This window comes from Nuphar pumila, chromosome 8 (genome assembly GCF_984573655.1).
Source record: "Nuphar pumila chromosome 8, dmNupPumi1.hap1.1, whole genome shotgun sequence".
Taxonomy (NCBI): domain Eukaryota; kingdom Viridiplantae; phylum Streptophyta; class Magnoliopsida; order Nymphaeales; family Nymphaeaceae; genus Nuphar; species Nuphar pumila.
In genome coordinates this window covers 114,204,357-114,276,445 of record NC_143256.1, presented here as the reverse complement: position 1 = coordinate 114,276,445, position 72,089 = coordinate 114,204,357, and the positions used below count along the sequence as shown (strand labels likewise).

Genomic DNA, 72,089 nt, shown 5'->3' with positions numbered 1-72,089 from the left:
GTACACTCTTGTTTGCATGGATCTAACACCCAAAGGATAAATCTAACCATGCTTATGTGTTTAGCATGATTTATTTACTATATTAGAAGGATTTATCATGATTAATACACCATAAGATTCTATTTTTGAGATTATGAAAAATCAATGTCTCACAATTCTTAAAAATAAGGGTGGTTTAAAAATCATATTTGAGTAGACATTTAAATAATAAAATAAATATGTTAACAATGATTCAAAGGTTATATTTTGATTTTAGATCTTAGATCTATATAAATCAATTGTAGGCTATGGTAGTACAATACCACCTTAGACGTTCCCTATATATAGTAATTAGAATATGAGAACTGAAAATATGAAAAGTACCTTGTGAATGACAATGTTCATGATTTTTTTATTTTATTTTTCTCTTAAATCTAATCATACAAATGTGATCTACATACTTAGCTTTTATAAGGATGAGCTCTTGAATCATTTGATTATGAAGCATAAACAAGTTTCTTTTAAGTCTTTAAAATCAACAAATCATAGTCTTTATAAATATTCAAGCATCCAAAATTTGCATTTTTCATCGAAAATAACCTATTCAACAATTGAAACCCCTAACAAATTCACCATATGACGAACACATCTACATGAGTTTGGTTTGCAAAAAAAAAAAAGTGTTGGAAATGCCCAGTTGATGCAATACTCATGTTCTAGTGACTCTTTCTTTCTGTCTTTCTCTCTCTCTCTCTCTCTCTCTCTCTCTCTCTCTCTCTCTCTCTCTATATATATATATATATATATATATATATATATATATATAGTGATTGGTTCTTCCTAATAGTATGTGGGTGTGGACAATTTAAATGTTTTATTTTTTGATCTTTTTTGGAATTAGCTTTTAAATCATCTTACAAATGTGATCTACATAGTTTAGTAGGAATCAACTTTTAAATCATCTAATTATATATGCGAACAAGTTTTTATAAGGATATAAAATCAATGGCTTAGAATTTTAATATCTATAGAGAGAGAGAGAGTACCTACCACTAGTGAACAGGGGTTTAATTAAGGGTTGTTCTTTACAAATCTGACCTTGCAGAAGCATTCGACATGATCGATTTGATAAGAAATGACACTTGGATCGTGTTCTACGGTAAAAAAAAATGTGATTTGTTATGCCTTAGATATATACGGTTTTTATAAAAAATTTACACCATCGATTTTCAAACCTCATAAAATCCTACCTGTGCATCGGAATTGGACAATGCACGAGTCGATTCCTATAAAATCAAGCATGCATCTCTATGGTCGAATTTAAGAGAAACACACAAAAAGAACCCCTTAAAAATCCCGTAGGGCACAGTAAAGGCAGTTACTCTATACTCTCTATATACAGAACGATGATGATCAATTGTGTTCCTTTTCTAAGGATCAAGTGCATCTCTTTTTTTGTGAGACTCATGATGAATGCAAACAAGGGACATAGGGATGTTTTGGGTCAGCGATGTCCTCACAAACAAATGCCACCTATAGTAACTAGAAAAAATTAAGTATTTAACTAGACAAGCATTTAAATCCAACAATGCAAATGAATTTGCCTCGAACAATCTGGGTAAGATTTTTGTTTGTTTTTTGAGAGAAAACAATCTGGGTCAGAATTGTTGTCAACCCGTATATACCCACATTAATGTCGATTGAATTTCATCACTAGGATCTACACTGGGTCCACTCTTCTGATGTGGTACATAGTTCGCTTGTATTCCAATTTCCTTGAAAGCTCCACTTGATGCTCACCCTATAAATTTAGATTTGGACTTAAACCTGAAGGTCCAAATCCATTTATATAATTGGTTTGGAGTCCATGGCAAACAACAAAAGAAAAGAATGTGTTTAATATACTGAAAATGACCTAATATTGGTACTCATCACTCACATATCTTTTCATTCAATGGGAGGCAAAACCAAACAGTAGTACGGATTTCAATGCATTAGCCGGATTCGGCAAAGCAACTAGGTTCATAATCGGACTTGGATTCTTTATGTAGATTTGCATTCGAATCTAAATCCAAGTGCTCGTTCGTGTAGCCTTGGAACCATATCTGAATCCAATGAATTATCAGAATCAATTGCATATAAATCCAGACCATTGGCTAATTGGATTTGGATTTGGTATAACCCTGTACCCATCTATCTCTGAATTGGATTAGGCTAGGTCCATAAGTCGTGATTTAGTAATGCTTGGATCTGACCCATTTACATCCTTACAATGACCAATGCTAAGCAAGTCTTTCAATCTCTTGTTAAAACCCAAAATTGCACTGGTCCCTTTCATTAAACATAAATTGAGACTACCCACACATCAATGCAGCTCAAGATCATGGCCGAAACTTGATGTTGTAGCATATTAATATTGAAAATGGTTAGAAAATGAAGCTTTGTGAACCAACCAGGCAATTAAATTCCACGTTAGTTCTAGATTTGCACCAAATGTGTTTGGTCTTGAGTACGAACATTTCTTCGGAAAAATAACCTATAAGTCCATTTTCAGAGACACCCGTTCCTCTTTTCCTTGAAAACCTTCACCGTTTCCTCCATTCCTCAATTTTTATGTTTCCATAAGTTACTAAACATTTAACGGCCAATCCATATTGTGGGGCTTAGATAAATCACGTTAATGTTAGTTTTTAAAGACAAATAAATAAATAAAAACATATGAATATGTATATGTTTAAAACACATTATAACTTATTTGTAAAATACACAACTAAATAACTAAAGAAAATAAATACCATTTTTATATGGATTAATTTATATTTAAAATTATGTTAATTTGTTATGATAAATAAGATCATATATGACATGCTTCACATATATTAATGATGCACAAACATTCATTTCAGTCATGTATTCACACCATTCATGCATATATTCATTTCAGTCATACTCGTGCAAACATGTACTTGCAAAAGAACTTTATATTCCACTATTCTAAAATCATGTCAAACATGTCTTCGTACCACAACAAGAACACTTCTATTCTCATACACTCAAATCATGTTTTTCATGATCTTCGTACTATATTTCAAGGTTTGCATGATGGTTTGCATCACATATATCTATGCATACTCAATTTTGAACATAAACAATACATGAGCACTGACGCCAAACTAAAATTATGATGTGCATGTTAACATAGTTAACTACGCACATTTGCGCTTGCTCGCATGCATTTTTATGATGTATTTTATACATAATCCAAACCATGATCCACATAGGTATAAAACCATTTCAAAATTGAGTTTTAAATACACATAATCAATATTTAAAAACTGGTTTTAAACCTAGTTTAAAACTGCATCTAAATATAAAGTTTTCTCTCTTATGAGAAGTGATATGTACAGTATGATTCAAGGGTTTGATCAAGTAACCAAGATGATCAAAAGAATGACTCAAGGATGAAAAAATTTTGCATCGTTTGAGAAAAAAATTCATGTGTCGATTGGATGGCATCAGATTTTCAACTCCTAGAATTATTGCAGCGACAATGCACGAAATTGAAGCCAACTTGAAACAACGTCATGCCACTAGCAGGATCACGCTCAATGACCTCACATTGAATGAGCGACACCGACGGAAGTCGAACCCCGCACCACCAGAGAATCACTCTCCCCTACTGGCGATCAAATTTAGGGAGGGTCTATCTGCCCTTTCCCCTTCCTCCTCGTTTCTGACTGGGTTTGCAATAGGTCAGAGGTTGGTAGGAGGGCTCTCGTCGGACCAATGGCCTTGTTGGTGGGGGTGCATTGCACACTACCCAAGCGGGTGGGACTCCACCCGAGCTTATCAACATCCCTCCCTCTTCCTCTTGTCCTCTGTTTTCGATAGGCCAGGACCCAAACACCGGTGATAGCATATCTAACGACCGTCTCTCCCCACTGTCGATGATGGGACTGGGTTCACTGCTCCACCAAATGCGCGTTGGGTGAGGGAGCCCACAGTAGGAGTCACCATCATCTGGCGGGTTTCCGCCATACGTGACAGGCTTGCGGGGTCAACCCATACTAGCGACGGCAGTGGACAAGGGCCACCGTGGCTGGTTTTCCCATAGGCACCCTACCTATGGGTTCCCTCCACATAAGAGATTCTTCGTGATAGGGGAATTGGTTCCATTCATCAGTTCTCCCTAGAAACCGGTTACCAACCCAGGTCACCAGCTCAGAACATGGTTTCTTGGATTTTGGGTCTGGATTCAGGCTAGTTTCCATCGATTCTGACCCAAGACACCTCTGTTCTGGGTATTGTCGGTCAAACTCAGGGTACTCAACCTCTTTATTGGGCCCAATCACCTCATTTTGTTCCTATGTCTCATATGCAAACCCAAATCAAACCTTATCAAACTTAGACGAAACTCTAGTTTCAAACCAAACTGGGTCAAGACCAGACCCATACATATTTTGGATCTTGGTTGAGACTAAACCAAACTTACTCCCCTAAAGTCTCAATCAAGTATCTGGCCCAACCCATTATGGGTTCGACGATTCATGAACCAAACATCACCCAAACCCAAAACCTGAATCTGATCCATGAACCAAACCTCGCCCAAACTCAAAACAAGCTTATCCAACACCAAACCTACCAACAACCAACCTATGTTGAAAACTTATCCTATCCATTTGACTTAGGACCCATCTGAGCCTACTTTGATCCATTTAAGGTATATTTAGGTCGAATTGATTCTAAATGGATTAATGTGCCTCTTAAGTTGGATCATCATACTTTATTCCATGTCCCAAATGAATTCTCTATTGCACAAATCACTTGTTGATTAGATTATCATTTATCAGTTGCTTGGGTATTTTTCGGATCCGATCTCATTAGTGTTCGTAGATATGCATTCTTCAAAAGTTGTGACAGTCTGTCATTTCCTACAGATGAAGAAGAATTGGAGAAAGATGAAGAGAGGTCTAGACTTGAGGGCAAGACTTTTTCAACCCATGAAGAATGATGCAGGTGCAAAGCAATGCATATTTGGGTCTATTTCCTTTATTGGATCATTTGAGATTCATTTTATTTTAGTTTGGATATTTTCTTATTTTTTGATCATTGTAATAGATATAAGATCACTATGCTTGATCAATATCTAATTAAGATAAGTTTTATCTTTTTAAGAGTTTATCAAATTAGGTAGTTTGCTTGGATTAGGATTTGGGAGACCTCATCTATAAAAAGGATGTGAGCCATATGTAGAATTCAAAGTTGACATGAGAATCCTGATTACTATTTTGTTAAGTTTTCTATTATTTTGTTAATTTTCAGTTATTTTTTGCCTTTTTAGTTTTTCCTAGATCTGCAGTAGAGGTAATCGTAGTTGGTAGTTTTCTCACAAATCAAGATTTACATCTAAGTGAGAAAGGTTTTTCAATCTTAGGCTAATCCTATCATTCCAAATCCTAATCCTAATCCTAAATATTATAAAAGTAAAAGTAGGGGTAATAGGTGTAAATAATTAGATGCCTGATTACTTTCTAAATTGACATCCTTGCCATGTTTTTTGACAATGTCATTAGTAGGAGTGGCAAAATCTGACACAACCCGCCAACCCACTTCTTAGCCGGGTTCGGGTTTGTCGTAAACGGGTTCATGTCATAAATGGGTCGACCCGCCTAACCCGACCCACCAACCCGCCCGCCAACCCGTTTACTCGACCCTGACCCGCCCGCCAACCTGTTTACTTGAACCCGACCCACCAACCCGTTTACCCGACCTGACCCGTTTATTAAACAGGTTAACCGTGTCGTGTCGGTTACCCGTTTAATAAATGGGTCGGGTTCGTGTCTGCCACAGCCAACCCGTTTACCCGACCTGACCCGTTTATTAAACGGGTTAACCGTGTCGTGTCGGTTACCCGTTTAATAAATGGGTCAGGTTCGTGTTTGCCACAACCAACCCGTTTAGTAAATGGGTCGGGTTCGTGTTGAGGTATGCTGACCCGCCAACCCGACACGATTGCCACCCCTAGTCATTAGGCTGCCCTTCTTCGTATAAATATCTATTGTCAAATCTTAAATCTAATCATACATATGTGTTTAGATTCATTTTTGAGATGGTAAAGAAGCAATGGTACACAATTCATGAAAATAAAGGTGGTTTAAAAATTATATAAAACATTATATTTGAGTTAACTTCAACACATGAAAATACTAAATAAAACATACTAAACATCAATGGTTAGATTTTTGCTATTGGAACTAAGATTTATGTAAATTAAGTGTGTAATATGGTAACTTATGGTGGTACAATACCATATATATATTAGTAATGATAGGGTTTCTCAAGCACTTGCTCCCACCTTATAGAAGCTTCAAATTTTCATAACTTTCAAACTTTTTTTGTTGATCAGACCCTATACATATGATCTACACTCATTATTTAATGAAAAACACATTTTGAATATTGTGATAATGGCATACAGATAAGTTTTTAAAGATCTTAGAAAATTAGATGGCATGTAGCAAAATTTCATTATTTAAATAATCATACTTGTATTTCAAAAAAACATGATTCTTATCAAATAAAGTATGCCAAGTGCGTCTATAAGGTTTGCTTGAAAAGATGAAACCTACAAATATAATTTCTAGTAAGTGGGAGCAAGGAAGCCCCATGGCATTACTCTCTCTCTCTCTCTCTCTCTCTCTCTCTCTCTCTCTCTCTCTCTCTCTATATATATATATATATATATATATATATATATATATATATATATATATATATGTATGTATGTATATATAGGGTTTATATTAAATACAGACAATTATAGGTACAATCTAGATAAAATCGCATGATGCTAGTTGTTTTATTCAATCTCGCTTCATAGATGTGTTCAACATGTTTTATTTAGCAGGAAACAACTCATAGATCATGTTTTTTTAATGAAAAAAATATTTTTTAGACAAGAAAATCAATGTATTTACAACTGTTCATTTTTACATCGCTAAAAAAACATGTACATAGGTCGTATTCCAATGATTTGAAAATCGATTTCAACTAAAAAACAATGTGTAGATCACATCCATGCGATCATTTAAAAAAAAAACAAACCAAATAAAATAAAAAGTGCAGTTTGCTAAGTCGTTTGCTCTTTGTGGATCCCTAAATTTTGAATACTAAAAAAAGAATTTTATCCAAAAAGGATTTGGATTGAAAAACAAGATCCGAATATTACATGAGGGTTATGCGGTCCGCTCTTCAAGTTGTGTGTGGTTGTACCTCATATGCTAATCTTATTAAAGAAAAGAACTTTATGGTGTGAGCCACTATCAAGTCTTGAGAAAAATATGAAAACATGAACAAGTATGCAAAATATAGAAAAATCTACACTTATAATTATGGAATTAATGAAATTAATACACAAAAGGTGTTAAATCTCACTTCGGGCTTAGTGGCCCTTTCCTATGACAATGACAAGCCGGTAGGAACTCCGACAACAATTTAGCTAGGCATACTCTGAAAGACTAAGTGACATAAAGGATCTAGACCTAGACTAGGTTTAGGTTGTCTCAATTGAGTTGGACTCACGTGGGCATATTTTAGGTGTCAAGCTTTAGGAAGCTAGGTTGGATGATAGGTACAACATATGCTAAATGTTGAACTAGGGAGAGAGGGCCTTTATTTATAGATTTTGAGACGAATATATATTCTAATCCTATTGATTCATAATTCAAAGATTCTTATCCAGCTTTTGATGACATGATATCATCCTATTGGTTGGAGGTTTGAAGGTCTCTTTTTAATTGGTTTTTATTGTTAAGTTGAATCTTATTGGTTGGAGTTACCTAGCTTAGATGTCAAGTAGCCTGAAACATACTAACTTCAATGAATCTAATATGAGAGCAATCTCAAAGAGATTAGAAAGACTTATCTTTAAGAGAATGAATGAATCTTCTAGATGACTTCTAGGGTTTCTATGAATATAAGAATCTAGGGGTGTGGATGGAGCTTTTAGAAATTTCTTATGGATTTAGTTTTTTACATTTTAAATTGGGTCATACTTCATATTCATTATGATAAGGTAACTTGTTTTGGCCATAATGTCTTATCTAGATCGAGACATAATTTGGTGTGCTAGAATGCTAACATCATTTACTTTAATTCATTTTTTAAATAAAAAACAAAATTTAATCATTTTAAAAGTAAAAAATTCATTCATAGTGGGCACTACCTAAAAAATAATTTTTTTACTAAACAAAACACTTTGTTTTAATTATAACTTTCTATGTTGATGTTAGATTAAGCATATTTTTGTATCATTGAAAATATAAGATCTTATAATTTAATTGATCTTTTGAGAAAAAAATCTTGAATCTACCATTTTAAATGCCAAAAGTACATTTGAACCAAGTTTTAACTCAAAAAGAACCCAACACACTATGTTTTCAAAAAAAGATTTTTCATAAAACAATTTAGTCAAAATTTGAGTGTCTACACATACAAACTAGTGTAGCCAACTATATATATATATATATATATATATATATATATATATATATATATATATATATATAAAAGAAAGGTGCAACATCTATAACAAATGATGATCGAGCAACTCTCCTTCACCAATGTTTGAGTGTTTTATTGATTAGGCATGTCCCCCCCCCCCCCCCCCCGCACCCCTTAAAAAAATGGAGGATGTTTTAGGTCAACGATGTTGTGACAAACAAATGCCACCTATAGGAACTAGAACAATTTAAGTATTTAACTAGACAAGCATTTAAATCCAATAATGCAAATGAATTTGACTCGCACAATTCGGGTTAGAATTATTGTCAACCCATATATACCCACGTTAGATTTAAAAAATGTAGAGTTGGCATTGAGGGCAAGGCACTTGGATCTTGGGCTTGTCAATTAAACTTTAAACTTTAGATTTTGGACATTGAATATTGAACATTTAATTCGAATTTGAATTTGGACTCGGATCGGCCAAACCCAATTTGATTTGGTTGGGTTTGGTTTTGGTCATGATTTGACTTTGACTAAATTTTTTATTATTTATTTTAGACAAATTTGTACCTCATAAAATTACTTAATAATTTTTTATTTTTTAAATATTTTGATAGTCGACCAAGGCAATCAAAGGTCATTTACAACCTTATTGTGGATGATACCTAGCCTTAATGGCTAGTCTCAACGTGTCCAAGAATGTTAGGACATTAGTAATGCATGCAACCCATGTAGTTTGAGCTTTAATGGGTGCATGCAACCCATTGTGGGTGGTCGTTTGGGCGTTGGTGGGTGCATGCCATTTGTTTGGACCATAATGGGCTTTTATGGACCCATGCAAACTGGGACATATATACTCCAACGAACTTAGGTCTGTCTCTTTCTCTCTCTTTATATATATATATATATATATATATATATATCATGCCTTCTCTCATTTTCTCTCGCTCTAGTTTTTCATGTGAAACTGGGTAATTGTGTCATGAAAGTCAGTTGCCTTAGTGCATAAAGGTGATCAAGAAAAGCATGAGAGGTGTGGGCTTGGTTGTATTGCAGTTCACACTCGATTTTTATCTTGAAAGGCAACTAATGCTTTTAAGAGAGTGTCATAGTGCGAGCCAGTCATCACCATGATCGCCGTCCGGATCGTATAGAAATACCTGTATTTGTCATGGAAAGCAAACACTCCCTAAAAGGATCTAAAGTTTCAAATTCATTTACGTTATTGTTCAGAGACCTTGCCAAAGAAAATTGATGCGTACAATATATGTGTGGTTGGCTGTAGGCATCGGGCCAGCCCGGTCAACAGCCCAACCCACCAATGACGGGCCCGGCCAAAGGCCCAGTTTGGGTCGGCCCATTGGAAAAACCCTAGCACACGGTCCGCCCATTACCCCATGGGCCTAATTGGGCCGGGCCTATTATATAATATATAATATATATAATATAAGGTATATTATCTATATAATGTATTATATATTTTATGTTATATATAGTATATATAATAAGGGGCTGGACCGGGCCAGCCCATGTCGGCCCCTTTGGGCCAAGCCAGGGTGGCCTGACCTCTAGGTGTACCGTCACCCATCCAAAATGGCCTGACATTGATATTCAACATTTTGGTACCTTTTTCCATAAATAGCTGGGCTAAAAAACAAGTAGGCCTTTCAATTTCTAGTTAAAACTTGCAAAAATTGCAAAGTTCCCTTTCATTAAAATTAAATTCAGACTGCCCCACTCATAAGGCCAACAATCGCTTTGAGATCTTATTTGTAGTTCAGATTTTGATCCAGTGCAAAATCAAAGTTTTGCATTTATCAAGAGGAGTTCAATCTTTTCGGACCCAAGATTCCGCGGGTCTTGTTTAATGTCTAGATGGTTCGTGTTTTCAATTTCACGCGAACTGGTGTAGGACTCATCGTTAAGTCCAAACCAGATCCATTGTGGGGAATGCCACTGGCTAAGGTTCAAGTCCAAACCAGATCCATTGTGGGAATGCCACTGGCTAAGGTTCAAGTCCATGTAGATCCAGATTGTAGAGGATCCATTACTGTTGTAGCATGTTGCTATTGAAAATGAAGGTTTGCAAAGTCGGTTCATGTAAACCAAAAAGGCCATTAAATTTCTCATTACTCCTTGTTAGTTTTTCTGCATCGTTCTGTTATCTGTCTATTTCTCATTGCACCAATCTGTAAATTAAATAAGGCATTTACGCTTGCTAAGGTCACAAATTTGGGCTCCCAATGTGTTTGGTCTTGAACATCAATTTTCTTGTAGGGTTGTCAACGGGTCGGGTTTGGTTCGGACCTAGGTGGAACCAGACTTGAACCCAATTTTTGGGTATGTTATCGGGTTCAGACCCAGGCCTAATCGGGTCCACTATAAGAAAAATCATACCCAGACCCGATGAAAATTTCATGAACCAGACCCGGACCATACATGGTAAAACTATACTTTTTATCATTTTTACATTGAAAATTTGCTGGTCTTAATCGGAACTCAGGTCGGGTCTGTGTCTGGTATAAAATTTCATAAACTATATCCGGGTCCATGTATTAATCGGACCTTCGAGTCCGGACCCGGGTCTTAATCGGGTCTTCTTATTTATCACCATACCCAGACCCTATAGAATTTGATACTAGTCAGGTCTGGGTAAACCCGACGGGTTGACACTCCTAATTTAAAGTATACAAAATTATATATCAATATTGTTTGTTAAGGGTGTAAAAACAGAGTGGGCTTGGTTGGAGTTAGGGCACATGCACCAATAAATTTGCACGTCATGCTAGAAATTAGGGTATTAGAACCCCGCCCAAATAACAAATCATGGGGTTCAGGTTTTTTCGGGTCATGAAAATGAAATTCCAGACCTGGACCCTCATAATTCCAGAAATTTATTTTTATTAATTACTTGGGTTCGTTCGGGTACTCAGCAAAAAAGCAGGGTCGGGTCAGGTATCCGGCAAAAATCGTGACCCAAACCCGGCTTGCATATTACTCAGGTCGGGGTTGGGGTTGACCCGAATATTAGTTGGGCTGATGTTTTCATGCCCATACCCAAGAATTTGGGTTCGGGTCATGTCGGATACTTGATACAAACCGGACCAGTTGACAGCCCTAGTTGGACTTTTGGTCTAACACATTATTTTTTAATTTTGATCTTATATTAAATCTATATGTAGACACATTGAAGTCAAAATTAATTGGTTAAATTTCTTAACACTTGGATTGAAATCTATATGTTTTTTTATTGGATTCAAACTTGGATCCAAACAATAATAGTTCTATTTAAACTGAATCAAGGTAAATATGAAAATTATAGACAATAAGCATCCCATCGGATTTGGTGTGCGTGAGATCATAATCAACATGAGTTGCCCTAAATCTTTTATCTAATCTATTCTAGTTATAAAGGGGCTATAAGGGGCAAGTTTAAAATTGATGCAAAGCTTATCCTAAGTATAAATGTCTTTTACAGCACCAAGGGGTTTGGCGCAGTGGGATGCTGCTAAGGCCAGTTGTTTATGTTCAAATCTCATGAATATGTCAGAAATGTTTTATAGATTTGCATAACTTTTGATGAAATCCACACACACACACACACACATATATATATATATATATATATATATATATATATATATATATATATATTCAAATGTTGCCATTATATTCATCAACTATTGTTACAGATCTTATCATGGTTTTACCAATTTTGGTTGCAGGATGAACTCATATGAAAAATTATATAAGTTATGTCAATTTAGACATAGAAAAAAACCTCGGTCTTAGAACTTTGGATACAATGTCTTTGATGTCTTACAAATCAGGTTAAGGGTATAAGTTTAAGTGAGTTGAGGTGATGCGCTGTATCTTTTTTTTTATAGTAAGATCTATTAAAGATGAAGCCTTCAAGAGATAGACTTACTCACATTGTCAATATGGAAAAATCACCCGAGGACCCGACAGAGACCGTAGAGCATGCAACACACATGCTTGAAGTAGATTAGATATTGTCTCTCTACCAGTTATGCAATTTGATATGCACGAGGATAGGTAGCCCTACTGAGAGGTAATAGTTAACAGCCACACTCATTAATAGCCTTCGAGATAGGATTAGCTACGTGAACTTTGGTCTTAGACAATCATCATGTCTCATATTGGTATTGTGTGTCTATGTACTGGGTCAGCAAAACTTTTCTGATGCTCATATTAGTAACTAGTATATGAGCATTAGATTAAGGGCACACCTCTAGTATGTCTTTCAATGTGATCTCAGTTAGTATATTAGTAAATATGCATATATTGAGTCAAAATCATGATTTTTCAAACAAAAATTTTCTAAATATTTTATTGAATATTTTTATAATTATTATATTTATTACATTTTACTTTTAATATCTCTAAAAACTTTACAACTTTTATAGTCTTATTTTAATTAAAAATATTACTTAATGAAGAATGGCCTTGTCAATTAAGAAAGTGTGGTTGGAGGTTGGCATCAACTGAGACTCCTTTTCTTAATTGAGGGTCTTACCCTAGGGAGGTGTAATGAAAAAATTCTTTTGGGGAACCTTGTGCCATGTAACCAAGAGAAAAATCCTAGTCCATCAGATTCAGTGTGCTCATAAACCTAGGGTGGATACAAGAGCTTTAGCCTGGTTCTATTTTGGTGGTAGTTAAAGTTAAAGTTAAAGTAAATTGATTTAACCTTATGCCTTTTTTTTTCTTTTTCAATCAACATGGATTTGAGAGTTTTGGCTACTGAAAGGTATATTTTTTTTTTCTCTTTCTTAATATCATTATTAATTTATGTATATTATCTATTCAAATTCGTACTTGAATCCTATACATATATTTGGGTCAGATCATGCCCAAATTCGGATAGCACTTGACATAGTCAGTTTGTAAAAACCATAACTTTGCAATCATATATCTAAATTTAATATTTTTTTATGTGTTAAAAAGCTTATTTAATTCTCTAAATTCTGCCATTTTAAGTAAAAAACAAATTCCTCCTTTTTAATGTCTAAAATTGCATAACAATCAAGCGGTTTCTATTTTGATTGATTTAATTATTTATTTAAATAAGCTTGCTCTTATTTTTGATCGACTAAAATCATATTTATAATTGTTGATTATAATTATATATATGTATTTATAATTTTAAGTGTCTATTGCAAAATTTGATCCATCTAGATAAGTTTAGATATTTTAATTGATTATTTATGATTATATATAATAATTTAAATTATTGATTTTGGTAATGAAGATTTTATTTGCATATTTAAATTGACATATCAAATGAATCATGTATAAAAGTGTATAGCTAATCTTATTAATACGATGATTTCAAAAAAAAAAAGAGGTGCTCATTTTTCATAAAACAAGCATGTCACTCTTTGTAGTATTTGAATTTTTATCATGTCACTCCTTGTATGTTTGTTTTTCATAAAACAAAGTAACAAAGTTTTATGCTTAATTTTAAACATATGCGGATATGTCATACTCGATTGATAATATTTTTTGTAATATTTGAATTTTATATAATTTACATGTTATTTTTTAGATCATGTCCTACCACATTTTCTAACGTATCACTCATTGCCCAAGCTGAAGTATGGCAACTCCTTAGGGGCGAAGGTTAAGCCCTTGGAGTTTTATGCTGTCAGGGCAACAACCATAAGTATGCCAAGCAGAGCAAGCACAACTACAACTAGTTCTTTGATCCTAGGGCAGTTTCTTCAAGTAAAAAAAAATATAGAAGTCCTTTTCAAATGCCCCATCACACATATGACATATGAGAGAGAGAGAGAGAGGGTAAATCCTTAAATTTATGAGACTTCCCAAAACCAAATTATTGATAAGTTTTTTTAAGATTACCTAACCTTTATCAATCACCCAACTTATGTTTCATGCTAATGCATGAATGAATGGAAAAGTATATAGTTTGAGCTGGTTGTATACAAAACTTTGGCCTTAGTATGCCCGACCTATAAGCAAACCATATCATATCCAAATCAGACTGTATATAGATGTTAATATGGATCAAGCCTGAACATGTCCATATTTGATAGGATGTTCAACCCGAGCTATGTTTTAAATCACACCCTAGCAACAATTTGAATGATTGAAGGCTGATATCTATGCGACTTTATGTAAACTGAAATCTAATGAACATGGTTGAATCTATGATTAAAGTTTTTTACTTAACCCAACATGATTTATAAATTGAAACTTGGTTTGATTTCAAACCCAAACTTAAAATTGGGATCAATGAAATCTAATCCAAATTTTATTCGACTCGCTATGCTTGGATCCATTTGAAAATATATTAAATGACCATATATAAAAGCTAAAGAAAACATTCATCCAAACATTTTTTTGGTTTATATAAACAAAAGTGAAATGTAAGGTGGAAAGTAAGGGTGAAAATGGATTAGATTTTTGGCCTCCGATCAAAACCTAGAACCTTTTTCTTAGATGCTAATTGAAAAAGAAAAAGAAAAAGGGCTTATCGTTTGCCCTAATTAATGCAAGGGGTTTAACACACCACCAGCCTAGCGGCCAAGGCCCCCTCCACTGTGCCAAAACCCTTAGGGCTTTTGTTTAGGAGCAATTATCAAATTATTTATGGTTTGTTATATACTCTTTAAAAAAAAAATTAAAGGTTTGTTATATTTCTTTACAAGATCAATTGTTTGGCATCCTTACAAAAGCCCTTGGCTCTGTGTATCTTCTCTCTTAAATCCAAACTCCCTCCCTTGTTGAGTTTGCCCGGTCCTATATCTGCTATAAATACAGTCACTACTTAGACTTAGCCCTAAAAAATGTCACTAATAAATATAATGTTAAAGGTTAATTCCCACGTTGCAAATTGCATCCCAGTCCCCGACTGGATCCATTAGGTCAGGGTCTGGTAACAAAAGGAGTCCGATTGATTATTCAGATAGGATAGGTGAGATCTCGAAAGCATGCAGTCCTGGGTATGGTTTATGAAATTTCATACCAAACTCGGGTTTGAACCCAGATTCAATTAAGATCCACAGATTTGAATGTAAAAATAAAAAATATATTATTTTATCAGGCATGGACTGGGTCTAGTCTACATAATCCTTATTCGAATCTGGGTATGGTTTTTTCTTATGAAGGATCCAGTCAGAACCGGGATCCGGTACCAGCAATCGTAATCAGATCTGGGTCTTGACTCGCCCATTTCTGGTGGGGGTCTAACACCTATTGACACCCAACTGCCGAGTCCAAACCTAAAAAGAGAGCAAAATGCAAAATGAAGAGGGGAATAGTGGAAGTCAGAGTTTTGAAAGAGGGAAGATTCTTTCAACGGTCATGTTTTTTGAATTTTGAATAGAAGGCTTTGGTTTTTAAATGAGTGTGTAGATTTTCGATGGGAGGATGGGAGCGTTTTCCCTGTGTGAAGTTACTAAGCCCGTGTCTAGGCTGTAAACTATTGGTCGAACCGGGTCTGGACCTGTGCAAACGGGTCGGTATGGGTCTTAAAATGTTTGGTAGACGTGGATATATTTTTTTATATTCAGATTTTGACATTATTTAGAATAGTTATTAAACTTCTATTTTGTTAGCATATAATTTTTTTAATAAAAAGTTAATTCTATTAATTTACATATTTTTTATTATTGGGAATTAGGTCTAGAATACAGATCATATCAAGACCTGAACTGAAACCCAAATCTGTTAACCTATATAGGTCTACTTTTTGTGGTCATACCTAGACTTGAACCCAACCTATATCAAAATGGATTTACTAAAGACCTGACCCAATTATACCCAAACTAGTTAACCCAAATGGGTCCATAGTTTTTAGTTGTACCCAAACCTGAATTAGATTGGGTGGGGTTTGGGTCTTAAAATGTTTGTTAGATGTGAATATATTTTTTTACATTCAGATTTTGACATTATTTAGAATAGTTATTAAGATTTTATTTTGTTAGCATATAATATTTTTAATAAAAAGTTAATTCTATTAATCTACATATTTTTATTATTGTTAATTAGGTCTAGAATACCAATCATATCAAGACCCGAGCCAAAACCCAAACCCATTAACCTATATGGGTCTACTTTTTTCAGTCATACCAAGACCTAAACCCAACCTAAATCAAGATGAATCTACTAAAGACCAGTCCCATTTATACCCAAACCCATTAACCCAAATGGGTCCACAGTTTCTAGTCTTCCCCGAACCTGAATTAGACTGGGTCGGATTTGGATCTTAATTTTAGACCGAAACCCCTAACTATGATTCCCCAAATGTCTATATAGGCTTAGAGCCCTTGTTGGGTCATGACCTTTAAGGGTCTCAACAAGTTGGACATCAGGAAGAAGTAGTCGGTCCAGACCTAGATCCAACCAAGAGGTGTTCATACCAGATTCAGACACAAGTCTGACCGGACTTACTATAAGTAAAACCATGCTCGAGTCCGATTAAGATGGATAAACCAAACCTGGCCTAAACCCGGCAAAATAATGTCTATATTTTTTACATTGAAATTTTGCAGATCTTAATTGGAACTCCAGTTAGATTCAGATCTGGTAAGCAATTTCATAAACCATACCTAGTCCGTACATTAATTGAATTCTGTAGATTCAACCCACAACCCATATCCTTAATCGGTCATCCTCCATTAAACCTAACTCGGATCCTATCAGACCAAGTATGGGTTGAGATCGGGTCATACTCAAAACCATTGACACCCTTACCTCCTGTTTGGATCACATTATAATTTTTTTCTTGCCATTTATGCTTATCTTAAAGAGCAAGTTTTGGTGATTGTATCTTTTTTTTTTATTATTTTTTTTATAAATTTTACCTTTTTCTCAAAAGTAAGGGAAGCCTTTTTTTTTTAAGTAGGGGATCCAGTCATGGTTCTCCTTTACATATACCCAAGTCTAGAAGGTAGCTGGACTGGCCTACAAGATATCTAACAATGTATGTCACATGGACACGAATACGGACCCACATACAACGCAAATTTATGATAGCTGGACTCCAAGACACATATTGGTTGAAACTCTTATTATAAAATAAAAAAGTACCACACTAAAAATAACAAATAAACTTGCTAAATGTTATTATAATATATTAACAAGATATTAAAAACAATGCCATGGCGGTGTGTCATCTGGCCAAATGTGTGTCGTGTCCAGTGCCGCACACAACTTATGGTTTCCTTGTGTGGTCCTTTTAATATATGGAGTCTGATATGATTTGTGAAATTCGATACTCGACCTGGCCGATTAAAGTTCTGACTAATATATATAATTTGTCAATGTTAGAAAGATAAAAAATATTATTTTATAGGGTTTGGTTCAGGTAATTCTTACGGCTTACTATTAGTTTGGGGTGGCAATCGGGTCCGGTTGGTGGGTCGACCCGGTGGGTTGGCGGGTCAGCATACCTCAACCCGAACCCGACCCGTTTATTAAACGGGTAGGCTATGGCAAACACGAACCCGACACGTTTATTAAACGGGTAACTCGACACGACCCGCCAACCCGTTTAAATAATTGGGTTGGGTCGGGTAAACGGGTTGGCGGGTTGACCCACCCGCCTAACCCGTTTATTAAACGGGTCAGCCGGGTTGGCATACCCCTAACACGAACCCGACCCGTTTAATAAATGGGTTAGGCGGGTCGACCCATTTATTAAACGGGTTAGTTTAAGCCCAACCCGAACCCACCTAAGAGGCGGGTTGGCGGGTCGGGTCAGGTTTTTCCACCCCTACTATTAGTACAACAAAAACGAAACATTTTTTTGAAAGATTTTGAAATTTTAGAAATTCGTCAACCGTTCAAAATCATAAATTTTATTATTTTTATAACTTTTTTTAGCATTCACACCTATCATTTTCTATGCAAATTTCTTCTATATGCAAATTTTCTCCACCTCCACTGAAAACGTCTTAACCACCATCATTGCTGACACCTTAATTGATGCTTAATCTTTATTACCTTATGAAAAAACGGATTTCAGTGGATCTCCTGTTGCGGGTATAATGGATTTCGCCATGATTGGAGGAGCCATCACTTGTTGAAGAATGATTTGAGTTTCTTAATAAAAAATTCGAACCTCAAAAACTCATAAATACCTGAGTTATCGTGTATTAAAAAACTATTAAATTCACATAAAATAAGTACAAGCAAACTTTTTTTTAAAGTCAAACAAACAAACATCGCAAATACTTGATTGCCGATTTGAGTTAAAAATAAATTTCACACATTTTTTATGTGAGATAACTCAAGTATTGGTGATGTTTGTTGTTTTGAATTTAAAAAAAAAGTTTACTTACACTTATTTTTATAAGAATTTGATAATTTTTTAATGCATTGTAGGTATTTGCAAGGTTTTAAGGTTCAAGTTTTCATAAAACAACTCAAGTCATTCTCCGCCACCAAGTAGTGACTCCTCCCATCAGAGCGGAATCCGCCACACCCGCACTACTGCTATCGCTACCGCGACAACTAAAGCATTTTTTGTGGAGAAAGAAAATTGACATCCTAAAGAAATTAGCACCAATAGAAATAGGTGTGATGGCTAAAAAATGTCTTAAAATTAACACTATTTACTATTCTGGACAACATACAAATTTTTTAAATTTGCGGTATATAGGGTCATTTGTCCTTTATTCTTATAGGATCCTGGTTTCTCTTAAGGATGTTCAATTGGATTCCGGTTTGGATCATGTACTTCATCTCAAATCAAATCTGGGTTGGTTGCCACCTACTTCCTAACCTAACCGATAACTGTACACATTGACACACGGCCATTACTACCAGAGAAGGAGAACGCTCCCGCAGCCGTCCGATCCCCCCAACGTAAATCTATACCCTCCGTTTAAAACCCAAAGCCTTCAATTAAAATTCAAAAAACATGACCGTTGAAAGAATCTCCCCCGATTAAAAACTCTGCCTTCCCCTCTTCGCCGCTCATTTTGCATTTTGCTCTCTCTCTCTAGACACAATCTCTGTGTCGGCCACCATCCATGGCGATCACCAAGAAACCATTGCAGCCCAGCAATGACCTCAACGCAAACGTGCCGGCGTCTGCTCCAGTGGAAAGCCTGAAACAGCGTGAGGGAGCACGGGCTGCAAAGACCATCGAGGAGATGTACCAGAAGAAGACCCAACTCGAGCACATCCTCCTCCGTCCTGACACCTACATCGGTTCGGTCGAGAAGCACACCCAATCGCTCTGGGTATACGAAGGCAACCAAATGGTCTACCGATCGATCAGCTACGTCCCGGGCCTCTACAAGATCTTCGACGAGATCCTCGTCAACGCCGCCGACAACAAGCAGAGGGACCCCTCAATGACCTCCCTCAAGGTAGACATTGACATCGAACAGAACACTATCAGTGTTTACAACAATGGGGATGGAGTCCCCGTTGAAATCCATCAGGAGGAAGGGGTATATGTGCCCGAGATGATATTTGGGCACCTCCTGACGAGTAGCAACTACGATGATACCGTCAAGAAGACGACCGGCGGTAGAAACGGGTATGGAGCCAAGCTTACAAACATATTCTCGACGGAATTCGTCATACAGACCGCCGATGGAAAGCGCCAGAAGAAGTATAAGCAGGTACCCAAGATTTCTTTCTCATCTTTCTTGTAAAACTTTAAATCGTTCATTTTTTTTTTGCATTTTGGGTGATTTTGGTTGTTTTCTTTTTCCCCTTTTCATTTGTACTCACCTCATCCTTCTAAGAAACGGGTTTCTGTTCGAATATTGTATGTCAATGATCTGCATTTTTTTTTCAAATTATTGCTGCTTTAAGTTTCACCAAGTTTTGGTATTTTTGTATATGCAATTCTTTACTCATGAAAAGGCATAAAAGGTTCTCTTTACTTGGTTTCGTTGGTTTAGTCCATTTTCTTTGCATGGTTCTTGTTTTCGCATTAGCTTGTGTAAAACTAATTTCTTTGATGTACTGTGCGCTCTTTTGATTCTTCAACTCCTTCTCTGAAGGTATTTACAAACAATATGGGTATCAAATCAGAACCGTCAATAACCAAGTGCAAGGAAGGAGAAAACTGGACCAAGGTTGCCTTTAAGCCAGACTTGGCGAAATTCAACATGACTCATTTGGAAGACGATGTGGTAGCCCTGATGAAGAAACGAGTGATTGATCTAGCAGGTTGTCTTGGCAAGACTGTGAAGGTTGAACTGAATGAGCAGCGAGTGCCCGTGAAGTCATTTAACGACTACGTCAATCTCTACTTGGAGTCTGCATCCAAATCCAGACCAGAGCCTCTGCCAAGGTACCTTGATAAATTGTGATACCTGTTGCCTCACTGTTTTCATATTTTCAATTGTGCATTTTCAATTCATGTTGCTAATAATTTTTTTTATTTTCTCTGCTACTCAGAATCACGGAGAAAGTGAATGACAGATGGGAGATATGCGTGAGTCTAAGTGAAGGACAATTCCAACAGGTATATTTTCCCACCTAATCTACAAACTAAGATGTTGCAATGATGTTCATGTTGTTTTTCAAATTTTATGCGTGAATTTTGCATCTTTTGCTGTTTCAGGTCAGCTTTGTTAACAGCATTGCTACCATTAAAGGTGGAACCCATGTTGAATATGTTACAAGCCAGATATCAAATCATATAATGAACATTGTAAACAAGAAGAACAAAACCGCAGGATTAAAAGCTCATACTGTCAGGAATCATTTGTGGGTTTTCGTCAATGCTCTCATTGACAACCCTGCGTTCGATTCACAAACTAAGGAGACATTGACAACTCGCCAAGGAAGTTTTGGATCAAAATGTGAACTCTCACAAGAGTTCCTGAAGAAAGGCATGCATTTTCTGATTCCTATGACTTTCATTGCTCCAGCGATATTAATTTCTGAAAAGAATCCCGACTTATTGCTATTATTTGGTTTCTGATGCAGTGGCCAAGTCTGGAGTTGTGGAGAGTTTGCTTTCCTGGGCAGACTTCAAACAAAGCAAAGATCTCAAGAAGACCGATGGGACTAAGAGGCAGAGGCTGACAGGTATTACTAAGCTAGAAGATGCTAATGAAGCAGGGGGGAAGAATTCTGAGAAATGCACCTTGATTTTGACTGAAGGAGATTCGGCCAAAGCTCTTGCAGTAAGAAATTTCAACCAGAGTTTGGTACACTGCTTTAGAATTCTGAAAGATATGCTCATTTACTTAGCATGTACTTGTTTGTGTAGATGTCCGGTATCTCAGTTGTGGGTCGGAATCATTATGGAGTGTTCCCATTGAGAGGAAAACTGTTGAATGTAAGAGAAGCTAGTCATAAACAGATAATGGAAAATGCAGAGATCCAGAACATCAAGAGAATTCTTGGGTTGCAGCATGGAAAGGAGTATGACAATCTAAAGTCCCTTCGATATGGCCACCTTATGATTATGACTGATCAGGTGAAGCTCTCTGGCTCATTTCCTTGTTTTCAGAAGTTGATATTTTCTAATGCAAATGAAAGTCATAGATTCATGGCTTTTTGGTTTGAGATAAAGTCCTTTAGCAACTTGAAATCAAGGTTTGTTTTTGGCCTGAATCAATTTGGCCATAGTTTTACTGAAATTTTGTGTATTGTGAAGCAATGCAATGTCAAACTGGTAGGGATCCTTCAGTAAGTGTGAGAATCATGTACAATAGACCTACCAACTTGCACATATTAGCTGTGTTGCTTATTATCCAACTGCCAGCATGTCAAAGTTTTCTGTATTTGGGAATCTGTTTGCTGTGTGTGAATCACAATAATTGATTTTCATTGCCTTCTAAGCTCTTAGCTGATAACAAAAGTGATGCAGGATCATGATGGTTCTCACATTAAAGGACTGCTCATAAATTTCATGCATTCTTTCTGGCCATCTCTGTTGAAAATTCCTTCATTCTTGGTGGAATTCATCACTCCAATAGTAAAGGTCAGTGTAAATGCCAACTACAACAGATTTGATCTGCTGTGAAAATACTTGATTTTATCTAATCTTTCATTTTTATCTACAGGCAACAAATAAAAATGGCAAGGTATTATCTTTCTATTCCATGCCTGAGTATGAATCATGGAAGGAAAGCTTGGGAGGAAGTACACGTGGTTGGACTATCAAATACTATAAGGTCTGTTGTTTATATTTTGGATAATGCAAGGTTGGTTTCTTGTATTGTGGTGCATAACAGAACCCACGAGCCTTTACATTCTTGAAGAAACTCAGCAGTCTTGATTTGGTCATTCTAATGCTTGCTTTTGTGGCCTTATGCAGGGGTTAGGCACAAGTACCTCAAAAGAGGGAAAAGAGTACTTCAAAGATCTTGGGAAACATAAGAAAGATTTTGTGTGGGTGGATGATCATGATGGGGACGCAATTGAGTTGGCATTCAGCAAGAAGAAGGTAGAAGACAGGAAGACTTGGCTTAAACAGTATCAGGTACTATCAGTTTGCTGCTTCTTCACGAAGATCAGGCTAGCTTGTGTAGTTTGTTTTTCTCTATAATTGGATGGTTTCTGGTATGTTTCAGGAAGGAACTTACCTTGATCAGAATGAAAAGCTCATTAAGTACAGGGATTTTGTCAACAAGGAGCTTATTCTGTTCTCACGGGCTGATTTGGAAAGATCAATTCCATCCATGCTTGATGGTCTAAAACCAGGACAAAGAAAAATCCTTTTCTGCTCTTTCAAGCGCAATTTTGTCACACAGGCCAAGGTATGACAATAGAGCTGTGTTTGTACTTGCAATGGAATATTTACCTCATATACTATGTTCTAGTTATTCTTTTAGTCTTGACGATTAAGTTTCAGAAGATATTATTTTTTCCCATCTAAAAGGAAAATTTTATTTTTCAATAGGTTGCACAGATCTCTGGTTACGTATCAGAGCATTCTGCATACCATCATGGCGAACAGAGTCTTGCTAGTACCATTATTGGTATGGCTCAAGATTATGTGGGAAGCAACAATATGAACCTTTTGCTTCCACTTGGACAGTTTGGTACCAGAAATCAAGTGGGTATTCCTTTTTTGTCTCATTTTGCTCTCTCTTGTTCTTGTTTTTTAAATTTGAGAACTAAATATTTTCCTTTATTAAAAAATCAGGGAGGCAAAGATCATGCTAGTGCAAGATATATCTTCACCTGTTTGTCGCCTTTGACACGCTTCCTATTCCCTAAAGATGATGATATTCTTCTTGCTTACCTCAAAGAAGATGGACAGACAATTGAACCCAAATGGTAGTTACTTGAGCATGCCCCACATCCTGGCAGCTAGTTATTAAATTTTGCATGAAATTATATGAAGACTTTCTTTTAATGTGATATTTAGGTACATGCCTATCATACCCATTGTTTTGGTTAATGGAAGTGAAGGGATTGGGACTGGATGGAGCTCTTATGTCCCAAATTATAACCCAAGAGATATTGTTGCTAATGTGAAACGACTGTTGAATGGGGAATGTATGCAACCAATGGATCCTTGGTACAAAGGCTTCAAGGTAGAGATGTTTTTTGCTTTTCTCGTTTGGAAGTTCTCTTCCCCAGTGAAACTAACTAAACTATTTTATAATTGTGAAATGTTTTTGCTAATACTTCATAATCCCTTACAGGGAACCATTGAAAAATCTGCTACAAAGGAAGCTGGTGCGAGTTATACAGTTAGTGGCATCATAGAGCAAATCAATGAAACAACCTTGAGAATTACAGAGCTGCCTATTCGTAGGTGGACACAGGATTACAAGGAATTCTTGGAGTCCATGATGACGGGGAATGAGAAGATCAAGGAGCCATTCATCAAAGTCAGTAACAGTTTTGTGGTTTCAGTATAAGCATATATTGAGAACATTTATAACATTTCCATTCTTGTCAATCATGCAGGACTACAAGGAATACAACACTGATACAAGAGTACATTTTGAGGTTTTTCTGTCTGAGCAAAACCTGAACATTGCTCTTCAGGAAGGACTGCTGAAGAAATTCAAGCTGACAACTACCATAAGTACCAGCAACATGCACCTCTTTGATGAAGATGGCAATATCAAGAGATATGACAGCCCTGAGAAAAGTGAGCAGATCGATGCCCCACTCCTTTTATTCATTTATGGTTTCATTCAATTGTATTGAGCTTTTCTGAATGCCTGAACTTTTTCTATTTTGTCAGTTCTGGAGGAGTTTGTTCCCATTAGGCGAGCTTTCTATGAGAAAAGAAAGGTAGCTAATTGATAATCTGTTTCTCCTCTTTAATGTCTCAAGGGACTAACCTGAATCTTTTACTGAAATCTTTGCCATTTTGCAGCGAGTGCTACTGGAGAATCTTATGCTAGAACTGACAAAATTGGATAACAAGGTGAGGTTCATCCTTGGTGTGGTGAAAGGAGAGATCATAGTGAGCAACAGAAAGAGAGCAGAGCTGCTAGATGAACTAAACAGGAAAGGCTTCACTAAATTCCCAAAGAAAAGCAAGAATGCAGATCCTGCTGTTGCAGGTGCAACTCAGGATGGTGAAGAGAATGAAGAAAGTGACGAAAAAGGCTACGAGTACTTGCTTTCAATGGCAATCGGGACCTTGACGCTGGAAAAGGTTCAAGAACTCTGTTCACAAAGAGATAAACTCCATGGTGATGTTGAAGAACTGAATAAGGCCACACCAGAGTCATTATGGCTCAAGGATCTTGATGCTTTCTTGGCTCAGTTGGATGTATGTTTACTATAAAACATGCTTTGTTTTCTTGTTTCTTTGTGGGAGAAAGAAGAGTTCATCCTTCACTTTTGTTACACTACTATTGAATGTGCAGGATCAAGCGTTGCAAGAAGCCAAGGATGAGGAGTATGAATTGAATAACATGGCCGGCGATGCTGCAAAGATATTCCGTCAAGTCGGGAAAAACCAAAGAAAGAACAAAAAGACTACAGCCAACGTCATTGAACAGATGGATGCTGAACTCGAAACAACAGCAAGTATAGCAGCACAGAATGGTAATTGACTTGTATTAAAAAAAATCATCCTCTCTGCTCTCATAATTTACTTTGGAACTGACACTAATCTAGAGTAACCTTAAACTTTGTCTTGATTAATACTTGCAGATGTACCTAAACAACCTAAAAAGAGGGGACCGAAAAAACCTGCTGCTAAAAAGAAAGCTATGGAAAGTGACGATGAAGAAGATGAGGAACTGCTTGAGCTCAAAGACCGATTGGCAAAATATAACGTTGATTCTTCTCCGTCGGATCAATCTTGTAAAGATCACCTCCTGAAATAGCCTTGTATTCAGTAAAGGCATTGAATAGTTTTTTGAGTTTGGTTTCTATTTTGTTTGTGTAGGCATGGATGCTGAAGACATAGAGCCAAGAAAGAAGGAGCCTAGCAGAAGGGGGTTGGCCCAGAAGCAACATCCAGTGTACACAGAGATCTCAGATGATGAAGAAGACGCTCAACATTTGGAAACAGTTACTGAGGAGGATGGTGCTAAGAAAAAGCATCCCACGAAGAAACCAACAGGGAAAAAGAAGGTCGTCTCGAGCGAAGAAGATTTTGATGAAGCAGAAGTCTCAGATTCTGAATTTGAAGCACCCGTTGTCCAAGGTGCAAGGAAAGGGGGAAGACCCAAGAAGAACACAGTAAATATTGACATTGTGGCAGGGAAAAAGAAGAGAGGAGCTGCAGCAGCTAAGCCGGTATTAGGTCAGCAACTAATTGATGAGCTTCTGAAACCGATGGAGAACGTGGTGATTTCACCAGATAAGAAGGTCAGGAAGATGAGGCCATCCCCATTTAATAAGAAAAGTGGCACTGTGATGAATAGGGTGGGTAGCAGCAGCACAGAACCAAGTGAGGCAAACTCTTCAGGTTCGAAGGATGCATCTACTCTTAGTCCTGAGGATGATGTGGTTGCAGTTCCGCCAAGGGCGAGGCCGCAGAGGAACAGACCCGTAGCCAAGTATGTCATCAGTGATTCTGAGAGTGATGAACACGATGTCGATTCTGACTTTAATGAGGATTAATTACTGAACTTTGATGAATAGGGTGGGTAGCAGCAGCACAGAACCAAGTGAGGCAAACTCTTCAGGTTCGAAGGATGCATCTACTCTTAGTCCTGAGGATGATGTGGTTGCAGTTCCGCCAAGGGCGAGGCCGCAGAGGAACAGACCCGTAGCCAAGTATGTCATCAGTGATTCTGAGAGTGATGAACACGATGTCGATTCTGACTTTAATGAGGATTAATTACTGAACTTTGGTAGAGAAGAACTGTGAATTGTTTAATATTTAAACAATTTTGAATTGCCAGCTCAAGGTTGCAAGTGAATTGTTTAATTGTGGGTGCAAAACTTGATATCTCAGCCATAATTTTGTCACATTTGTAGGCATTGGTTGAACTTTTGTAAGATTTCCACCCTTGCACAGCACAAACCTCAGTCTGGCTTTTGTAAGATTTCCTTGACCAACCAATCCAACATTAACAAAGTGTAACCAGGAATTAAGGTAGGAAATGGTAGAGACCGAGTAGCCTCTATGCTTTGTTCCTCTTGCTCTTTTTCAATGGCCAACCTTATGGACAGGCTCGTCTTTTACATGTTTACCAAGTATTCCCTGAAGTTCTTCAAGATTCTTGGACAAGTTTTCTGATGCGAGCACTGTCTAACTCAAAGGCCTGCAGTGGTGAATAGAGTAGCTGAGCTTTCTCAACACTCATAAAATGCCGTGACTGCCGGATTATTTTGGAACTGTCAATTGAGCTGAGCATGTGTAAACCCCCTCAACGAAGGGCATGAGATAGAAAAAAAAATAAAACAGGGGAAAGTCGGTTCCCATGAACCGCCTCCCCCATAAAAAGATCAGGATGAGGATAAACCTCACCCCTCACCATCGTCGGAGGGGGTGCGCCTCTCCCCTTAAGTCGAGCAAGAGGGCGGCAGAAAGCGAGGGAGAGAGATCAGAAAAAAAAAGTCAGAGTGCTTATCGAATTCCGGCCGACGACGAGGTAAGGGTTTCTTTCCTCCTTCCTCTTGATCTTCGCTTTCTTCTTTCTTTTTCGGTGGGCTGAGGGCCAGCAGCCATAGCTGCCGGCGAGATGCAGAAAAAAAAGGGATTACAAAAGAGAGAGAGAGACGACCGATCGGCACCCCTCTATCAGAGGGACCAAGGAGGGAGAGGGCCGACCCCTCTAACGCCTGTGAAAAGGGAAGGGGCTCTGCCGCTTTCGCTCCCTATATAAAGTTGATCAGGGCATGACTCAGATGGAACCAGTCCAAACTGAACTTATTCGAACTAATTTAGACAGGCTGAGTCTGGTTTGACTGAATCTCGATTTTCAGTTCAGATCTGGTTTGATTTGGATCAGACCTATTTTGGATCCAGTTAACTTGGACTAATCTAAATCAAAACTGGATTGGATGGCTGAGATCAGTTTTGGATCCAGATCAAAATTGAGTTTGGATCTAGTGAGACAGTTCTAGATTTAGATAAGTAATGGGTCTGGATTCAGTTAAACAGTTTTGGAATCCAGATTAAAAATGAATTTGGATCGGGTTGTGATTATTTCAAAATTTAAAAACTATTTTTTTAAATAACAAAAATGCCCTTGTAAGTATCTAAGATCTATTTTGGTAAAATGAACATAACTTTACACTCCGAACTCAGAATCAAGTGAGGCTTGGTGCGTAGGACTCATATTGTAGACAAGAATCTACTTGTCCTATGATTTTAGTCAAATCAAAGGCATAAAAATAAAAGTCTAACGAATCAAGTCGAAATGGGTCTTTTGATCATTCTATTAAAATATAAGAATTGATATATATTAATAAGAATATACTTATGTAATGATCAGATTCTAAGGGTACAGCATCTTAAGACTCAATTGAGACTAGAACACAATATTTGTATTCGAGGTAAGAGATACTATAAGTAATTTTATATGTGAATAAACCTTTGTATATTGCATGTTATTGTAATATTATGAATTAACATAATAGCTTTTTAGTGTGAAAATGTTATGCATAAATTGACCATGCATGAAATTATGAGATGATTGCATACACATGTTAGTTGTAAAATACATGTTAGTTGTTGTATGTCGTGCATGTTAAAAATATTATTTTATGATAGCATATGTATGTGATAAATTATTAATGACCTGTTCATTGTAATGAGATTGTATTTAGATTTGAATCTTATTTTTATTTTATTCATGTTGTATGAATAGATATATTGAAATTAACATGCATAACCCCTTGAATCTCGAAAGTGGCAACCTGTGGTAAGGGCTACCTGGTTCGTGGCCAGAGTGCAGCCACTATAGAGAGTGGGCCACCGGTGATTTAACGATGTAGAGACCCTACATCGTTGTGTGCTTATTATGAGATAAGTGTGAGTCCTAATGTCATCCTTAGATTAAATAATGAGATCTGTTATGACCATTTCACGATATCACTCATGAGAGAACAAGTAAAATACAAGTTTGAGAATATGGTTTGATGTGTTGAACTTAGCTTATTATTTAGGGTTACACTTAAACAGTGTTTATGGGCTCTAGACGACTATGGATGGTTGAGAACTATCATGGTTAGGATGTAGCATGAACCATACCGAGATTGAGATTGAACCTAACCTTCTGGCTAGCTATCGAAGGGGTTCTTTTTTTGTTTCACTGTAGTGCCTAGTAGTCCGGAGACCACTGGGAGTGTCTGGTTAATTGTCTAGCTCACATGTAGAATTATGGTGTTCTACGTGGGTTGCTACGCCCATAGATGGCTATGATCGGTATAATTGACTTATGATTAGTTTGGTGTGATAGAATATTTAAGAGAGTAATGGAAGAATAATTAAAATATATAAAGTTGTGTGGTATGTCAAAAACTAAACTCAGAATAGGAGCTCAGATCCTACTATAATTATAAGTTTTAGTGTTTATTTGCTTATAATTATTTCTTACTGGGTTGTAGACCCACCCCCTTGTTTAATTACAACTATAGGTTTCAGGCACACTAGCACATGCAGGACTTGATCGACTACTTTTTCGTCAGAGCACTTGGTAGTTTTTAATTACAACTATAGTTGTTTAATTACAACTATAGTTTTTCGTCAGAGCACTTGGTACTTGTATCAACCTGTTCACCCCCTGCCCATGAAATGGGTCAGTTTTGCAAGAAACCAGTAGGGGTGCAAAATACAGGGATGAACAAAGACTGCAATAAGCAAAGATAATTGTTAAACTAAATAAGATAAGCAAAACTAGCAGAGCTAACCAAACGTGCTATGGAGTAAGCAAAACTCTAGTAAAGCAAGGAGCTAACTACAAGAGCAGTAAGGATCATAGTGCTAAACAAGCAACTATAGCAATCCAACTGATTCTAAAGGGAAAGAGTAACTAACTCTATCTAACACTCAAACAAAACAACTAAATAACACAAGCATTCATAACAATGCTGACAACCCATACAATTACCATTAAACGGTTCAGTCCATCAGCAAGTAACTACATTAATCGTAAGGTACAAGCTATTGCATCACAAGCAATTCATAAGCTACACATGATAAGCAATCATACGGTAGCAGTTATATCACAATATTTAAGTAACTTATAAGACAAGCGGCTACATCAGTTCTAGTTGCTATCAGTTCGTAGATTACGAGTTGTATTCAATCACATTAATCATAAGAGATGCAAGCCAAAGTGCTACATTATAATAAGCACCAAGCAGTTCGACCAAGGGGTAAAGCAAGTCACATGCTAATATGTAGCAACTAGCATAATACTAGTATTATAAGCAATTGACTAGTATGAGAAGCTAGTTATTACTTAGCAAAGAACTGCGTAAGCAGTTTAACCAACTAGAGTAATGCCTCAATAGGCGTGCATAGCTCAACGATTGACATATTGAACTATCGAGCAAACAAGCAATCAATTCCCACCACAGCACGCATATCTCATAATCATATGTGTAGGTTATACTTTGTTTTCATTATTAGTTGGCCATTGTGGGTATGCAGAAGGCACTGAAAGTGCTATAGAATTGAGACAACGAGCACTAGAGGGGGGGTGAATAGTGCTTTTATATATCGTCTTTGGAATTATGACGGATTTTGAAATTCGCCAAGTAATCACACAAATAACACAAGAATTTATCCTAGTTCGGTCTTTCCCGACCTACATCCAGTCTTCAAGCAAAACCCGCTTGAGATTTCCACTATCAACCTTGTGTAACTACAAGATCATGCAGACCAAATCCGGTCTCACTTTCAGTAACAATCGTATTGAAAGCAAACAACTTTTTTAAACCAAGGAGTCCTTTCCTTTTACAGAAAAAAAATAATCAACTTACAATCAACCTACGAACCCTTCTTATGAATGCAAATGGAATGCAATTAGCTTTTGAGGTTGTTGAAATACTTAACTCACGAATTCACTAGCTCTCAAAAGAACTTGAGTGAAAACCTATAGTAAAAATATCAAGTGAATGAGAAAATGAATACTTGAATGAATAGGAGTGAAAATCAAAGATTTTGATCTTTGTAATTCAATATAATTCGATTGGATTCGATTCAATTCGATGTTTTTGAGTGTGAAATGCACTCATATTTATAGTTAAAAATGTTCATACGTTGAGGGTATGAAAGGGTGTAAAAAAAGTCCATTTTGAACGATCAAAATGTTTGAAAAATGAAAAGACACGCCTTTTAAAAGTTATAGAAAAATGACAAAATTAGTCGACTGGAATAGTAGTTAGTCGACTGAAATCAAATATTAGCAGACTGACAGTTATCGTCGGTCGACTAATGTGTTTATCATAGCCCTTTGAAAATATGAAGTTTCGACTAAAGAAAAATTTAGTCGACTGATAATATCATCAGTAGACTGAAAAATCTTTCAGTCGACTGCTGCTAAATTTTTCTGAAAACACATGTTCTGTCCGGTCAACTGATAAAACCTTCAATCGACTGCTGCTAAATTTTTCAAAAAACAGACATTTTATCCGGTCGACTGATAAAACCTTCGGTCGACTAATTTTACAAAAATGATATTTTTGCTTAGAAAATTTGGCGTGAAGAGGTTGGTCGGCTGGTGAGTCTATTGGTCGACTAATAAACATGAAAAATTAAGTAAAGAGTTTTCTAAAATGATTTTCATAAAGGGTTCTTTTAGAAAAGTTTTTCTAAAAACTTTTTAGGTGAAATGCAATTGAAATATGCACTCTAAGTAAGGCTCTTACAAGAATCTAAGACATTTAATGGATTTTACATTTGCACACTAGTCTTCAAAGATTCTTCATCAAATTCTTCAATTCTTGTCATCTTTCTTTATTGTCTTAGCTGAAATGCAGTTGATTCACTTGTTCATCATCAAAACCTTGTACTTGAAGTATCGTATACGACTTCATTGTCGTAACAATCTCCCCCTTTTTGATGATGACAAACTAGTCAAAGATGGAGCATTTAGATGCATAGATGGAGATTTTACTCTCCCTATCAATATGCTGCAAAACATAAGAAGTTAGTACAATCAAAGCACATATATCACATATTGATTGTTTTGCATTTCCATCATTACTTCATGCATTTCTAAAACTTTTTCATGAATGCAATTTTCAATGCTTTCACATGATGCAATTTCCATGTCATGATGCAATATGCAATTTCCATATGTCTTGTTCTTTTTCTTCAATAATTTTCATCTATGTGTCTTTTTCTCCTTTTTCTCATGCAATTTCTGTCTTTTTCTTTCCCTTTGTCATAATAAAAAAGAGTAAGTGCAAACATAGCATAAGCAAAATGCAAATTCAAGTTCAAAATATTACAACCCAGAAATTATCAAAGTTCAGTAATGACAGTAAACAAAGTTCAAGAGAAGTAGTTGTGCTCATAGGATTTCTTCTTGATTTCGATGAGTCCATCCCAAATCTCTTGAGAAGTTCTTTTGTATACTTAGCCTGGTTGATAAAGATTCCTTCTTCAGTTTGCTTTATTTGAAGCCCAAGGAAGTAGTTTAATTCACCCATCAAGCTCATTTCAAACTCTTTCTGTATAGCTTTAACAAATTCTTTACAAAGAGAATCATTAGTAGAACCAAATATTATGTCATCAACATAAATTTGCACAATAAGAATATTTGATTTAAGATTTTTAATAAATAAAGTGGAGTCTACCCGACCAATGGAAAACCAAATTGTTCTAGAAAATTTCGTAGTCTTTCATACCATGCTCTTGGTGCTTGTTTAAGTTCGTACAAAGTTCTTTTTAATTTATAGACTTTTTCTGGATAATTCTCATTTTCAAAGCTTGGAGGTTGCTCTACATAAACTTCTTGATTGATGTGTCCATTTAAGAATGCACTCTTAACATCAATTTGATATAACTTAAAATTCATGTAACTAGCAAAAGCAAGCATCATTCGAATTGACTCTAATCGAGTCACTGGTGCATAAGTTTTTCATCAAAATCTATGTCGTCTTCTTGATTATAGCCTTGTGCTACTAGTCTTGCTTTGTTTCAAATGACTTCACCCTTTTCGTCCAGCTTATTTCGAAAGACCCATCTTGTTCCAAGTACCGGATGATCTAGATCCCATACATCATTCCTATTAAATTGGTTAAGTTCTTCAGACATGGCCAAAAGCCAAAATTCATCATCACAAGCCTCATTCATATTCTTTGGTTCTATTTTAGATATGAAAGCAATATTTGCAATATATTTTTTCAATTGCCTTCTAGTTTGGACACCACTCTTTATTTCTCCAATAATTTGTTCATGTGAATGATTGAGAACTTCTTTCCAAACCGGTGGAAGAAGAACATTTTCTTGAGAAGTACTCTCAATCAAAGATTCTCCTTGAAGTATGACTTCTTCTTCTTCGCTTAGAGTTATAACCTACTTACAATTCTCATCAAATGCAACATGTAAAGATTCTTCAATGCAAGAGGTTCTTTTATTAAAAACACGATAAGCTTTGCTTCTAGAAGAATATCCAAGAAATATTACTTCATCTGATTTTGAATCAAACTTATCAAGATTATCTTTGGTATTTAACAAGAAGCATTTACTACCAAAAATTTTGAAATATGAGTTCTTTGGTATACGATCATAATACAATTAAAAAAATGTTTTATGTAAGATTGGTCGAATAAGAACACGATTTAAAACATAACATGCTGTATTCACTGCTTCAGCCCAAAAGTATTTTGGTAAATTTTTATCTTGAAGCATGGTTCTATCACATTCTTGCAAAGTTCTATTCTTTCTTTCAACAACTCCATTTTGTGGAGCCGCTATAGGAAAAGCAAAGTTGTGAGATATACCATGTAAATCTCAAAACTTTAGAAAAGATTCATTTTCAAATTCACCACCATGATCACTACAAATTTTAATAATAGATGTAGATTTTTTATTTGTAAGTCTTCTACAAAGTTTAGAAAATTCAGAAAAAGCATCATTTTTGCTTTTTAGAGAAATCACCCAAGTAAATCGAGAATAATCATCTACTATAACAAAAGCATACTTGCTACCATTCGAACTTTGAATTCTAGATGGTCCAAATAGATCTAAATGTAAAAGTTCAAGAGGACGTTTTGTTGAAACTATATCTTTTGTTTTGAAAGAACTCTTGATTTGTTTACCCATTTGGCAAGCATCACATAAGTGGTCTTTCTTGTATGATATTCTAGGTAGGCCTCTAATAAGATCATTCTTGGATAACTTAGAAATTAATTTAAAGTTAACTTGTCCAAGTCTCTTGTGCCATAACCATTGAATTTCATTTAAAGCGATAAGACATTTTTCATTAAAAGTGGGTAACTCATCTAGATAAAGTTCATATACATTGTTCCTTCTTTTACCTTTGAAAATGATCTTTTTAGATTTAAAATCAGAAATTAAGCATAATTCATGTTTAAAAGAAACGAGAAAACCTTTATCACATAATTGACTAGTGGATAATAAATTATGCATTAAACCATCTACTAAAAGAACATTTTCTATCAAGGAAAATTTTGGATTACCAATGTTACCAATACCGATTACTTTTTCCTTGTTATTGTCACCAATGCTGACGGTTCCTCCATCCTTACTTTAGAGGGTGGAAAATAACTCCGGCCTTCCAGTCATCATATGTTTGTAACAACCGCTGTCCAATATCCATTTGCTCTTTATTTTGTGTACCTACAACAAAATTGGAAGACAAAGCATTTGACCCCTTTCTATTTTTTGGTCTATGAGAGTTAGTCTTAGGAACTCATATTCATTTGGATTTTGGTTTCCTTTGATAATAAATATTCTTTCTATAAAAAGATTTAGCATTTCTAGAGTAATCATGTCTAGGCTTATAAGCATTATAAGTACCATGATTAGATGCATTTCTATTATAACTAGAAAATTGAGTTGTTTGAACAAATGATTGAGAATTTTGTCTTTTATTCTTCACCACTTTGAGTATCAAAAAAACTATATCTCAATCCGGTTTTGTTAATCGAGCATCTTTGAGAACCAAGAAGTCTTTCTAGATTCTTTTGTCCATTAGTAAATTTGGTCACTATAGAAAGAAGATCATTTGATTTTTCTTTTAGACTTGTTATTTCTTCTTGTAAGAGATTGGTTCTAATTCAAATTTCTTTTATCTCAAATGCTTGACAAGAGTTTTCCTTCTTGAGATCTTCTATCTCTTGAAGTAACACTTTGTTTTGAGAGTCAAGAGTTGAATTTTCAGTTTTTAACTCTTTGTTTTTAGAACTTAGACTCTTAAATTTAACATATAAATCATTAAATGCTTCTAATAAATCATCATACTCAAATTGACTTACCGAGTCTTCTTGTGCTATAAAGCACATATTGGCGACTTCTTCATTAAATTCTTTATCGGAAGAGGAGTTACTATGATCCCAACATGCTTAAAATGCCTTTTTCTTTTTTTCTTCTTGAATTGGTCATTGGGCTTGATTTTGAGAAGAGGACAATCTTTCTTGATGTGTCCTACCTTTTTGCAGTTAAAGCACTTGACTTCATTAGGATTGGAAGAATCCACTTTCTTTACCTTTGAAATCTTTCCTTTTTGATGAATCTTTTGAATTGCCTTGTAATGAGGGCAATATCTTCATCTTCATTTGAGTCTTCAGAGTCAGAGGTGGTCTTGAAAGCAAGAGATTTCTTTTTGGGTTCTTCTTCTTGTCTATCTTGAAGTTGAACCTCATATGCCATTAAGTTGTCAACCAAATCTTCAAAAGAAAGCGTGTTTAAATTATTTGCTTCCTCTATTGCAGTGGTTTTTCTTTTCCATTAAGGAGTTAAACACCTTAGATTTTTTTTTAACTAAATCCACTTGCGAATATTCTTTTCCAAGGGATTTGAGAGTATTAGTAATATCGTCATTCTTGTTACTATGTCCGATATAGACTAATTTTGCTTCATTTTAAATAATTCAAATTTATGAACCAAAGAGACAATCTTAGATTCCTTTACCTTTGACGTACCTTCATGAGTAACGAGAAGAGTATGCCAAATTTCATTTGTTGTGTAACATTGAGAGATGCGATTGAACTCTACCTTATCAACGACATAATACAATGTATTCATAGCTTTGGCATTGAGTGAAGCAGTCTTCTTTTCTTCATCGGTCCATTGACTGAAATCAGTTGATGGCATTTGGTACTTTTCTAAAGCAACTCTCCAAATTTCGAGATCCATGGATTGTACGAATATTGTCATTCTTACTTTTCAATAGCCATAGTTTGTTCCATCGAAAAGAGAAGGACGAACAAAGGAGCATCCTTCTTTGTGCTAAGAAGATGTTGTTGCCATGCTAGATGATGTAAGATCAAAATATAGCAAACCCGCTTTGATACCAAATGAAAGTGCTATAGGATCGAGGCAACGAGAACTAGAGGGGGGTGAATAGTGCTTTTATATATAGTATTTGGAATTATGACGGATTTTGAAATTCGCAAAGTAATCGCACAAAGAACACAAGAATTTATCCTGGTTTGGTCTTTCCTGACCTACATCTAGTCCCCAAGCAAAACCCGCTTGAGATTTTCACTATCAACCTTGTGTAACTATAAGATCATACATACCAAATCCGGTCTCACTTTCAGTAACAATCCTACTGAAAGCAAACAACTTTTTTAAACCAAGGAGTCATTTCCTTTTACAGAAAAAAAGAAATAATCAACTTACAATCAACCTACGAGACCTTTTTATGAATGCAAATGGAATGCAATTGGCTTTTGAAGTTGTTGAAATACTAAACTTACGAACTCACTAGCTCTCAAAAGAATTTGAGTGAAAAACTAGAGTAAAAATATCAAGTGAGTGAGAAAACAAATACTTGAATGAATAAGAGTGAAAAGCAAAGATTTTGATATTTGTAATTCAATGTAATTCGATTAGATTTGATTTAATTTGATGTTTTTGAGTGTGAAATGCACTCATATTTATATTTAAAAATTTTCATACGTTGAGAGTATGAAAGGGTGTCAAAACAGTCCATTTTGAACGATCAAAACGTTTGAAAAATGAAAAGACGCTTTTTAAAAGTTACAGAAAAGCGACAAAATTAGTTGACTGGAACAGTAGTTAGTCGACTAAAATCAAATATTAGCATACTGACAATTCTCATCGGTCGACTAATATGTTTATCATAGCCGTTTGAAAATCTGAACTTTTGAAACTTAGTCAACTAAAGAAAAAGTTAGTCGACTGATAATATCATCAATAGACTGAAAAGTCTTTCAGTCGACTATTGCTAATTTTTTTTTAAAACACATGATTTGTCCGATCGATTGATAAAACCTTCAGTCGACTGCTGCTAAATTTTTCAGAAAACAGACATTCTGTTCGGTCGATTGATAAAACCTTCGGTCGACTAATTTTACAAAAATGATATTTTTGCTTAGAAAATTTGGCGTGAAGAGGTTGGTCGGCTGGTGAGTCTATTGGTCGACTAATAAACATGAAAAATTAAGTAAAGAGTTTTCTAAAATGATTTTCATAAAGGGTTCTTTTAGAAAAGTTTTTCTAAAAACTTTTTAGGTGAAATGCAATTGAAATATGCACTCTAAGTAAGGCTCTTACAAGAATCTAAGACATTTAATGGATTTTACATTTGCACACTAGTCTTCAAAGATTCTTTATCAAATTCTTCAATTCTTGTCATCTTTCTTCATTGTCTTAGCTGAAATGCAGTTGATTCACTTGTTCATCATCAAAACCTTATACTTGAAGTATCGTATACGATTTCATTGTCGTAACAGACACGAAACATAAAATAAGTCGATATCAATTTGAGGGTCCTTTATGCTATGTATTTTATGCTATCCCGAATGACTCAATCCGCTCCTAAGGGGACGACTAGTGACCAAGAGAGTAAGTCCCCAAAGGCATACAAAGGCTTATGGATGCATCTGAATTTCTGTAGAAGTGGTTGCCTTTGTAGCATTTTCCCTAACCTCTGATGACTGGGAAAGTCAGGTCTTTTGCCTGTGATTGTCATTAATGGCCTGTCCATCGAAGTTTTGTACCATACATCTTCTCTCTTGATGAGCCATGTCGAACGGGCACGACAAGAGTTTCTTAACCGTCGTCTCATTCTACATGCTCTGGTCTTTCGACTCACTCGAGCATCTTGCCTGTGAAGGGGCATAATTATCATTATGTGAATTACATGCGCCATTGGGCGTTTGAGGTAACCACACACCTCTCATCCTACTCTTCGTAATCCAAACATATCATACATGACTAAGAGTATGACTACAAGGGGAGGAGTATGGATTTCTCGAAAGAAATCCATCAACAATAATCTCGCAAAAGAAGGAAGTGCGCCAACTACCTTAGTTTGACCAAAAAGCCTAGAAACTAGGTCTCACATCAGAGGTGATGTAGCGCTGATCTGGCGATGGCGCCAGTTCCTCAATAGAACTCTCGCCCAACTCATGCACATGCTCCTCAATAGGGTTATCCGAGTCGTATCGGATATTCGAACTGAAGTTATAACACACTTCTCCCAAATACATCAATTTGGGAGATCCAGACGCTATTGCACAAAGGCTTTCAAAATCTGCTTTATAAAACTATACATTTTGAAATTAGGCTAGTGCTTAAAAGTCATACTTTTTGAAGAACCAAGTGCAAAAGTGTGCATCGTGGCTTTTAAAACAGATAAGTGAAACGTTGTACACTATACACTCAAAGCTGCACTCAGGGAGTGCAAGCTGACAAGAGGCAAACCCGTGCACATTACAGTATAATGGCAAATCGAGGAGCAAGACTCGATGTGCAAAGCTGCACATCAAGCGTAAGACGCGCAAGCCACACACGAGGTGAACTCATACCTCGACCACCCGAATCCATAGGCAAACAAATAGGTAAGCAACCCATGAGGTACGAAATCATACCCTAATTAAGCAAGTACAAAAGTGGCTCGCAAGGCACGAAGTCATACCTCGATTAAATGATAAGCGTAAGCAAGTAAAGAAGCATACGACATAGATAAGATCACAAGCAAAGAGTAAAGTATATGTGCAAAGTGCGGCAGCAACGTAAGGACGAGCAAAACATACAAAAAGTAAGTGCAAAAGCAAGCACGACGACAATAGGAAAGTAAGGTACAAAGAGCAAAAGCAAGTAAAGCCATGGCGCATAAAACACAGGGCAACAAAAAAGAAAGTGCATATAAGGAAATGCGAAACAAAAGCCTGAGCACATAAAGTGCGACGACAAAGTAAAGACAAGTAAAAAGCCATGGCGCATAAAGCGTGGGGCAACAGAAAAGTAAATTATGGAAAGATAAAAAGGACAAGGATCGCGAAATCGCGTCCTTGAATTAAAACATAAAATGTAAAGACATGAATTAAAAGCCTAGGCACATATAGTGCGGCGGCAACAAAAAAGGAAAGTGCAAGGAAAGTAAAGAGGACAAGGATCGCGAAACCGCGTCCTTGAATTAAAATACATACATATATATTTTATATGTATACATATATCATCGTCCTCTTGCATTTTTAGTTATCTTTCCTTATTTTAGAATTTATCCGTTCATTGTCCTTTTACGCAAGAATCTGCTACCTTGAAGGGTTGCAGGTCCAACATACGCCAGCGGCATAGGTAAGCATGAGCTCGAGCCACAGAGGGCGAGCAGGATCCACCATTCAACCTGCGATGCCGAGGACGTTAGTATGCAAACCAAAAGCCAAAAGCGGGTCCGGTAACACCTGCAGTAGTACCGGGCCACAAGGGTAGGCAGGGAGCTCAGCTCCCTGCAGAAAGGCAACAGAGGCAGTAAGGCTTGTAGGCTGCAGAGGCAGGAACTCTGCATTCTGCCGACAAGGGTGCCAGAGGCAGGGGCCTTACCCCTGCTTGGCAAAAAGCAACAGAGGTAGGGAGCAAGGTCTCCCTGCCTGCCAAGACAAAGAAGGCAGGGGAGGTGGAGCCTCCTGCCGGCAAAACAAGAGCAACAGAGGGAGCGGAGCCCTTTGTCGACAAAACAAACGGCAGAGGGAGCGGCGCCCCTTGCCGGCAAAACAAGAGGAACAGGGGGGAGCGGATCCCCCTGCCGGCAAAACAAGAGGGATAAGGGGAACGGAGCCCCCTGTCGACAAGGCAAACGACAGGGGGAGCGGAGCCCCCTGCCGACAAAACAAGAGGGACAGGGGGAGCGGAGCCCCCTGTCGATAAGACAAACGGCAGGGGGAGCGAAGCACCCTGGCGGAAAAACAAGAGGACAGGGAGAGTGGAGCCCCCTGTCGACAGGGCAAATGACAGGGGGAGCGGAGCCCCCTTCCGGCAAAACAAGAGGGACAGGGGGAGCAGAGCCCCCTACCGGCAAAATAAGAGGGACAGGGGGAGCAGAGCCCCCTGTCGACAAGGCAAATGGCAGGGGCCTCCTGTCGACAAGACAAGGATAGGGGTAATAGAGCCTCCTGTTGACAAAGCAAACAGCAAGGGGGTTGAGTCCCTCCCCCCTGCCGACAAGACAAGATGGATAAGGGGAGCAGAGCCCCCTGTCGAGACCATGAACGGCAAGGGGCTCCGCCCCCCCTGCCAATAAGAAAAGAGGCACATGGGGAGTAGAGCCCCCTGTCAAGACCACAAACGGTAACGGGCTCTGCCCCCCTGTCGGCAAGGAAAGAGGGACAGGGGGAACGGAGCTCCCTGTCGACACCACAAGCAATAGTGGGGGGTTTACCTGAGGAGAAGAACGGTAGCGACGAGGGAGTCCAAAGACGACTTAGGCGAAGGCGATGGCAGTGACAGGACCTTCTTCAATGGGCAAGGAACAAAGGAAGGAGAGGAGGCTCTCGGGGTCACCGGCGTGCGGCCTCTGACGAGCAGAGGGAGCTCCAACGTCGTGGGGAGTAGAGCCCCCTGTCAAGACCACAAACGGTAACGGGCTCTGCCCCCCTGTCGGCAAGGAAAGAGGGACAGGGGGAACGGAGCTCCCTGTCGACACCACAAGCAATAGTGGGGGGTTTACCTGAGGAGAAGAACGGTAGCGACGAGGGAGTCCAAAGACGACTTAGGCGAAGGCGATGGCAGTGACAGGACCTTCTTCAATGGGCAAGGAACAAAGGAAGGAGAGGAGGCTCTCGGGGTCACCGGCGTGCGGCCTCTGACGAGCAGAGGGAGCTCCAACGTCGGGGGCTCCTCTGTCGAACCGATGAGGCAAGAGGTCGAGGGTAACGGGGCCATCGAAGTGTCTGCCAGACGGGGTTGGTCGTCGGCAGCAGCACGGGAGAAACGCATAGATGAAAGGGGGAAAAGAGGGGGTGTCAGGCGAGGGTTATCGCGGGTGAAGTTTGCCAGCACGATCGTCGGTGGCTGCAAAGGAAGGAGAGGAAGCGGTGGGTTGCCGGAGCTCGGAGGCGGCCGGCAGCTCCGATCGCTGGCGTTCGCAAGGAAGGGGCCGGAGATGAGGCGGAGCAGAGGAGAGTGAAGGGGCTAGGGCTTTTGCCCCTCGCCTGAGGCACATGTGTCTTCGAGAAGCTGGGTCCGGGTTGGGCTCGGATCCAATGCGGCGGGTAGACCACGACACATGTCTGACATGTGCCCATCAAGTGTTTGACAAGTGTCTGTTTTTTTTAACGGGCTTTACAATATTGATGGGACTATTTGTTGAAACTTCACCAGTTAACAAGGTTATGTTAGTGCTGCTTTGGTACTTGGTGGTGTTGATGTCACGGCACCACGTTTGCACACTGTAAGTTAACTACTAAAATTTGGTGGTGTGATGTCTTCTTTTAAATCGTTGTAATTTTGAAAAGATTTTTAAATGTAAAACATGTGAAAACCAGACATCAAATAATAAAAACCGGTTCTCACTAGTGGATGAGACCGGGTCGAACTCAGGGAACGGGAATATATCGTATTCAAGCACACAATTCTAAACTATTCTTTATTGTTGAATTATTGAAATGTAAAATGTTTAAGAAAAGTAAAAACAACTAGCTATTACAACAAATGAATACCCTTCGCAGAGGGCGTAAAGTGCAATATTTACAAACCCAATTAAATTCCTAATTCTAAAAAAATAAAAGCAAAAAGAAGCTTTATTCTTTGTATTTCGTCGTGTCAGGTAATTGCTTCAGCTCCAATCCCTTGCAATCCTGCACAATTTAAATGAAACACGAGCAATACACAATACAAGAATAAAACTATACTAAACAAAATAGACTAACTAAATACTAAGAATACGAAAGAAATCATTAACGAAATCTAATTGACTAATTACAATTGACAACTAATTCTAATTAAATCTAATAACTAACTAATTCCAAAAGACTTAACTAACAGTTTACTAATAACTATTACTTAGCAAAAGTAACTAAGCTAACAAGTACACATTACTTGGCTACTTCAACAAAATTTTATACTAATCACTAATGATTTCGTAAACTAACAGCTAACTTCTCAATTAACTAATAGCTAACTAATTTTTCAATTAACTAACATTAAAAGTTTCAGTGAGAACCAACAGTAAAAACATGATAAAATTTCAGTGAAAATCCAGTTTTAAAATCAACACAACCGTAAAAATCAGTTTTTAAATTCAATAGATCGTGAAAACCCAATTTTGTTTCAACACATTGTGAAAATAACTTTTCACGTTTGAATCACACGGATGAGATCGGCTCTCACAATGACTCAGTAAGAAGAGTAGCCGGAGAACTGTGTAACCACCGGTGAGTTCTACAGGAAATACAGTTCATGATGGTAATTGGAACTTCCGGTGGATTCAGGGATGAGGATTTTAACAATCAGAAATCTACAAGACAGATCAACGCTTGATTCCAGTAGAAGACTGAATTTTAGCCAGTAACTTGGAGGAGATCTGATGGTTAGATGATTAGGATTCCGATAATCCAATAAATCTCAGCTATTTGCAGAGAACTTCCGGCGGATTCACCTATTTCTGCTAAATTTCACAGATGCTCAACAATGATGATTCACGATTCATGCTTTTACTTTAGATCACACTATCTGATCGAATTTTTTCAAAAAGACACACTAGAATTTCAAATATTGACAGCCTCCACCAGAAATCTTAATAGCATCCACCGGAAATATTAACCATGAAAAAAAAAAACAATTATTCCGGTGATCAGAGATTCTGATCATCATCTACGGCAGGTCCAAAGATTTCAGGCACTAATCATCTTATCTGTATCCTGGCGATTCTTTGCAGCAGTCCAGAGCTCCGATCAATACCAAAAATAAGCTTTACGAAACTGTGTTTGCCAGGAAAAACTGGAAATCGATCCAGATGATCGATCAAATTTCTGTAGAAATTTGTTGAAATCCGGCGGTAGATTTCAGATCAAGTCCTTTAGAAATATTGAAATCCACCGATTGCTGAAACATTTTTTTTTTATGTTTTACATCTGATGTTTGATCAGGACTTCAGATCTAAGAAAACTAGAAACATTTTCACGGCTACAGGAGTTCTGAGTTTCTACGACAATGTTTTTTTTTTCTTTTTTCTTTTATTTTTTATTTATTTATGCAGAACCGATTCATGTAACTACAACTTAAAATCTATTAAAAAATTTATGAAACAAAAACAGTAAATCGAAACACATTTCTTTTAATATGAGTTATGAATGCTTAACAGAAATCAAAATGAAAATTCATAAAGAAGAAGAAGAAGAAGAAGAAGAAGAAGAAGATAAGAAAAACTCACCGGAGGGGTTAGAAGAGAGGTGGAATCCTCTCTCTTGCTTCAGCCGTTGTTGGGATTCTCCACCGGAAAGAGGATGAGAAAAATAAGGGAAAATAGGGAGAAGGAGAAGAAGAGGTAAGAAGAGGTGGAGAGGAAGGGGAAGAAGAGAGGGCTTGGGCAAAAGAGAGAAGACAAGCCTCTCTTCCCCCTACGTATCATATTTAAAGATTTGAACTTTTCTCCATAAGTCCCTCTTCTTTTTAAAATTGCATTTCAAAAACCTCTCTTCAAAAAGTTATTTACAAAACAACTCAAAATGACTATGTTTTAGAAAATACAAAGCTAAGTCTATTTTAACTCTAATTTTTTTTATGATTTTCAAAAACTAAACTACTACAATTATGTCAAACACTAAAATATGCATTAAAATGTAAAATAACACTATTTTTCATGCATTTTCTATTCTTATATTATTTTAGCACATTTACTCGAAACTAACATAAAATTGGGTTTTTAAATCATTTTCTCATGAAATCATGCATATTTTTATATGAAATATCCCTAAAATATATGCATGATCATGGTGCATCTCCTTTTTTCTTTTTTTGAATTAAGTGGATACTTGTTGAAGCGTACCTGAACTGGAAATAACTTGCAGATATACCCTCATGGTTCAAGTGACGCCCTTCACTATGCAACAATGGGTTCTGGGTCACTTGCGGCGCTGGCAATGTTTGAGTCAAGATACAGAGAGGGCCTGACTGTGAGTTGATTGCTTATTTTTTGTTGTGCCCTGCATTTTCTTAACTCATTTTTCGCAAGTGGTGGCTATAGGTTTTGTAATCCTGAAATTACCTTCTTTGTTTTCAAACACAAAATAATATCAGAAATAGAACACAAAGATAACGGTCTAACTAACATCCACTATAGTTGCATCTCTGGTAGGTAGAATGGGATCAGTGTGCATGTCTAACTAGAGCATTACAATCTTTGAAATGCCCATCTTACCTGTTGTTCCTCGGTTGCCATTTTCATGACTTATGTTATAACTTGAGCAATTTTTGGTCTTGGAGTTTTAGCGGTCTTATCTGGCTACTGAGGTTTTCGCTTTCCATATGGTGGGGGCTTTGTAAATAAACAATAGTGCTTGTATTTCCTTGCTGTCTTTTTCCAAGCTCGGTGTAGACTTGGGAGTGGTGCTGAAGCTTAGGTCTGGGCTTTTATTTGTTTATCCTTTGGCTCAAGAGTCATACACACTTTACCATGCATAATGTTTAATGCTTTCCCAAGGGATTGGCTGTTGGTCTGGAGATTCAGGCCGCTGTTGGTCTGGAGATTCAGGCCTAGTCTTTGCAAGCTAAAACCTCCCAAATGCTCCTTCTGATCATTATTTTTTTGTAAATTTTGTTTCTAGTCGCTCTTGAGCAGGCATCAGCTGAGCTCAAGCATGTAGTTAGGTGGGCTAAAAGGAGGATGAGCAGCCTATCACATGCCTCATCTTTTCCCTATTTGTTACTGTTGAGAATAGGTGGTTTTTAGGTTAAGTTCTCTTATATTAGAGGTTTTCTGAAATTTTATTTTCATAAGGACTTAGATGTAATTTTCCTTTTGCCTCTCTCTATTTAATATAGAGAGAAGCCCTAATGAGAATATCGAGTTTTCTGTTTCTTGTCCAGCCGTCTCTCTCTCTCTCTCTCTCTCTCTCTCTCTCTCCTCTTCTCTCTCTAGGGGTCGGTACATCTTCTACATGGTATCAAAGCCTAGCCGATCGTGGGAGCGTGATCGACTGTGACGTGGGAGCGTGATCGAGTGTGATCAGAACACAGTCGATCGTGGAGGCTTTCATGATCGTGATCAAACTTCGATCAAATGAGTAATGTTTCTAATCAGGTCAGCGATTTAATTTTTTTTTTAAAGATCTGATGACAGATCTGGGCATGTTGCTGGTCGTGGATGCTTGCTGTGGGTGTCGTAGCTCCTCGTTCTTTTTTCTCGTGACTACCTACGCTGGGAGTTTGATTGCTGTTGGGAGTTTGATTGCTGTTCAGATCTTAGGAGAAAATCTGAATTTGTTCTCCTCATCTGGATTTCCTGCTGCGACCTGGTGGTGCCGAGTCTTGTTGCTGCTATGACGTGTTTTTTTCTTTGTTCGTGAGTTGTCGAGGGGTATTCCTGATGGTTGGAAGTAACAGAAATTTTTTTCTGTGTTGCCGTGAGTGCTGAGTTCTTGTCGAGGTGTGTTCCTGCTGTTTGGGAGCAGCATATATTTTTTTTTCCTGTGTTGCCGTGATTGCTGAGTTCTCGCATGTGCTGATTGTGTATGATCAGAAGCTGATTGCGTGTGATACTTACTGGATGTCGTGCCTTATATGTTGGAGAACAGCAGGTGTAGCGAATATTTTTGTTTTGCGACTGCATTCTATCATTTATAGTGATGTGTTTGGGTGCAGAAATGTTCGTGATTTCTGTGGTATCGACAACCACTGAACTTTAGTTGTTTTTTAGTGGGTTGGTTTATTTCAGAATGTGGTTTTCAGTGACTCCCTGCTGTGTCGAGTTTTTTTAAGGAAGCATGGTAGCTTAAGTTACTCTTTTGTCGTGGAAAATAGCAGGTGTAATTTCCTGTTGGGTTGAATTTTATTTTGTGTGTGGGCTGCTGCTTGTTGTGGAAACAACAGGTGTGGTTTCCTGCTGAGTTGAAAATTCTTCTTGAACACTTGTTGTTCAAGTGAGGTATTTTTTTTTCTTCAGTATGGCTGAAACTTCGAAATGTGATTCCAAAATGGAACATATTGGGGAGTATAAGGCTTTTCCCAACCCCTTCTCGTATGGCTCTTCTGTTAGGTTGAATGAAACCAACTATGCCAGGTGGTCCAGAACTTTTATGATGTCGGTTTCTGGACATCGTCGAAAACATATTTTGTTGGAAGGCGAACCCATTGAGAAATTGGGAAAATATGTTACTTGGGATGAAGATAATGACATAGTTATGTCATGGATCATGAATAGTGTTGAACCCCATATTGCAGATGGATTGATCTACTATAATACAACCAAACTAATGTGGGACAATCTTCGTGATACATACTCACAAGAAACGAATGTGAGTCGTATCCTGCAAGTCGAACAAGAAATATATAACTTGCAACAGGGAGATCAGACATTGGCCCAGTACTATGCCTCTGTCAAAGCTGCGTTTGAAAGACTTAATGCTCACAAGCCTCTTTGTTGCTCGAAGCAAAAGGATCATCAAGAACAAACCATGGTTGCTCGTTTTCTTACAGGTCTTTCTTCAGATTTTTCTGTTGCAAAAGTTCAAATGTTGACTGGTTCAGATGTTCCCACTCTTGCTGATGCTTACAATCGTCTGAGTAGACTTGCGATCTCTCTGCCACAATCTCAGCCTGTGACTCAGTCATCTGCTCTTGTTGTCCCATCTACTTATGGCCGTGGAAATATTCAAAATATCAGAGGACGAGGACGTGGACGTGGTATGGGAGGCAGAGGAAAGCTTCAATGTACATTCTGTGGAAAATCTGGACATTTAGAAGATCATTGCTGGGATAAGCATGGTCGGCCAATCTCTTTTGCATCAAAGTCATATAACCCTAAAGCAAATGTTACTACTATTGAGGCAACAAATGCACAAGAGAATATCACTGCAAATGAAAGTAGTATCACCCTTAGTCGTGCGGAATATGATGAGTTGATTACTCCTGTAGCTGGTATTGCCTATTCAACCGGCAATCATCTCCATCCGAATGATAGTAAGTGGGTTATTGACTCTGGTGCATCTAGACATTTGTGTGGAAATTCACGTGTTTTTTCAGATCTAAAGGTCATTAAGGCTCAACTTGGAGTCTCATTAGCCGATGGGAGCTCCTACCCGGTTGTTGGTCAGGGAAATATTTCTATATCCTCCTCATTACAGTTGAAAAATGCTCTTCATGCTCCAAACTTTCCTCAAAGTTTACTTTCTGTTAGTTGCCTTATAAAAGAACAAAACTGTAGAGTAATATTTGATCCAATGGGTTGTCATTTTCAGGATTTGCTGACGGGAAAGAAGATTGGTGAAGGCTATGAAGAAAATGGAATTTACTACCTACATCATCCAATGGGTTCTGTTCATGCTGCAGTGGAACATTCATTCAGTCCTGTTCAGTGGCATCGTCGTCTTGGTCATCCTTCATTGTCAAAGCTTCGGTCGGTCTTTCCTCAGATTCCTTCCACCACATCTTTTCAGTGTGAAGCATGTCAGTTGGGCAAGCATCATCGAAGTTCGTTCCCTTCGAGTCAGAGTCAGTCTAGTAATAAAGTTTTTGAACTTCTTCATGCAGATGTATGGGGTCCTAGTAAGATTCCTACTAGGACTCAGTGTCGTTATTATCTTGTTATTGTTGATGATTTCTCTAAGTTATCATGGGTATTTTTAATAAAAGAATGATCTGAAGTTCCAAGTCTTATCAAATCCCTAATTCTTGAAATAAAAACTCAATTTGAATCTATTGTCAAGATTGTTCGCACTGATAATGCTCTCGAGTTTAAATCAAAAGGTCTGTTACAATTTTACCAAGATCATGGCATCCAACCTCAAACTTCCTGTGCCTATTCATCTCAACAAAATGGGGTGGCTGAGCGAAAACATCGACACCTCCTTGATGTTGCCAGGACCATTATGATTCAATCCAATGTTCCTGCGTTATACTGGGGTGATGCGATTACCACTGCTTGCTATCTGATCAACCGCATGCCTTCGTCTTCTGTGGGTGATCAAATTCCATTACATATCCTAAAACCTAATGCCTCACTTTTTTTCTTTCTCACCAAAAATATTTGGATGTGTTTGTTTTGTACACAAACTTGGCCCTGACCGTGATAAATTAGCCGCTCAAGCTACAAAATGCATATTTATCGGTTATCCAAAAAATCAAAAGGGCTATCGATGTTATGATCCTATTTCTCGCCGAGAGTATGTCAGTGCGGATGTATCTTTCCTGAAATCCTCTCCATATTACTCTAGTTCCGGTTCCCCGCTGCAGGTTGATCCAGCTGAGTCTTTTCCATTACCTATACCTCCTTTTCCTTTGGAATTTGTGCCCTCCTTACCGAACCAAACTTCATCCTCTTCCAGATTTAATAATCCTCCATTGGTATATGTGCGTAGAGCTCCACTTCCGCAAGAACCTTCATCTTCTTCTTCTCCTGAGGTAAGTTCTACTGACAATAGTGATCTTCAGGATGATGATAGCAGGCCTATTGCTCTACGAAAAGGGATAAGACAATGCACCTTATATCCCATATCTCATTTTGTCTCCCATGCCAGAATTGGACATCAGATGAAGTCTTTTATTTCAGCCTTGTCTCCTGAAACCATTCCTCTGAACTATCAGCAGGCAGCACTTGATAATCGCTGGAAGATGGCTATGCAAGAAGAAATGACAGCTTTGGTATCTCAGCATACCTGGGATCTAGTTGATTCCCCAGCAGATGCTGACATTGTTGGATGTAAATGGGTATATACAATAAAGTACAAATCTGATGGTTCTATTGAAAGGTACAAGGCCAGATCAGTCGCGAAAGGGTATACTCAGACATATGGAATTGACTTCTTTGAAACTTTTTTTCCTGTTGCACGGATGGGTACCATCTGTCTTGTTCTCTCAATAGTTGTTCAGCATGGCTAGAGCTTGTGTCAATTAGATGTGAAAAATGCATTTCTTTATGGGGATCTCTCTGAGACCGTTTACATGCAACAACCTCCAGGATTCGAGGTTGAGGGGGAGTGTCAGAAGGTGTGCAGATTGAGAAAGGCGATTTATGGCTTGAAACAAAGTTCTCGTGCATGGTTTCAAAAGTTGTTTGAAGTGATGTCAAGCTTTGGCTTTAATAGATCAGCAGCAGATCATACACTTTTTATAAAGAAAACTAGCTCTGGCATAGTTGCTATGGTAGTATATGTGGATGACATCATTCTTACAGGAGATGATGTGAAAGCTATTGAAGCCACAAAGGCTCATCTTCAAAAACACTTTGTTACAAAAGACCTTGGTTCACTCAGGTATTTTCTGGGTATAGAAGTTGCTAGAGGCCGTGAAGGGATGGTTTTGTCTCAACGGAAGTATGTTCTTGACTTATTAAAGGAAACGAGCATGTTGGGAGCTAAACCAACAAATATTCCCATGGACCATAAAGTTCAGTTGTTTGAAGAAGGGTCAAAACCAGTTGATAGCAAAAGCTATCGCTCCCTAGTAGGGAAGTTATTATATGTAACTGTGACCAGACCGGATATTGCTTTAGCAGTAAGCAAAGTTAGCCAGTTTATGGACAAACCAACTGAGGTACACTAGAATGCAGCCATAATGATTCTCAGATATCTAAAATCCTCTCCTGGAAAGGGGTTATTGTTTAGGAAAGGTAGAACTCTGGAGATAGTAGCCTATTCTGATGCTGACTATGCTGGATCTGTAGTAGATAGAAAGTCTACCACAGGATTCTGTGTGTTTTTGGGAGACAACTTGATTTCATGGAGAAGTAAGAAACAAAATGTGGTTTCCAGGTCAAGTGCAGAATCAAAATATCGGGCTATGGCCCAAACAGCTGCTGAATTGATATGGGTTAGCACTGTTCTTCGTGATCTCCAGGTGAAGGTTTCCTCTCCAATGACCATGATGTGCGATAACAAAGCGGCAACATATATAGCAAACAATCCTGTCTTTCATGAGAGAACAAAGCACATTGAGGTTGATTGCCACTATGTAAGAGATATGATTCAAGCTGGTCATATCACTACAAAATGCCTAAAGTCGGAAGACCAAGTTGCAGATATGTTTACAAAGCCTCTTGCTAAGCCGAATTTCTCCAAATGTTGTGACAAGCTGAGCATGATTGATATCTATGCTCCAGCTTGAGGGGGAGTGTTGAGAATAGGTGGTTTTTAGGTTAAGTTCTCTTATATTAGAGGTTTTCTAAAATTTTATTTTCATAAGGACTTAGATGTAATTTTCCTTTTGCCTCTCTCTATTTAATATAGAGAGAAGCCCTAATGAGAATATCGAGTTTTCTGTTTCTTGTCCATCCGTCTCTCTTTCTCTCTCTCTCTCTCTCTCTCTCTCTCTCTCCTCTTCTCTCTCTAGGGGTCGGTACATCTTCTACAGTTACCTACAAATAACAATGGATATCCTTTTAAAGTTTTAAACTGACCAATAGACAAGGCTGTTTCTTGTCTGCCAAATTCTCTAAAACATGAGGTCTCCAACCCCATGCATGGTTGCTCCTCTACCTAGATATGCCTTCAGAGAAGGTGGAATTTGATATTGGAAAATAAGTACCACCTGGTTTTGGTTTTTGAGGATGGAAGAGAAAGGGCAGTAGCAAATAAAAACAATGAGTGTGTGGTCATTTGCCACATATAATTGAACATGATAATAGCTGTTGGATTTGTTTTTGTTCAAGCATCTGCATAATCTCCAGCTTTTCTTGCTTTGAATACTGGGTGTTCAATTTGTAGTGCAATTCTAAGCTTCCCTTTTTCTTTCATTTCAGAGGGATGAAGGCATAAAACTTGTATGTGCGGCAATCTGCTCTGGTATCTTCAATGACTTGGGAAGTGGAAGTAATGTGGATGTCTGTGTAATAACTAAGGTCTGAAAGTTTTGCCTTTGTCTATCCAGGTTTTCAGTTTTTGAAGTATTAGGGAACGTTTGTTTCATTCCCATGGAAGGGAAAGGCCTTTCATGGAAATGAGAACAGATTTCTAAAAAAACTGCCAGCTCAGCCTTCCCATGAGAATGCTTTTATAGGGGGCAAGGTATGAAAGGATTTGCACATGAAAAGTGATAGGTGGTAGGGAAAACTGGGGCCTACTTGTGCCAGCATGACACTTTTTCCCATGAGAATGCTTTTATAGGGGGAAAGGTATGAAAGGATTTGCACACGAAAAGTGATAGGTGGTAGGGAAAACTGGGGCCTACTTGTGCCAGCATGACACTTTTTCCACCATGATGATTTGATGTTTGTTTCACTCATAATGGGAAAGGAAGGGAAAGGGATACCAGCTCAGCAATTTCCCATGAAACCTTGCATGAAACAATCAGGTCCTTAGTGACCTGACTTGGTCTCAGGCCTGTGTCTTGAACCTAAAATTGCTAGTGCTTAAGGTAGTCGATACAGTTACTCTATTTGGTTCTATCACCATATTGGTGACTTGGGAATCAGGACACAGGCAGATCAACTAAGCTGATAACTCAAGCAACTTGACTTGGACATGAATCTTGACTTGCTACTTTTTGAACTTTGCTTGAAGCCAAAGGTTGATGGCACTCTGTTCATACCAAACAGGATGTTTGTCTTTTTTCATTGATGAGCAGGGCCATAAAGAGTACTTGAGGAATCACCAATTGCCAAATCCCCGTACATATATCAGTTCAAGAGGTTTTTCTTTTGAGAAGGGTCGCACTGGTCTGTGATTTTTCTTCTAATTTCTGCAAATTTGCTTATCAAAATCTGCTATACTGACACCTTTTCCCAACTGCTAGTGTGCAATCATGTGGCATATTACATGCTACTAGCAAAATCACCCCCTCTTAATGGAGGTTCTGAATCAAAATAAAATGGGGCTTTTCTTCAACATAGTTTTAGTGTATGATTCATAAAACAATTTGCTAGTAAATTTAGAAAAGTTTACATTTAGTTCAAGTCGGTTTTGGTTTAAGGTAATCTTGTTGGTTTCTCAAAACGTTTTCAATTTCTAGTTAAAGAGAGAGAGAGAGAGAGAGAGAATCTTTTGGTTATCAGAGAAAGTTTTAGATCTCTGTGTCACTCCCATATACATGGCCAGTGCAATGAAGGTTACATTTGTACAAGAAACACTTACAAGCACCTATATTGAAAAAGAAAGGAGGATGCTATAACTAAAAGGGTATTGCATCTTTTTTTTTTAATTCTTGCAAAGAAAATAAACTTTTTGCAGACCAGAAAAAAAAGATTCTATAACCAAAAAGGTTAGATCACTTTTTTTTTTTAAATCTTACAAAGCAAATCGACTTTATACCAAACAGCCCCAACTTGAGCTTTAAAAGATGTTAGACGACAATGTTAGTTTTGGATGTTGACATGGCATTCAAATTTGAACCCATTTGTTTACATACTGAGTTTTTCTCTTTTCAATAAAAAGATATGGTTTCTTTATCAATAAGCATGAGGAAGAACCATTACTCTCTCTCTCTCTCATGCACACATGCATCGGCATACATGTGTGAACAAATGTCCTGCATGTGCCTGCTTATGTCGGCATTTACCCATACATGAATACTCACCTGCATGCATATATGGTGAGACACCACAGGTTCCTGTTGGTCATGTTTCTTTACTACTAACTTTTGTTGCTATTTCGATGCAGTAGTGTTGATAAACTGTGATTGAGTTGGTTCTTGCCTGTTTTCTGTGTTTACAGCGGTATTATCAACAAAGACGACTCCATTGAAAGAGTTGGTGGAAGTTATTGAAGGAGATGCAATGGAAGAATGAGATGATAATCATTCAGCCCTTGGTATTCAAAACAAATATTACTTTGATTATAAGTATATCAATATTTTGCCATTCTTTGGCTGGCCTTGTTTTTCTCTGCTTTTGTGCTGCTTAGTGACTAGATTTAGATAAACTGATCTTACTCTTTAATGATATTTTCATTTGTGCTGAATTAATACAACTTTTCACGTTGAAGGAATGACTTACCTACCTGGTGCACTGTTTCCAATTACACCCTTCAACTTTTTTATATTTTTATAATGTATCGTGGAGTAGTGTTTGTTGGGGTAATATGCATTGATTTCCTTTTATCTAAAAAGAGTTGTGTTGGGACTAATGTGCACTGATTTCCGTCAGTGGTACCGTAGGTGCCATTGCTGATGCTGTGCTAGTTTCAGCACAACCCACCTCATGCTTGTGGAATGAGCTTATAAAAGCCCATGGGATGCCTGGGTGACAGTCATAGGGCATATACCCCCCACCATGGGTCTTGTTCTTGCCAAGTTGCTGTGTAATTTAAGTTGTCAACAAGTGCTTTACGGTTGATCGAACGACATAATTGAAGGGTTTGAAAGTGTCAAGTTGGTCATTGTAGGTTCAAATTTGATCTCCTTTGGTTTTTGAGGTATCTTTGCCTCATCTTTCATTTGTAATTTGCTTAGAGTTTGAGGGGAGTGACGATGATTGTACTGTAAATAGTGTTGTACCATAGTTTGGATTGCACCATGGGCCGCTCAGCCCAAGACAACCCCCTATGGCAACAACAAAGTATCTGTGCATATTCCAGGCTCTTTGATCGTCCCATGAATTGAGGAGCTGAATTGATTGGGGATTGAATTGTTTTCTGGTTGATTCATATTACATACATTTAGAAGTAGACAGTTGATCTTATCGAGACATTATGAACATATCAAGATTTTATTTCCAAAATACAAAAAGATATCCCTATAAAGTATCTGGACTTTAAAAGCACCCCTTATTTTAGGAAACCAATTGAAAAGTGGTTCGCAATTCAGATGGAGCAGGAAGAAACCTGCACATGACTTGGATCAGAATCCAAGATATAAGAAAGTTACAAGGTTGGAAGCAATGGCAGTGAATCGGAATGCTAGCAATGCACTGCCACCTGATGCAACTTTAAGTTTAGTGCATATGGTGCTTGATAAGCTAAGATCAGGATCAGCCTTAATCTGACCAAAACCCGTCTTGCTTTCAATTTCCACTGACCAACTCAACCTAATGTAGTGTAACCCTCCAAAACAAATTCTTATACTGTTAAACACAACAAAACTAGCACTCTCAGAAACCTAATAGTTTTTTCAACATTTCACAAAAAGCAAAAAAGATTCAGACATGGTTAGAATATCTACATGTCCCAAATTAACTGTTACTCTTGTTCCTTCAAAAACACTTTCAAAAGCAACATGTGTGGCTTTCTAGCCTTTTTCATTATGCGCATCTGATTTGTACATACAAGTAGAATTCAAACTCGTCGACAATCTTTATGATGCCAATTCTATTACAGCGGTCTAAAGAACAGATGAACGATAGTGCATCTCACGGCAGACCACCCCACGGACAGACCTTCAGACTGCTGATTCAATTCATCATCAGGAGATCCAAAAGAATTCTACACAATGTCTCCACTGTACTTGGTGATTCTGGAGAAACAGAATAAATCAAATAAAGAATGAAGGGAATGTGCTTCACACAGAGCATGCTTCTTCTCAATCTTCAGCAAGAGCATCTGTACTTCTCTAACGGCAAACAGTCATCAGCAGGTTCTGAACAAGCTTCCTACAATGAGAACAAGATGGTTTTATAATATGTGAAACTGCGTTCAGAAGTATTTATGTTCAAGGAGAACAAGATGGTTTTATATGTAATATCTACCTCACTAGGTCATTTCATGGATAACCATCATCACACAATCACCAAAACTCCTGATTTGAGACTAAAGAATTTTATATGTAAAACTGATTCCTAAGCTGAATACTAATTGGGTGCTAGTTCCCTTAAAAATCGAACGCTGGCCAAGAAAAGTCATGAGAAGAAACAGAACACAATCTAATCAAGATTTTATTGTGATTTCATCATAAAAACATGATAAGTTGACCAAATGAGTATACACTGGACATATCACAATACCTTTTAGTCTTAGTATTCCAACGTTTTAAATAACTAGCAATATTTGCAACATAGACTTGACACATAATTTTTCTTTGACACCAGTATCTCCATGATAGTTAAATGCCAAGAAATATTGCTCCATAGATATTTGTATAGGACAATTGTCTACAAACTTACCAAGTCTAGCGGTTGATTGACACTCAACAGAGATGGAGCCTGCTAAAGTGAGTCCACATTGAACTCTCTGTCTTCCAAATGATTCAGAAATTGTGTCAGCATCCATTGAAATAGCTGAAGACAATCTGCACACCACCATATCCATAGTAAGTGTACATGAGCTATTAACACAAAAAAAACCCTGAAAGCTGTTGTACGGCACTAATCACCTCGTCAAGACAATGCTATTCTTTTGGTTCAAATGGAGATCGCTGCCTTGGAGGGAAAATGACATCATGAGAGAATTCATCAAGCATCTGCTGCATTATTAAAGAAGACCGAGCACAAGCAGATGCAGACAAAAATAACTCGAACCTGCCAAAGTTACAGATGAAAAATCCATTACATCTGACAATTTTCCCAAAAGACCACTATTATAGAAGCCACGGACTTGCAATTGCTGAGAATGAGATTGCAATTGCAATTACATAAGAAAAGAAATTCATCTTCATCAAGGCAGGTGAACAATAAAAAAGACAAAGCAGAAGTTCAGAAGTTGATTCTTATGAGGACTAGAAGAAAAAGAAGCAAGAGGATCTCAAGTCTTGGAGAAGCAGTTCTTTTGAGCTTAGGTTCAGACCCAAAATCCTTGAGCTGAAGTGCAATGTGGTTAAGGAAAGTGCTTCTATTTCCAAAAATTGCGAGATTGGAAACCCCATAAATGAATGCTGTGTAATTTCAAATGAATATTGTGAATCTCATTTCGTTTTTTATCCAGGTTCATGGCAACCAAAAAACTGGATCGTCATTTCACAGGAACGGGCAAGTATAACCAACCCAGCCCTTGAAAATATTCATTCAGAAAAGCTTAAAAATTGAAAAATAAAAAAATCCCAAAAATATTTCTGATTTCAAAGAAGTTTTTCTTACTCATTTTCTTATAAATAATGCTTCCTTTTACTCAAAAATCCTAAAAACTAAAAAATCAGAAAACTCCAAAAACATGAAAAAATAAAAAATTTCTGAATATTTTGAAAACCCCCAAAAAATAAAAAAAAATTAAATTTTTTTAAATTTTCAAAAAAAAAAAATAAAATAAATTTCTTAAAAATTCAAAAACAATTGAAAAATCTGAAAATCATGAAGAACACAGTGTACTAGAAAAACCTTCCCCAACCAAGAAATCGCAAAAAAGTCACAAAGGGTCTTAGACAACCAGCAACCCGAAAAAGAAGAAGACATCACTAAATTACCTGAGTTTAAGAGAATATTTAAAAATATTTTTAAAGCTCAAGCTCATAAATATTTCAAAAAGCTGATAAATATTTTAAAAGTTCATAAATACTTTCAAAAGCTCGTAAATGTTTTAAAAACTTCTAATTTATTCGAAAAGCCAGTAAAAACTCGTAATTGATACTTTTTGCATTTTTCATCTATATATTCGTAAATATATAAATATATGTTATATGAAAATAACCATATATATATATTATATAATTATAAAAAATAACTATTTTAGGACTCTACATCAGGGTAAGAAAGGTGAAGAGAGAGAGAGAGGGAACTGAGCTAATGAGAGAGGGGGAGGTACGCAGGTGGCGGAGGAGGTGACCCCCTCCCCTGCGCCGCCCCGTTAAAGAGGGAGGCACCGGGGGAGGTGACCCCCGTGTTCCTTGAAGAGGAGGGCGGGGGGAGGGAATGACTACAAGCCACAGACGGCTACCCACTTCCAGCCCACTATGCCAGGTGGCACGGTGGCCATGCCCACCTCCAGCCCACCGTGCTGGCAGCATGATGGAGGCAACTGGCTTGCTAGGGCTGTTGAAAAAAAGCTGGCTTTCCCATAAGTGTGAATCAATGGAGGCAATACAACGATGATAGTGGAATAAAGGTAAACCAAAAACAGAAACAAAAGAAGCATACAAAGATTTACGTGGTTCTCTCTCAAACTGAGGTACGTCCACGGTGACTAATAGGTCAGCACCTTCCAGTATTATCAAACAGGGCTTACAAAATGGCCAAAGAACATAATCCCTTACAAACGCACGGAGGTGTAACGAAATGAACAAAGAAGATATACCACACTGAAGAACAAAGAACAAATGCTCTGAAGAACTAGCCTCACGAAGCTGTCCTAAAAGAAGTGTAGCAACACTTCTCGCTTTTGTTCTCTTCACACCTTTTTTGGTGCTCTAAAAGTGTATCTCACACTCTTTCTTGCTTTTTCCAGCTCTAACTTTCTCTCTCTCATCCATCCCTTAAATAGAGGACGAGACCCACATTTAATAAGGAAGACTAAACGTCTTGCACAACTTACAATGTGCCTGAATCACCTTATCATAAATCGCTATTCAGCGAATACTACAAATCGCTATCCAACGAGTACTGAAATAAATCGCTATGCAGCTTAAAGCACTAACCACAAATCACCATCGATAAATCATTGATCATCAAAACTCTGAACAACTGAATCATCATTCAGCTGTGAGGACTTCTATAAATCGCTATCCAGCGAATACTCCAAATCGCCCTCGAGAAGATCAATCATCGTGCATGGGAATTCTACCGCGATAATGAATATGCATCGAATTACTGATGATGCCATAAATGATCAGTTATCAGACGATCTATTTCCAAGATAGATGGGTCTCATAAGGAGGGAAACCCAATAATTCTCCCCCTTCCTGACTTATGTGGAGGCTTCAACCATCCCTGCTAGAGACCGACACTTCTCAAGCTTGTCCTTGGGCAATGCCTTAGTCAGCATATCTGATATATTATTATCAGTGTGAACTTTCTTAAGTTGCAGCAATTTGTCATTCAAGATATCTCGAATCCAGTGGTATCGAACATCAATATGTTTTGATCTTAAATAAAATGAGGAATTCTTACTCAAGTGAATTGCACTCTAGCTATCATAGTGAAGAACATACCTTTCTTGTTTCTAGCCCAACTCTTGAAAGAATTTCTTTAACCACAATAATTCCTTACTTACTTCTGTAATGACGATGACCTCAGCTTTTATGGTGAAGAGAGCTACACATTTCTGGAATTTCGACTGCCATGCAACCGCTCCCCCTGCAAAAGTAATCAAATACCCAGAAGTAGATTTTCTACTATCGATATCACCAGCCATATCAGAATCTGTGAACCCATCGAGAATAGGTTCACCATTTCCAAAACCCAGACTCATCTTTGAAGTCCCTTGAAGATACCTTAGAATCCATGTCACTGTTGTCCACTGTTCTTTTCCTAGATTTGACAGAAATCGACTAACAACTCCAACAACATGAGCTATGTCTAGTCGAGTACAGACCATAGCATACATCAAAGAACCTACTGCTGAAGCATAGAGAATTTTCTGCATCTCGATTTCTTCTTCATCATTTGCAGGACATTGACTTGAGCTAAGTTTGAAATGTCCTGCAAGAGGACAATTAACAGGCTTTGCTTTATCCATATTGAACCTCTCAAGAACCTTTTTGATATAATTCTCTTGAGATAACTAGATCAGCCCATGTGATCTATCACTAATGATTCTCATCCCAAGAATATGCTTTACTGGACCTAAATCCTTCATGGCAAAGGTCTCATTCAACTCCAACTTTAGCTTGCTTATCCTGCTGATGTCTTGGTCCACAATCAGCATATCATCCACATAAAGCAAGAGAATGATAAAGTTACCATATGAAAATTTCTTCACAAACACACAATGGTCTGTGAAGGTTCTTGAATATCCATACTCAGTCATAAAAGAATCAAACTTCTTATATCACTGCCTTGGTGCTTGCTTCAATCCATACAAACTCTTTTTCAACTTGCAAACAAGGTGTTTTTTGCCTTGTCAATGAAGCCTTCAGGTTGCTCCATATAAACTTCTTTTTCTAAGTCACCATGCAGAAATACAGTCTTTACATCAAGCTGCTCAACTTCTAAGTTCATGTTTGTTGCTATACTGAGCACAGTTCGGATGGATGTGATCATCACAAAATTTTTCCGCTCTTGGGTTTTTTCCTCTCTTCCTTCTCTTTTCCTTTCTAACCTCTAATTCCTCCTTTTTGAAGGGAGAAAAATAAAAGACAGAAAAAAAGAGAGAAGAGAAAAGAAAAGAAAGAAGAGAGAGAGGAAATCTTCTGCGAAGGTCTCACTTGACCTTGATTTTTGAAGAGATTTAAAAGATTACTCGCCTTCCTTTTGAAATATTTGTGAGAAAATTTGGGAGACGGGGCTCGCTCGTTGGTACGAAGCTCGATCATTCCTGGCGCCTTTACCAGGGATAATCGAACCAAGGATCGAATTTATGCCTTTTACTTTGCTTTGATATTGTCTAAGAAATTATTCTAAGTCTAGAAAATGCACAAAGAATCATGCTTGTGTAAATGCAAAGATGTATGCTCTTTTTGAGAAAATCATTTAGAAATTTCCAAGTATTTTTAAAACTATGAAGAATATAATGAAGAAATGGTTTTGTGAAAGTTGAAGATGGACCGGGAGAAGTTAGATTTTCTAACTTAAGAATAAATCTTGAGTTTTGAAATAATCCAAGATTGAGATGGACCTAAATTTTGAAGAAGGGATTTTAGGAAATAAGAATTGGAAGTTGAATATGGACTTCAAAATGGATCTAGAACTGAGAGTCAAGATGGAATTCTGAAGATAGGGTGAAGCTCTAGATTTAAAATTTGAAATAAAAAAGAAAGATGGAAGAAATCTAGATGGGATTTGGAATTTAGGATTTGTGTATGAAATCTGGAATCCTAAACGGATTTGGATCCGAAGTCTGGAATCCAAAAATGGAGTTGAATCTGAGATCTGAAATCCTAGATGGTAATTGACTCCGGAGTTTGGGATCCAAAAATGAAGTTGAAATTCTGGGATCTTAAATGGATTTGGACCTGAAGTCTGAGATCCAATATGGAGTTGGATCCGAAATCTGGAATCCTAAATGGATTTGAATCCGAAGTCTGGAATCCAGTATGGAATTAGAAGATGGATCTGGTTTTTAGAAATCCAGATTAGATTTGAAGATGGACCTGGATTTTGGGAATCCAGATGAGATTCGAAGATGGGTCTGGGCTTTGGAAATATAGATGTGATTTGGATTTTGAGAACCTAGATAGAACTTGAAATTGAACTTGCAAAATTTGGGAAGAAAGATAGAGATTGAAACTTTGATTTTGAATTTTGAAATCAGGAGATGAATCTGGAATATAGAAATGAATTTGAGTTTTCAAAGTCAAATGGGACTTCGAAATTGAATCTTTGAATATAAAATGAATCTGAATTTTCAAAGTCAAATTGGACTTTGAAATTGAAGTTTTGAGTAAGATAGAATTTGAGCATAGAAAGAAGATTTTGAATGTACAAATGAGAATTAAAGATTGATTTGAGAGGTGAAGGAGATATTTTGAAGAATATATCTCAAAAATCACTTGGATTTTAAAAGAATTTTGAAAATATAATGCAATTATATCCTAAATGATGAAATGGATGAAAGAATTTGAATTTTAGTTTTTAAAATTCATATCTCATTCTTTAAATGAATTTAAATAAGATTAAAGATATAATACATCCCTGACTATGGTCATTAAATGTATTATATAATAATCTATATTTAAATTTACATGAAGAATAAAACATATTTTGGTGCCTTTATAGAGTTTTAAAATGAAATTAACTCTCAATATATCCTGACTATGGCCATTGATATATATCTTGAGTTAATTTTAATTTAAACTCTAATAAAGAAAAAAAATTCTTGAAAATATGATGATTTTTGAAGGGGATCCAGTGTTATTCCATTAAAGATGAAAATCCTAAGTTTTGTTCACACCTTGACTATGGCCATTGATGTAAATCGTCAACTTAGGATTTAATCACTTTTATTAGAATGGTGCATGTGCCATTCATGTTCCCATTCGTGAATTTTTGAAAAAAAGAAGGGAAAATGACATGAAACAAGCAATTTTGAAGGATATACGTGCTCATACATTCTAATCTAATACTAAATTTTTTTTATTAGTATCTAACTATTACAGATTTTGAAGGGAATTGAAATTACAAATTCCAAAAACTAAGAAGAAGAAGAACATTTCTATTCCTGTAAAATTCAAATTAACACAAGATATATATATATATATATATATATATATATATATATATAGAAAGCAATTCACCTATATCACATTAGACCTAAGATGCAAATAATGAAAATATTCAATCATATATTTTATACTAATGAAAATGCAATGTATACTGGAATCATATGTTGAGTAAGTATTAGAATATACATATAACATCCTAAATGTAATGTAATAATGAACCTAAAGTAGGCTTGTTTGAAAGGTATGAATAATATCCTAAGTTAGTTAGAATATACATATGCCCTCTAAATGGAAGTATAAAAATGATGTGTCTGAGCTAATGGAGGAATTCATACCTAGTGAATGATGGAGTATGCATAGATGTACAGTGTAGGTGAAGGTGTGGCATAGGGGTTATATATGCAGAATATGGGGAAATGCACAGTAGAAATGCAGTGGGTTGGAACAATGTGGCTGTGGCAATGTTATAGCATGATACACAATGACTGGAAGAATTTGCAGGAAAATATACATATATAGGATGGATGTGGCAAGGTATATTGAAGTTATATACAAATGGATATATATATATGGATTTTGCAGAAGAAAAAAATCAAAGGAAATGGGTATACCGCTTGCAGTGGGATATACTCAAAGTGCTATGATGTTGTTACATAGTACAATGAATACACACCAAAAACAATGAAGATCTGCTGAAAACATTACCATGAAAGTAGTGGTGACACAATGGAGGTGAGGAAATAGATAAATGGTGACTGGTGGCAAGTGGTGAGCAGCAAGTGCATTAATTTTTAGGTGAATATGGCTGTTATGAGAGTGTAATGCTGGGGATGTGGATGCCTACTGATGGCTAATTGTATATAGGAGTGTAAGGGTACAGATGGTAGGTGCATGTTACAGCTGAGAAAATGTAAAGATTGGTAGTGAAGATGTAGGAAATGGTGGGGGTGCTGTGTACATGCTACAGTGGTTAGCGCCTCTGCTAATGCCCCTTAGGAAATTGCAGCAGTGCCTAAGCACTGCTGCATGCTTGCAGAAAGTTACGGTAGATGTTGTGCAAGTGGAAATTGCAGTAGCAAAGGTGTATGGTGGTAGATAGTGACTGAATAGGTGCACAAGTGCAGTGAGATAGTGTATATATTACTCCAATGTGTTGTATAGGTACCGATATACAAATATTGATATATATGCACAGCATGTTAGAAATACATACACAACATAGAGTCTGATGATCAATCACCAATAGTAGACCTTAGTGCTAGATGGATACTAAAGTAAATAACAATAGCTAACAATAAGCCTAAGTACTAAATAAATGTATTCTAATGTTGATGCTAATCATGCTAAGAATGCTACAGTAAATGAAAGCGACAACAAATGAACTTGAATGCTAATAAGTGCAAATTCTAATATTATATATGAGTGCTACTGCTAAAGGTAGAAACGTTATGCACAACAAGTGTTTAAGCTAAAGGCTAATGCTACAGCAAATGCAAAATGTACTAATGATACTAAGTATGTTACAGTAAATAAAAAAAGTAACAGTAAATGGAATCAAGTGCAGACAGATAAAACTCCTACTGATGTTAATATTCTGTGCAAATGATAGATTTGTGCAATATGACAGACGAACGTGATCTGATATATATATACATTATGGGAATGTACAGGAGATATGGGTGGTTTGAGCTAAAATCACAAGGCATGTTCTTATTGATAACCACAGGTAAAACCTTAAAAAAAGTGTACTGCGTGTATTGCTAAGGGATCATAGGTGATTAAGTGGGTGATGGAAGTGTGGGGAAGAGAACAAGATGGATGTACATGAGATGACAACAAGTGTGAGGGTATAAGTATAAAGCAAAGGGGAGGTGAGCGTCAGATCATACCTTGCTGCTGGCTTTGAAAGCATAGATGACTTACTGAAGCCACTAGTGATTATAGGAGCATAGTAATGAACTGCTGAAACTATAAGGGATCCCCTGTGGATCTCAATGATAAGGCATTTGCATTCTTATATGGATATCTCCAACCCCTGATGCACCGGTCACCTTAAAAGGGTCAAATCTGAGTTGAAAAGCTGATTCCTCAGCTCTCCTTCATAACATTTTATAAATGTGACCTTCATTGCACGAGTGTTTTCATCAAATGTTTTCATACTTAATAACTTACTACTAATTGCACTCCCCCAAATTTGAGAGGCAGGTTAATTTGAGTGGAGACAAGGCATATATGCAAACATTGTGGTCATACGCCCAAGCTATGCTAAATGATGTGAGGCAGGGTGCAATAACTATCATATCAGTGCAACAAGATGCTACAAATATCATGTGGAGAATGTTGATGACATGCTAGGATGCACAGACATCATGTATAAACTAATAACACAGGTTCACTGTGCATCATGTTATTTCTTTTGATGTAATGAATCACAAATATACACAATGAAACCCATACAATGCATGCACAGGTAATCTGCATTACCAAAAGCGACAATCCTATCATAATAACATCAAAATAATGTTCAGAGCTCTAGTTTTTGCGGCGCAAGAGAAAACATACCATCCCAGCCAAAAAGAAAAGGAAAAAAAATATTCACGTCTACATGTAACATCCATAATCATCAGGACCTTACTTTCAATACTTACCAAATTAAAGTAGCTATACAAATGTAATGGTATGCAAAATCAAGTACTCACACAGCAAGGTAGTCACGATTATGCAAAATCGAGTACTCCAAGGATGCCAATGAAACAGATGATATATGAGCACCACTACACCTATCACAACCTTGACCCACCCCTCTGATAAGGTATCGCCAAACTGTTTGGCACAAGCAGTCTTATCCCTACCAACAACAGCAACCTTGATCCCTAGGTTCAAAATCTTGTTCTTTACTGAAGCCATCATAGTTCCCCACAAGCAATCCCAACGAAACCTTAGGTAGACGACCACTTTGGATGGATAGATTCCATGGGTGAAGGTGGAGGAATGCACAAGTGAAACAAAAAGATACTGAGTGTATTTCACACAACAATACGAATATCATATAGCAGAAAATGGAAGAATCACAGACCATGTGATGAATGAAAAAAAAAATGTTGACTCACAATAAACAATACAATGACATACAGGATAAAGACTGGTGAAATTAGATTTAAACAGAAAGCTTAACAGAAATAATGCTAGAATCATAAAAGGAAAAGGAAAAAAAAAAGCTGATAATGGAACAGGGTAGATTAATCCTGCGGACAATATCGTAAGGCAGATGCAATGATGCAAATGGAATGGAAACTATATATAGATGAAATGTTGAGAATAAAATGGGCATAACAGTTAAAATATATAGATATCAACACATAACTAATCTAACGATATGATTAAAGAAGCAAATGAGAAGATTGATACTGAATTAAAACAATGAATGGAGATGACTATAATGATGCTAAAGAATAACCCTACTGATGATATATGAAAAACGCGGCAAACATAGATCCTGGAACCTCAGTAGGATAGATGAGGGTTTTGATAAATCAAGCTTTTGGTAAATTATCTCTAGTAACAAGGACATAGTAACGAATAAAAAAGAATGCTGAAGGTTAAATAAACTGAAGAAAACCAAATTTTGTAGCAAAAGGAAAAAAAAAGGTGTTGGAACTGATGGGTTCTATCGATGTCGCATAGGGTGGGTCGATCCTGCTACAAGCAGGTCGATCCCACCATTATGCCTTGTAAAAAAAAATGAAAAAAATGACAAAGAGAAAAACAAAAATCCAAAGAAAACAAGGTGATATTGTGAAAGGAAAAGGAGATTTCTGAAGGAATCAGAGAGAGAAGAGTTACTTACCTATAACTTTTGGGGATTGATCGACTCTCTTCAGTCGGTTGGGGAAAGAACAAAAAAAAAACGTGAAGGAGAGGAAGAACGTGGTGGGGTGAGAGCGGATGATTTTGAGGTCTTCCTGTGTGCACTTTTTAAAGAGGAAAAAGGGAAGGTTCGGGAAGAAGGGTGGTTGGAGATGAGCGGAGGAGGAAGAGGGTGTGCGATGGAGGATCGAGAGGGATGAAGGAGCTTTCGAGAGAGAGAATACGAGAGAAAGAGGGATAGAGAGAGCCACTCTTTTTAGGGTTTTTCTCTTTTATTTAAAATAACTCCTTCAATTTTAAAATTTTCCAAGACGAGGCTCTTTTATCGGATTTTTTTCAAAAAGGTATATTTTATCAAAAGGGTGATTTTTCAAAAGGTGGTTTTTAAGAGCATTATTTTTTTTTGTATTTTCTTTTTGATTTTCTTCTTATTATTTGTTCTTTTCTTGAAATCTTCTACATTTTTTTGTATTTTTGAGAATAAAACTCTAGAACTAGGGAAAATGAGAGATTAAACTATTTTTGGAATTTTTTGAGAACTATTTACAAAAGAGGGGCTTTCTGAGAATTTTAACGTTGCTCCTTGAAAAAGCCTTCAGAAAATGGGTTAGGAATAAAAAATGAGTTTGGACTCCAGCAAATCTGAGAAATGAATGGAATTTTTGATTAAAAATTGACCCGTTTATTCAGAGAATGTGAGTAAGGGGCAAAGAAGGATTTTTTGGGTTTTTTGGAAAATTTGGGGTGTTCACAATGGAGGACATCTTCACAACTGGTGAGAAGATCTTATCAAAGTCAACTCCTTTTTTCTGATCAAAACCTTTCACGATAAGTCGTGCCTTGAATCTAGGTTGTGAGACGTTTCCATCAGTCTTTTGCCTGAAGACTCACTTGTTCTTCAACACCTTCTTTCATTTAGGTGGCTTTACCAGATCAAAGGTGTGATTCTCATGCAATAAATTCATTTCTTCTTTCATTGCCTTAAACCACTTAGATTTGTTTTCATTCTCCAAAACTTCTTGAAAAGTTTCTGGTTCACCTTGATCTGTAATCAACACATACTCATTTGATGAGTATTTCTTGGATAGTTGTTTCTCTCTAGTAGACTTCCTTATCGGAGTCTGAGGAAGTGACTCTTGGGGTGTTGGCTCTCCCTCAATTTTTGTCTCAGTACTTCCTTCCTCTGCATCATTAGTGCATCAAGGAGATCTAAATCAACAAAATCTCTTGTACTGGACTTTGATGGCTCAAACTTACCAATGTCTTCAATGGTTTGACCTTCCAAGATGACAATATCTCGACTTCTAACCACCTTCTTATCAACAAGGTCATATAGTCTGTAACCAAATTCTTCATGGCCATAGCCAAGAAACATGCACTGCTTGGCCTTTGGATCAAACTTGGACCTCTCTTCCTTTGGAATATGAATAAATGCTCTGCAGTCGAACACTCTTAAGTGACCATAGGAAGCTTCTTTCCCTGTCCAAACTTTCTCTGGAACATTTCCATTCAGTGGAAAAGAAGGAGACAAGTTGATAAGATCAACTATTGTCCTCATTGCCTCACCCCAAAAGGCTCTTGGCAACTTAGAGTGTGATAATAAACATCTGACTCTCTCAAGAATGGTGTGATTCATTCTCTTAGCAATCCCATTGTGTTGATGTGTCATCCTTACGATCCTTTCATGCTTGATGCCATGATTGATGCAATACTGATCAAATAGCTCAATGCATTCGCCACCATTATCAGAATGAAGACATTTCAACTGTCTACCAGTTTCTCTTTCAGCCATAGCTTGAAAATACTTGAATACATCTAGAACTTGGTCTTTAGTTCTCAGTGTATAAGCCCATACTTTCTTAGAGTGATCATCTATGAAAGTCACAAAATACAACGCACCACCAAGTGTCTTGACCTTCAAAAGTTCACACACATCAGAATGTACAAGATCTAGAACATGAGATTTTTTAGATGCAATGCTTTTATGGAAAGAGACCATATTCTGTTTACCATGAAAGCAATGAACACATGATTCCAAGGATGTACCTTCAGCCTCTATTAGGAGATCTTTCTTGACCAAGACTTGCAACCCTTTCTTGCTTATATGCCCGAGCCTTTTATGCTATAATTCTGTAGATGAGCCAGTCTCCACAACATTCACAATACTCTTCAGATCTTCACTTGCAAAGTGTAAAGAGAACATGTCTTTGTTCCTCTAGCTACCACCAATGAGCCTTTGGTTAGCTTGCACCTTCCGTCATTGAAGGTGTTGTTGTAGCCTTCATCATCCAACTTTTCAATAGAAATCAGATTTAGTCGGATGTCTGGTACATGCCTAACATCTTCGAGCAACAATTTACAGCCAACGTTTGTTTTCAATCAAATGTCGCCTATGCCAACAATCTTTGACACATCTTCATTTCTCATTCGGACATTCCCAAAATCACCTTGTGAATAAGAAGTGAAGAAATCAGCCTGCGAGGTAACATGAAATGAAGCTCCAGAATCAATTACCCAATCAGTCTCTTGACCGATCAAATTGGTGCTTGTACCATCACAGATAACTATGAGCTCTTCATCTGTGACTGCTGTTTTGACACTTTGCTTTTCTTCTGAGCTTTTTTCTTTGTTCTGCTCTTTGAACTTGAGCTTCTTGCACTCTCCCTTCATGTGCCATTTCTTCTGGCAATAATAACACTCGACGTCTTTCTTTGAACTCAAGTGTGAGTGACCTTTAGATTTGTCACGAAAGTGCAGAGTCTTGCTCTTACTCCTTCTTCTCCCCTGCTTTTCAACCACAAGTGCCTCGGAGAGGGAAGGACCTGATGATTTTCTCCTAGTTTCTTAATTCAGCAGACTGCTGGTAACTTGGCTTATCATTACCGTTCCATCAGGTGCGGAGTTACTAACTATAACCACCAAGGTTTTTCAACTCTCAGGAAGAGAACTAAGGAGCAACAAGGCTTGCAACTCATCATTAAAAGCGATTTTCATTATGGCCAAATGATTCATAATGCTTTTGATCTCATTTAGATGCTCTGCAATAGAGCTGCCTCTTTATATTTGAGGTTCACAAGCTTTCAAAATAGAAAAGCCTTATTCACTGCCATCTTTCTATCATAAAGGCTTTCTAGTTTGGTACAAATACCATGCGCCAAAGTTTCTGTAGATACATGATGAAAGACACTATCATCAATCCATTTCAGAATGAAACCGACAACTTTCCTATCTAGCTTTCTTCATTCGTCATCTTTTATCTCTTCTGGTTTGCCGCTATTGGTTGAACTTTTTGAAGTGGTATTTTTAAAACATTATTTTCAATAAAAGATTTAGAAAATTGTCAACCAAATATTTCAAAACCGACTTTCCACCAATATGGCAAGTATGGGTCGAATCCTTAGGGAACAGGAAAATATCCAAATTAAATCTAACAATTTTAATTTATTAATATCATAAATGTTTACAACTAAGTTAAACACTACAACTATAACTAAGTTACAAACTACAAATAAAAAATTAACTCCTAAGCAGATTGCTACAATCTTCTCCAGATCGTCAGGGACATTTTTGTCTTTTCACCAAGTATAACTTTCTCATGCTCGACGTGATTAACCTCAAACCTGTAGGAGACTTATCAACCTAAAACAATAGAGAATAAAAGTCAGTAACAAATCTGAAAATTAATTCTACATTACACTTAAAACTGATTCTAAAATTAATTACTAAATCTAAAAATACAATTAAAATAAAAATAAATGAAATGATAAATGCTAATTAAGCTAACTAATTTATATTCAATCTAACTAAGTTAATTATTATACTTACACTAACTACTATGCAATAAAATACGAAAAATCACAAAAACCTCACTAAGTAATGAAAAGTTTGTTTTGCCCTCAATGAAATGCATGAATCACATTCTGATAGGTTTTTGAAAATAGAAAGTTTGAAAGCACAAACGGAGTCCAAATAAGATGATTTTTGTTTTTTTGGATTCCTGACATGTGAAGAAATCTGGCAGATTTTACGGATCTCAAAAATTCATCCGAAAGATCCGGATATAAGCATTTCAAAATCAGTAAAAATTTGAAAATAAGCCTGTCCTGAAATTAGATTTTTTCGAACCGGTTTTTGAAAAAATTGTTTTAAAATCAAACCAAATCAACTTAGAATGAGTTGATTTTTGGTTTACTGTCACGCAACACCCCAATAAGGAGAACAAAAGTGGGTTTTTGAAAAAACTTTGAGAAAAAACACATAGAATAACCACTGTCACAGGTTGCAATTTCTGATTTTTACATTCAGGAAAAATCATTCAATGCATATGCTGTTGATATTAGGTATAGGCAAATTGAGTAATCAGACCAACTTTCTGCTAAAGACAGTAACTAGATTGTATTCAAATGAAGGAATCAAACCTAACAATAAAACCTACGTACTTGAAGAAGTTAATGACAAACTACATCTAAACAAAGCTAAAATGCACACGATTAGTTAAACTAACCTAAGCTATAACACAAATGTAAATTAGAATACATGAATGTAATTGACATAAGGTATTTAATTAAAACCAACTTCTAACTGACTGGAATTTAAAAATAAAAATTGCACTTAAATTACTTTAACTTAACCTAGATAATTAATTTTAACTAACTATGATGACATTGCTTAACTAATTCACAAGGGGACGTCTATGCCTAACACTAACCTAATCAAGGGAAGGGTTATTGAATGCAGATGGAGGGCTGAGATGGAGACAAGTGGGACCCAGGGATACTTGCCTTTAGCAAAGACCTTCCTTGTAAAGCCAAAACGTCAGCCCAAGTGGGCCCACATGTTTTGCATTGCAAAGACTTAACTTTCTTTCTTAAAACAAAGCCACTCAACAATTAAGTAGGTGATTCAAAATTGAATTACTTTCCTTAATTGAATAGGCATCTAATCAATCTGAATTGGCATCCTCAAAGAGGACCCAATACTTTATAATTTAGAATTCCACGAACTTTGAAAACTCCTTACACTACCAAAATCACCACTTGCTATGCATTTACAATCATACCCCCTCATTCCAATTTTGCAAATCCTAATTTAGACTCATTAACTTACTTAACTATATACTCCTTTAGTTAATATTTAAATTACATGCAAGGATAACATTTGGAATGCATGGATGGTTTGGAACTGAAAAAAAAGAAATGTGTGTATTCTTACCTAAAGAAAATCCTAAAACTAAATTGGCTAGCTAATGACCACAACTTACCAAATTCTTCATTCAATGAATCTGAACCAAAAGTTACTAACTTACCTAAGACTAACTTAATTCAGGATCCATGCTGCAACTATGGCTGCCTTTCTTCTATAGAGAAAATGACAGTCACCACGATGACAAAGAACCGATGCTTATCTCAACACATAATGACGATTTTTTTTCTTTTTCAAGATTAAACCAGTGTCTAACTACAATGCAAAAGGACAGCTAAATCTTAACTACACTAACCATTAACTAAATCAACATTAGGTTGACTGAAACCATGTTTCTTTTTTTTTTTCATTGTGATGAGAAAATGAAATCTGTAATTTTAAGACATTGAAATATCAAAATCGGCTAGACATAATCTAGCCGGTTTTGTCTATTTCAATGGAGATCACACCATATTAGAAAATCGCGTTTTAAGCCAACCTCAAATGGAATTTAAAACTCATAAAACAGGTTTTTTCATTACTAAACTACCGAAAAATCAGAACATGCAAATAAATAAGGCACGGTTCAATTTTACAAGGTTTGCTTTGATCTACACTAAAAGAAGGGGGTGAGAAGGAGAACACACCTCAGAGGGGCGTCCGACGAGTAAAGGGGAAGGAAGAGCGGTTTAAGCCAAGGAACGTCGCTGCCAAACTCGTTGTTGCTGCGCTTCACATCAACGTGGCTGTGTATTGCTGCAAGGATACACCCAACGAATGGTGTCGAGCGGTGGAAGTGAAAGGGCTGTGCCCAATGGAGAAGAGGGCCGAAAGGAGAAGAAGCCGGCCTTTCCTAGTGGTGTAGATGACACACCAGCTGGGAAGGACACCTACATTGGTCTGCAACCCTGCAATAATACAACAAATCACACGTTAATTAATTCATACTACGGTGGGGAAGAAAATGACGGAGGAAGAAAATTGTGAAGGAAAAGAAATAATAGAGGAAGAAGCATCAATGGAGGTGAAATGGAGAGGAAGGCATGGAGGAGGAAGAGGAGCTATGGCTGGCATACATCCCAAGGCAAAAATGTCCTAGGGTTTTTAGAAAATCATATTTAAACCTAGTCTAAAGTTTTTATAAATTCAAAAAGAGGTTTAAAATGAAATTAAATGCTAGGCGCCTCTTTTGAAGGGGGTTTTCTGAAAAAGTTTTATAAATTAGATTTGGATCAAGAATGAGTTGGATTGTGATGTTCATGAACTGATCCAAGATTCAAAATGGTTGTTTTGGTTGGATCTTGACCGATTTGCCTCAAAGTCCGAACCCGTGCACTAAAAATGCAATAACATTCTCGATTTAACTCTGATTCGAGCGAAATTCAAATCATAGCTCTTACATCTTTAAATACATCAATACATGGGTTCTAAACCTTAAAAATACATAAAAATGCATGAATATTATAATAACATGATGTGCATTTCATGCATCATCAAATACCCC

The 72,089-nt window shown here is 37.1% G+C and overlaps 2 protein-coding genes and 1 long non-coding RNA gene across 4 annotated transcripts; 2 read left to right on the top strand and 1 right to left on the bottom strand.

The window, feature by feature from the left end:
• The first annotated feature begins 19,449 nt into the window (after positions 1–19,449).
• On the top strand, positions 19,450–26,515 carry LOC149830294 (DNA topoisomerase 2-like). Its single transcript, XM_090015770.1, has 20 exons — positions 19,450–20,105; positions 20,493–20,785; positions 20,893–20,959; positions 21,059–21,329; positions 21,427–21,626; positions 21,713–21,922; positions 22,316–22,429; positions 22,512–22,622; positions 22,766–22,930; positions 23,022–23,207; positions 23,351–23,506; positions 23,597–23,730; positions 23,822–23,990; positions 24,102–24,290; positions 24,370–24,556; positions 24,653–24,702; positions 24,788–25,189; positions 25,287–25,467; positions 25,576–25,728; positions 25,814–26,515. The coding sequence occupies exons 1-20, from the start codon at positions 19,506–19,508 to the stop codon at positions 26,491–26,493; spliced, it is 4,518 nt and encodes a 1,505-aa protein (XP_089871896.1). The 5' UTR covers positions 19,450–19,505; the 3' UTR covers positions 26,494–26,515.
• Positions 26,516–44,287: 17,772 nt separating this feature from the next.
• Positions 44,288–53,346, top strand: LOC149830293 (proteasome subunit beta type-7-B-like). The gene is made up of 4 exons (XM_090015769.1): positions 44,288–44,385; positions 51,165–51,263; positions 51,989–52,079; positions 53,074–53,346. Exons 1-4 carry the CDS (start codon positions 44,323–44,325, stop codon positions 53,145–53,147), a joined length of 327 nt encoding a protein of 108 aa, XP_089871895.1. The 5' UTR covers positions 44,288–44,322; the 3' UTR covers positions 53,148–53,346.
• Positions 53,347–54,581: 1,235 nt separating this feature from the next.
• On the bottom strand, positions 54,582–65,535 carry LOC149830292 (uncharacterized). 2 transcript variants are annotated; one of them, XR_016433846.1, is made up of 4 exons: positions 65,385–65,535; positions 55,664–64,491; positions 55,455–55,579; positions 54,582–54,944 (listed from the first exon to the last, which is right to left on the bottom strand). It is a non-coding gene; the product is annotated as an uncharacterized LOC149830292 (long non-coding RNA). The 2 variants fall into 2 exon arrangements; XR_016433847.1 differs by having other exon boundaries at positions 55,664–55,808; positions 63,427–65,494.
• Between the last annotated feature and the right edge of the window lie 6,554 nt (positions 65,536–72,089).

Excerpts from the sequence above, each read along its gene's own strand:
- LOC149830293 (XM_090015769.1), top strand. The coding sequence starts at position 44,323 with ATGGGTTCTGGGTCACTTGCGGCGCTGGCAATGTTTGAGTCAAGATAC. Across the intron at positions 44,386-51,164 it reads GATACAGAGAGGGCCTGACT|AGGGATGAAGGCATAAAACT; the intron begins GTGAGTTGATTG and ends CTTTCATTTCAG. Across the intron at positions 51,264-51,988 it reads ATGTCTGTGTAATAACTAAG|GGCCATAAAGAGTACTTGAG; the intron begins GTCTGAAAGTTT and ends ATTGATGAGCAG.
- LOC149830294 (XM_090015770.1), top strand. The coding sequence starts at position 19,506 with ATGGCGATCACCAAGAAACCATTGCAGCCCAGCAATGACCTCAACGCA. Across the intron at positions 21,330-21,426 it reads ACAAGAGTTCCTGAAGAAAG|TGGCCAAGTCTGGAGTTGTG; the intron begins GCATGCATTTTC and ends TTTCTGATGCAG. Across the intron at positions 23,208-23,350 it reads ATTTTGTCACACAGGCCAAG|GTTGCACAGATCTCTGGTTA; the intron begins GTATGACAATAG and ends ATTTTTCAATAG.